Here is a 72089-nt window from a genome sequence, read left to right on the forward strand (position 1 = left end):
TTCCTTTAAATATGGTGTATTTAAGAAAACTTTCAGGTAACAGAGGCTTACTTCTAAAAGAAAAAAATTGTATTTTAATAATCTGGGTGAGTAGAAAATGCTTAGAATACATATATAACCTGATTAATAGAATAAACATGTTACTTTGTTAGCACATACTGTCGGGTAGGCATAATCTGGTCTGATAAAAGAATACTCAGGTCTTCAAGCCAGGCTCTCAACTGGTGTACACAGGTGGGTTTCAGGTGAAACATCAAGAAAATGTGGGCTCTGTTTTGTTTTTGTATGCCAAGTTGAGTTATGAAGGTATTTGTTTTGTTGTGTTTTATTTTTTACTTTGTGAGAGTGATTTTATGGCTATCCTAAGAATCTTAAAAGGGTCTGAAACATGTTAGAAGAGAATTACCATCTCTAAAGGAATGGAGCTCAGAGCAGAGAATATGAATGGAAGGATGAGACCACTACACTGGGCTCCGTGATGGATGGTTAGGTCATTGATAGGCTATTGCTGTCGTTACTTGCCATGGAGCAACTCTAATTCATAATGACACTATGTACAACAGAATACTATGTCATCTGGTCCTGTGGCATCCTCATAATCACCAATATGTTTGAGTACAAGTAGGAACTATTGTACCAATCCATTTCACTGAGGGCCTCCCTGGTCCTCGCTGGCCTTCTACTTCACCAAACATGATGTCTTTTTGTGATTCATAAAGTTTTCATTGATTAATTTTTAGAAGTAGATCACCAGGCACTTCTTCTAGTCCATCTTAGTTTGGAAGCTCCACTGAAGCCTGTTCACCATGGGTGACCCTGTTGGTATTTGAATTACCAGTGGTATCATGACAACACTCAAGCCACCACAGTATACAAACTGACAGAGGACATTGAGAGGACAGTAGGACAAATGGTGTTTTTGAGAGAGTAGAGAATAGAAAGACACAAGATTAGAAGAGAGAATATATATCAGAATATGTACAAAATTCACTGGATACAAATTTTACTCATGTAACATCGTACATAAAAAAGCAATACCATTGTGTTACAACTGTGTAACATCATTACTTACTTGTGATATGATAGATATTTTTTACACGTCAAACCATGTACTAAGCACTTTGTATACAACATCCCCTTGAAGTTTTCCTAAAACCATATGAGAAAATTATTATCATTCCCATTAATATATAAGGAAACTGAGGTTTGGGGAAATCAGATATGTTTTCCAAAATGTTTACCAGTTGCCCTTGAGTAGACTCCAACTCTTGGTGACCCCATGTATATCAGAGTAGAACGACGCCCATAGGGTTTTCAACAGCTGATTTTTCAGAAATAGATCACTAGGCCTTTCTTCTGAGTTACCTCAGGGTAGACTCAAACCTCCAACCTTTCAGTTGGCAGCATACTGACCACTTTAACAAGCCACATTTAGAGCAATTGAAATAACTGACATCAGAGTTCACACGGAGATCTGTATATTGCTCACCTCGTTAAATGTATAACAATGTGCATATCTTTACATTGGTTAGATCCTCGATTATTCACAATACTGCAATGTATGCAGGGCTGCTGAAATAATAAATAATAATAACAGCAATAATAATATTAATAACATAACTGATATTCGTTTCAGCATTTCTCAGATAAGATCTACAAAAAACCTGCATCAGAAACACTTGGGTTGAGGCGGAGCCAAGATGGCGGAATAGACAGACGCTTCAGGCGAGCCCTCTTTACAACAAAGACCGGAAAAAACAAGTGTGACCAGTATATCTGTGACAAGCCGGGAGCCCTGAGCAACAAAGGCAAGCTTACACAGCAAACTGAGGGGCAGGGGAAGGAAGAGACCTTTCAAAGCGGAGAGGAGTTACCAGCCCTGAATCGCGGGGAGCCCTCAGGCACCATTCCTGAGCGGCTGCGGTGGCGGGCTGGTCCTAGCGTTGAGCCGCAGTTTCCTCAGGGAGAAGCAGCCAGCCACAGAGCCCACTCATACCTCTGGAACCTGAGGAGAAGGGTGCTCTCAGCAAAAGCTAAGTACTTGCCTATATTTTACCGCTCCCCGCCCCCCACCCCAGCCCAACTTCAGCAGCTGAATCCCTGGGCCTGAGATAGGCCCTGCTGAGCACCTAGAGCCATCCTCCCGGCCTTGGGGAAGGAAAAAACTTGCAATTCGGGGGAAAAGATAATTTGCTAGCTCCGTTAACCAGGGGAGCTCAGGAAAGAAGCGGCTCCTGTCCAGGCATAAACTGTCCGTGGACATTGAGCACCTTTCCCTTCTGCATGGACATGTGTGGGCCTATTTCGGGAGAATAGGCCCTTGTGGGCAAACTCTAGCCATTTCAGCAGTGCAGTGGAGAGGTGGGTGTTTGACGTTTGACATTGCTTTGCCTATTAAACAAGGCCGTCACCTACCCACATTAGGGACCTAAGGACTAGTAGCTCCACTCTGGTCACCCAGCCACCTGCGACAGAGGTCCAAAGATAACTAGTACCTTCCAGTCCTTACAACCAAAAACTTTGGGTGCCTATGGTCCTTGTGCGAAAGCCACCCACCAGCATGCCCTAGGGAACAGAGACAAGTTTTCCTGAGAGACACTTGGGGGTTGGTTCTCAGCCCCCTGCCTTGTTCAGAGAGTGACCCCCTGCTGCAGTCAGATACCAGTATATACGCCAATCACTCCAGCCCCTCTAAGACTGTAGGACAGATCCTGTCCACACACTTGATATCAGCTACCTGGAAACCTGAGCTGAATTCATACAAGAAAACTGAATGGACTCCTAGACTGATATACCTGATAACAGCTCTAGCCATCTGGGGAGAGGACACCAGAGCACCAAAGGCGAAAATAATCAAGCTAGTTCACTCAAACAACCCATAGGGGTATATCAAAACAAAACAAAGCAAGAAGCTATGACACAGTAAGCAAACATAAACTAATCCATTGACTTATAGATGGCTCAGAGACAACAGTCAATATCAAGTCACATAAAGAAACAGGCCATGATCACCTCAACAGGCTCTCAAAACAAAGAATCCGGGGATCTTTTAGATGAAAGTGCATTCCTGCAATTCCCAGATGCAGAACACAAAAGTTTAATATACAGAACTCTTCAAGACATCAGGAAGGAAACGAGGCAATACACAGAACAAGCCAAGGAACACACAGATAAAGCAACTGAAGAAATTAGAAAGATTATTCAGGTACATAATGAAAAGTTTAATAAGCTGGAAAAATCCATAGACAGACAGCAATCAGAAATTCAGAAGATTAATAATAAAATTACAGAACTAGATAACTCGATAGAAAGAGGAGCAGAATTAAGCAAGTAGAAGCTAGAATTTCTGAACTCATAGATAAATCATGTGGCACTAATATATTTGAAGAAAAATGAGATAAAAGAATTAAAAAAAATGAAGAAATCTTAAGAATCATGTGGGACTCTATCAAGGGAAATAACCTACGAGTGATTGGAGTACCAGAACAGGGAAGGATAACAGAAATACAAAGAAAATTGTTGAGGATTTGTTGGCAGAAAACTTCCCTGAATATTGTGAAAGATGAGAAGATATCTTTCGAAGATTCTCATTGAACTCCACATAAGGCAGATCTTAAAAGAAAGTCACCAAGACTTGTTATAATCAAGCTTGCCAAAACCAAAGATAAAGAGACAATTATAAGAGCTTTTTTTTTTATAAGAGCAGCGAGGGATAAAAAAAAAATCACCTACCAAGGAGAGCCAATAAGAAAAAGCTTGGACTTCTTGGCAGAAACCATGCGGGCAAGAAGGCAATGGGATGCCATATTTAAAAAATTGAAGGAAAAAAATTGCCTCCCAATAATCATATATCCATCAAAACTGTCTCTTAAATATTAAGGTGAAATTAAGACATTTCCAGATAAACACAAGTTGAGAGAATTCGTAAAAACCAAACCAAAGCTACAAGAAATACTAAAGGGAGTTCTTTGGTTAGAAAATCAATAACATCAGGTCTCAACCCAATACTAGAACACTGGGCAGAGCAAGCAGAAGTCAACCCAGACAGGGAAATCCAAAAAAACAAAGCAAGATTAAAAAAAAAAAAAAAAAGCCCCACACAGGGTAACAGCAATGTTATTATAGAAAAGAAGACAACATTAAAATAATAAAGAGGGACTAAGAAATGTAATCATACACCTTCCACATGGAGAGGAAGATATGGTGATACAAAGATATAAAAGTTAGTTTTAAATTTAGAAAAAGAGGGGTAAATAATAAGTTAACCGCAAAGGAGAGAAACTATCCTACTCATCAAAATAAAATACAAGGGAAAAATACAGACTCAGCAGAAACAAAATCAACAACAACAAATGTGAGGAAACGACAATATATAAAGAAAATCTACTCAGTGCATAAAATCAAGTGGGAAAAAGAAACTGTCAACACACAAAAAAAGACATCAAAATAATGGCACTAAATTCATACCTATCCATAACTACACTGAATGTAAATGGACTAAATGCACCAATAAAGAGACAGAGTGGCATAACGGATTAAAAAACAAGATCTGTCTATATGCTGCCTACGAGAGACAGACCTTAGACTTAGAGACACAAACAAACTAAAACTCAAAGGATGGAAAAAAATAAAGCAAACAGCAATCAAAAAAGAGCAGGAGTGGCAATATTAATTTCTGACAAAACAGACTTGAAAGTTAAATCCATCAGAAAGGATAAGGAAGGACACTACATAATGACTAAAGGGACAATACACCAAGAAGTTATAACCATATTAAATGTTTATGCACCCACCGACAGGGCTGCAATATACATAAAACAAACTCTGTCAACATTGAAAAGTGAGATAGCTCCACAATAACAGTAGGAGACTTCAACACACCATTTTCAGTGAAGGACAGGACATCAGAAAGAAGCTCAATAAAGACAAGCAAGATCTAAATGCCACAATCAACCAACTTGACCTTGTAGACATATACAGAACACACCACCCAACAGCAACCAAGTATACTTTCTTTTCTAGTGCACATGGAACATTCTCTAGAGTAGACCACATATTAGGTCATAAAGCAAGCCTTAGCAGAATCCAAAACATTGAAATATTCCAAAACATCTTCTCTGACCACGAGGCCATAAAAGTGGAAATCAATAACAGGAAAAGCAGGGAAAAGAAATCCAACCCTTGGAAACTGAACAATACCCTGCTCAAAAAAGACTGGATTATAGAAGACATTCAGGATGGAGTAAAGAAATTCATAGAATCCAATGAGAATGAAAACACTTCCTATCAGAACCTTTGGGACACAGCAAAAGCGGTGCTCAGAGGCCAATTTATATCACTAAATGCACACATCCAAAAGAAGAGAGGGCCAAAATCAAAGAACTATCCCTACAACTTGAACGACTAGAAAGAGAGCAACAAAAGAAACCCACAGGTACCAGAAGAAAACAAATCATAAAAATTAGAGCTGAACTAAATGAAATAGAAAACGGAAAAATAATTGAAAGAATTAACAAGACCAAAAGCTGTTTTTTTGAAAAACTCAATAAAATTGATAAACGACTGGACAAACTGACAAAAGAAAGACAGGAGAGAAATTAAATAGCCCAAATAAGAAATGAGATGGGCGATATTACAACAGACCCAACTGAAATTAAAAGAACTATATCAGATTACTATGAAAAACAATACTCAAATTTGAAAACCTTGAAGAAATGTATGAATTCCTATAACACACTACCTACCTAAACTAACACAAACAGAGGTAGAACAAATAAATAGACCCAAAACAAAAGAAGAGATTGAAAAGGTAATCAAAAAACTCCCAACAACAAAAAAAACCCTGGCACATATGGCTTCACTGCAGAGTTCTACCAAACTTTCAGAGAAGAGTTAACACCACTACTACTAAAGGTATTTCAGAGCATAGAAAAGGACGGAATACTCCGAAACTCATTCTATGAAGCCACCATATCCCAGATACCAAAACCAGGTAAAGACACCACAATAAAAGAAAATTATAGACTTATATCCCTCATGAACGTAGATGCAAAAATTCTGAACAAAATTCTAGCCAATACAATTCAACAATATATCAAAAAAATAATTCACCATGACCAAGTGGAGTTCATACCAGGTATGCAGGGATGGTTCAACATTAGAAAAATAATTAATGTAATCAGCCACATAAATAAAACAAAAGACAAGAATCACATGATTTTATCAATTGAGGCAGAAAAGGCATTTGACAAAATTGAACACTCATTCATGATAAAAACTCTCAGCAAAATAGGAATAGAAGGAAAATTCTTGACCATAATAAAAGGGATTTATACAAAGCCAACAGCCAACAGCCAACATCACCCTAAATGGAGACAACCTGAAAGCACTCCCATTGAGATCGGGAACTAGGCAAGGATGCCCTTTATCACCACTCTTATTCAGTATTGTGCTGGAGGTCCTAGCCAGAGAAATTAGGCTAGATAAAGAAATAAAGGGCATCCAGATTGGCAAGAAAGAAGTAAAATCATCTCCATTTGCAGATAGAATCCTCCAGAAAACTACTGAAACTAACAGAAGAGTTCAGCAGAGCATGGGGATACTAAATAAACATACAAAAATCAGTTGGATTCCTCTACAACAACAAAAAGAACATCGAAGAGGAAATCACCAAATCAATGCCATTTACAGTAGCCCCCAAGAAGACAAAATGCTTAGGAATACATCTTACCAGAGATGTAAAAGACTTATACAAAGAAAACTACAGTACACTTCTGCAAGAAACCAAGAGACTTACATAAGTGGAAGAACATACCTTGCTCATGGATAGGAAGACAACATTATAAAAATGTCTACTCTACCAAAAGTGATCTATACATTTAATGCAATTCCGATCCAAATCCCAAGGACATTCTTTAATGAGATGGAGAAACGAATCACCAATTTCATATGGAAGGGAAAGAGGCCCTGGATAAATAAGGCATTACTGAAAAAGAAGAACAAAGTGGGAGGCCTTACTTTACCTGATTTTAGAACCTATTATGCCGCCACAGTAGACAAAACAGCCTGGTACTGGTACAACAACAGATACATGGACCAGTGGAACAGAATTGAGAATCCAGACATAAATCCACCCACATATGAGCAGTTGATATTTGACAAAGGCCCCAAAACAGTTAAATGGAGAAAAGACAGTCTTTTTAACAAATGGTGCTGGCATAACTGGATTCCCATCTGCAAAAAAATGAAACAAGACCCATACCTCACTCCATGTACAAAAACTACCTCAAAACGTTTCAAAGAACTGAATATAAAATCTAAAACGATAAAGATCATGGAGGAAAAAATAGGGACAATGTTAGGAGCCCTAATACATGGCATAAACAGTATACAAAACATTATAAAGAATGTAGAAGAAAAACTAGATAACTGGGAGCTCCTAAAAATCAAACACTTATGCTCATCCAAAGACTTCACCAAAAGAGTAGAAAGACTACCTACAGACTGGGAAAAAGTTTTTAGCTTTGACATTTCTGATCAGTGCCTGATCCCTAAAATGTACATGATACTGCAAAAACTCAACTGCAAAAAACATATAACCCAATTAAAAAATGGGCAAAATATATGAACAGACACTTCACTAAAGAAGACATTCAGGTAGATAACGGATGCATGAGGAAATGCTTGTGATCATTAGCCATTAGAGAAATGCAGATCAAAACTACAATGAGATTTCGTCTCACTCCAACAAGGCTGGCATTAATCCAAAAAACACAAAATAATAAATGTTGGAGAGGTTGTGGAGAGATTGGAACACTTCTACACTGCTGGTGGGAATGTCAAATGGTACAACCACTTTGGAAATCGATTTGGAGCTTCCTTAAAAAGTTAGAAATAGAACTACCATACGATCTAGGAATCCCACTCCTTGGACTATATCCTAGAGAACTAAGAGCCTTTACACGAACAGATATATGCACACCCATGTTTATTGTAGCACTGTTTAGAACGGCAAAAACATGGAAGCAACAAAGTTGCCCATCAACGGATGAATGGATAAATAAATTATGGTATATTCACACAATGGAATACTACGCATCAATAAAGAACAGTGAGGAATCTGTGAACCATTTCATAACATGGAGGAACCTGGAAGGCACTATGCCGAGTGGAATTAGTCAGTTTCAAAAGGACAAATATTGTATAAGACCACTATTATAAGAACTTGAGAAATAGTTTAAACTGGGAAGAAAACATTCTTTTGTGGTTATGAGAGGGGGGAGGGAGGGAGGCTGGGAGAGGGCTATTCACTAATTAGATAGTAGATAAGAACTACTTTCGGTGAAGGGAAAGACAGCACACAATACAGGGGAGGTCAGCACAATTGGACTAAACCAAAAGCAGTTTCCTGAATAAACCGAAAGCTTCAAAGGCCAGCGTAGCAGGGGCAGGGGCCTGGGGACCATGGTTTCAGGCGACATCTAAGTCAATTGGCATAAAAAAATCTATTAAGAAAACATTCTGCATCCCACTTTGAAGAGTGGCGTCTGGGGTCTTAAACACTAGCAAGAAGCTGTCTAAGATGCATCAATTGGTCTCAACCCACCTGGATCAAAGGAGAATGAAGAACACCAAGGACACAAGGTGATTATGAGCCCAAGAGACAGAAAGGGCCACATGAACCAGAGACTACATCATCCCAAGACCAGAAGAACTAGATGGTGCCTGGCTACAACCAATGACTGCCCTGACAGGGAACACAACAGAGAATTCCTGAGGGAGCAGGAGAGCAGTGGGATGCAGACCCCGAATTCTCACAAGACCAGACTTAATGGTCCAACTGAGACTGGAAGGACCCCAGTGGTCATGGCCCCCAGACCTTCTGTTGCCCCAGGACAGCAACCAATCCTGAAGCCAACTCTTCAGACATGGATTGGACTGGACAATAGGTTGGAGAGGAATGCTGGTGAGGAGTGAGCTTCTTGGATAAGGTGGACACTTAAGACTATGTTGGCATCTCTTGCCTGGAGGGGAGATGAGAGCATGGAGGGGGTTAGAAGCTGGCGAAAAGGACATGAAATGAGAGAGTGGAGGGAGAGAGCGGGCTGTCTCATTAGGGGGAGAGTAACTGGGAGTGTGTAGCAAGGTGTATATGGGTCTTTGTGTGAGAGACTGACTTGATTTGTAAACTTTCACTTACAGCACAACAAAAATTATTTAAAAAAAAAAAAAAGAAACACTTGGGTTACTTGACAGAAAGCAGGTTCCTGTGTTTAATCCATATCTTGTTAAACTGAAATCTCTGGGGTGGAGTCCAGGTTGTTCTTATGTGCTCTGAATTTGAGTACCACTGTTTACATGAGTGTTTACCATCTCTCAGGCACTGCGCTCAGCCCTCACGTGGGTTATCTCCTTTAATCTTGACAATAACCCTGTTGATGGTGGTTGCTGTTCAGTTGATTCCCTCAACAACCCTATTGTTGTTTTGTGTATTGATAAAAACCCCAGTGAGAGATAAATTATATCTGTGTTATAATATGAAAAAAAATTAAGGCTTACCTAGGTTGATTGGTGATTTCTCCAAGGTCCCACGGCCTTTATGTCATGGAGACAAAACTTAAATCCAAGTTATTTACTTAAAAGTCAAATGTATTTTCTGATACCCCAGCCATCTCCAGTTTGAGCAGTCAGCTCTGTTTTCTGAGATGTACTTCACCTCCATCATGACATATAATGACAATCTGTTTCTAAGCTGAAAAACTCCTTCACAAACCCACTCTTTTGGGAAAACAAATGATCTGACATTTGGTCAGGCTGACTGTTTTGCGGGCAGATTTCTTTTTCCTTTGTGTGTCTGTAAAGAACACAAATGCCAGGGATTACTGGTGCCAGGAAATACATGTGAGTACCACACAGTTCTGCTGGTGGTTTTAGGGTAAAAACACATTATGAGACCACCCAGAAAAGAGATTCTGTTGACTTGATTCTCTTCAGAATCAGGGTGGTCCACTTATTCATTCATTTATAATTCCTTCGGCTAACATTCATTATGTATTTGTTATATGCCACAGACTATTCGAGGCACTAGGGGTATAGTAATAAAACTGACAAAAATCCCTGTTTACACCCTTGTTGTTGTTGGTAGCTGCCGTCAAGAAGATACCAATTCATGATGCCCTGTGTGTTATGGAGTAGAATTGCTCCATAGGGCTTTCAAGGCTGTTACCTTTTGGAAGCATATTGCCAGGCCTGTCTTCTGAAGTATCTCTGGTTGGGTTTGATGCACCAACCTTTTGGCTAGTAGTAGAGTGCTTACAGTTTGTGCCACCTAGGCACCTAGGGGCTCCATTAATATTCTAGTGAGCTCCTATCTCCTCTTGCCCCCAGTGACACAGTGTATTCGTGAAAAGGTGCATGGATCACTATATTGCTACAGACAATTTGAAGACTCAGTGACTTCCTCCAGTTATCTTCTGTTCCTTCACATTATTCCTAGAAGAATGTTATGAAGAATTATAAAGCAATTTGTAAATCTGTGGAGAGTTCTTAACAAAGTAGTAAAATCCCTTAAGGAATATTTTTGAAATATGTGTTCTGATTTTTGATTGTCACAAAGATTGAGGCCCCTCCTGGCCATTTAGTATCTAGGAGACAAAGATGAAAGATGTCTTGCATCCATGGGGCAGCCCCTTACAAACAAAAATGTCCCACTTCTCATACACAGTCTTGATAGACATTTGTGCATGTGAAACTCTTTATAATAAGTTTTAATACAATGCAATGACTAAAAATTAAGATCATAATATTTTTGTTTGGAATTTTACCAAGAACTATTCACTTTTCCAGAAAAAAAAGTTATATATCCACAAAATATATTTTATAAGGTTTTAATATATACCCACTTGCCTAGGAATTAAAAATTGAGGAAAGGTTGTTATTTGTTTTGTTTGGGAGTTTATCAGGAATTGTTCTACTTGTAAGAAAAATCTTGTTACCAATGAAAATGTCACTTCTGATATTTGAATCGTGGATATATTCATATGGATTCTTTATTTATGTGTGTGTCTGTTTCATTAAGTATTTCAGCATTTACATACTCAGACTGCCATTGTTTTATATAATTCCTGTATTATAATTATTACAACATACTGTTCTCCATCTATTTAACTTTATATTAGGCTTAGTCTATTTCCATACATATATATGTTTATAAGTAGTTTAAACGATCTGTAAATTTCATTTCAGGAGTATAAAGAAGGCATTACAAAATGTTTGTTACTGTAGAATAAGGCTAAATGCTAATTTTTGATTCTGTAGAATAATACTAAAGGGTAATGAGGAATAATGCCAAATGCTAATGTTTGGGACTTTAGAATAATGCTAAATTCCAGACTTTTTGACACTGAAAGACTCACAATGATGTCACATTTGATTCACTTGGCATAACTAGATGGATTCTGTCATTTACCTCCACTCTGAAATTTTGCCCTGATTCTCAGTCTAGTCCTCACCCTTGGAATTTGTGATGATTGCACCAAAGGCCCCTGTTGGGTAGCTGAGGGGAAAACTTTGTATTTGCAGAAGAGGAGAAGGTCCTCATTTTGTAAACTGGGGACCTTCCTACCTCTCATGGGATCTGAACAACTTGTCCACTCATTTCCTTCTGGGAAATCAGGGAAGGGAGAGTTTCCCTGGGTGTTTTAAATTCAATTAGATCCTCTCCCACCTTTTTTTTTTTAAACCCGTCCCCCACTTTTCCTTTTTTCATAACATTTAACATTATCTACAAAGTTATTTGTCTATTCCTACAGAACAGAATCTCCATAAGAATAAGGAACAGCTCCTGCCTAGAACAGCACCTGAGGCTCAAAAAATTTTATTTTGAAAATAATGAACAGACTCCAGCAGCATTGTGGCTGTACTGGTACAAATGCTTTTACTGGAATGAATGTATTGAGACTCAGAGAACTACCTTTACTTTCTTAAGTCAAGATTCCTGCTCAGAACTCCTAGTTCTAATACCTTCACTTTTGACCACATCACATATACCTGGTACATAGGATGTCTTCAATTTATATGAGTTGAGGAAATTAAACCCCATTTGTAGGTGAGGTTCCTTTAGCCATGGAGAGGGGCAATCACACTATGACTGAGTTTATGCTGGTGGGCTTCACAACAGACCCTATGATGCAGTTGATCCTATTTGTGGTGTTCCTTGGTGTGTACTCTGTGACCCTGGTGGGAAATATCACACTCATAACGTTGATCTGTAATGATTACTGGCTTCACAAGCCCTTGGATTTTTTCTTTGGCAACCTGTCATTCCTGGATCTCTGGTATTTCTCTGTGTATACCCTGAAGATCCTAGTGACATCTCTGAGGACAAAAGCATCTCCATTGCTGGCTGCGTTGCTCAGTTCTTCTTCTCTGCTGGGCTGGCATATAGTGAGTGTTGGCTGCCACAGTTTATGACCACCACAGCTATGACCGCTATGTGGCCTTCTCCAACCCCTTGCTTTATGCTCAGGTCATGTCAAAAAGACTGTGCATCTATTTGGTTATATATTCCTATACTGGATGTTTCGTCAATGCAATAATACTCACCAGTAACACATTCACATTGGATTTTTGTGGTGACAATGTCATTGATGACTTTTTCTGTGATGTCCCACCATTGGTGAAGCTGACATGTGATGTGAAAGACAGCTACCAGGAGGTGCTGTAGTTCCTCCTGGCCTCCAGTGTCATTACCCCCACTGTGCTCATACTCGCCTCCTACCTCTTCATCATTTCCACCGTCTTCAGGATCCGCTCCACCCAGGGCCACCTCAAAGCCTTTTCTACCTGTTTTTCCCATTTGATCTATGTCACCTTATATCTTGGCACCTTTCTCTACATTTATTCTTGCCAAGCTCCAACTATTCCCTTGAGAAGGACAAAATGGTTTCTACCTTTTATTCATGTTGAATCCCATGATCTATAGTCTGAGAAATAAAGATATGAAAGAGGGTCTGAAAAAACTCCTTAAGTTAAAACAAGCAGAAGCCTAAATTGACATAAATTTCTTAATCCAGTGCTAAGTAATAATGGATTGCTTCAGGGCAAGTTAGGAAACTGGAATAAGAAATACTCTCTTTTATTAAAAGAATTCATTGAAAAAGATGTATTTCTTTGTATTGTTTCAGTAGTGATCAGACTCCAATCTGTACTACAGAATATACAGTAACAGAAAAATAAATTTACCATTGAGTCAAATTGGAAAAGACTCATGTTGACCACGTGTTTTGAAGAACTGTGCTCAATAGGGTTTTCAAGGGCTATTTATTTGAAGCAAGAATGCTGAGAGTTTGTCTCATATACTTTGGGGGTGTTATCAGGAGGGATTAATCCCTGAAGAATGACATAATGCTTGGCAAAGTGGAGGGTCAATGATAAAAAGGAAGACCCTCAACAAGATAATGACACAGTAGCATAAGATGGGCTCAAACATCGCAAAGATTGTGAGAATGGTGCAGGACCCAGCAGTACTTTTTTGTTTACATCGGATAACCGTGATTTGGAAGGGATTCCACGGCGCCTAAGAGCAACAACATGACCTTCAGAAGCAGAGGCAACTGCGAGTGGGTTTTAACCTCCAATTTTTATGGTTACTAGCCGAGCACATGGCCATTTGTGTCACCCAGGGACCACTATATAATATCAAAACCCAGACATAGCTCTAGTTTAATATTAATGTACTTTTTCAAAAAAAATGCACATCTTGGTTTAATGTGAAACAAGTAAGAGTCGGTTTAATATTAATACAGCTTTTTTTTAAAGGAATCTCGTTTGATGTAAAATAAACAGGTGTATGTATTACTTCTCAGATCCCAAAGTTTTAAGTTTTACATGGCTATGTCCCCTGAAATTGACTTTTCTTTTTTCCTTATGTGATGGTTACTATGGAAATGTGAAGAAAATGTTACATGGAGTGTTAAAATTTGCGGAATACATCCTAAATCCTTCCAGTCAAGTACTCCCAGGGTTTCCTTGGTGATAGGCGAATACAGGTTCTTAAGAATTTTGTGATGGATAGAGTGTGGACAGTGTCCCATTAGAAAATAAATACGTGTGAAAGGCAAGATCAGAAATGCCAAAAGTAATACAAAGAGGGAAGTGGCTATAAATATTTGTGCTAAAATTTTAATTTAGATGCATTTTGTAAAGGTGTTCATTCCAGCAGTAGTTACACACTTCCTGTGGCAAAAGTCTAACTTCTGAGCTTTAAAGTCCTCATTTTTAAAACGGAACTAATAATTGTTAACTTGCAGTATCCTAGAGAGTATTGAATAAAATATTTACTAAATATCAGTTCTGTGTCAGATATTGAGCTCTAAAGTTTTTTAAAAGTCTTCTGGTAGAAGAAAACAATCGATTTGTCTAGAATACACCGGTTTTTAATTTTTTTTTTAATTCGTTTCATTTTGTTCCACCTGAGTCTGTTATTTTCCCCTATTGGGGGCATATACGCTGGTGTGACATGAAGGACAAAACTGTGGTGTGCTCACTGTATGAGGGAGAAAACACTCCTTTTAAGGTGACTTACAAATTTATACAGCTATCTTTCTCAGTGAATTTAGATCATTCTATTTTTTAAAATAATTTTTATTGTGCTTTAAGTGAAAGTTTACAAACCAAGTCAGCCTCTCACACAAAAACCCATATACACCTTGCTACACACTCCCAATTACTCTCCCCCTGATGAGACAGTCTGCTCTCTCCTTCCACTGTCTGTTTTCATGTCCTTTTTGCCAGCTTCTAACCCCCTCCACCGTCTTATCTCCCCTCCAGGCAAGAGATGCCAACATAGTCTCAAGTGTCCATCTGATTCAAGAAGCTCACTCCTCACCAGCATCCCTCTCCAACCCATTGTCCAGTCCAATCCATGTTTGAAGAATTGGCTTCAGGAATGGTTGCTGTCCTGGGGCAACAGAAGATCTGGGGGCCATGAACAGCAGGGTCCTTCCAGTCTCACTCAGATTATTAAGCCTGGTTTTATGAGATATCCCACTGCTCTCTTGCTTCCTCAGGGGTTCTCTGTTGTGTTCCCTGTCAGGGCAGTCATTGGTTGTAGCCGGGCACCATCTAGTTCTTCTGGTCTCAGGATGAAGTAGTCACTGGTTCACATGGCCATTTCTGTCTCTTGGGCTCGTAATCACCTTGTGTCCTTGGTGTTCATCATTCTCGTTTGATCTAGGTGGGTTGAGACCAACTGATGTATCTTAGATGGCTGCTTGCTAGCTTTTAAGACCCCAGACACCACTCTTCAAAGTGGGATGCAGAATGTTTTCTTAATAGATTTTATTATGCCAATTGACTTAGATGTCCCCTGAAACCATGAGCCCCAGAACCCTGCCCCTGGTATGCTGGCCTTCGAAGCATTCAGTTTATTCAGGAAACTTCTTTGCTTTTGGTTTAGTCCAATTGTGTTGACCTTTCCTTTATTGTGTGCTGTCTTTCCCTTCACCTAAAGTAGTTCTTATCTACTATCTAATTAGTCAATAGCCCTCTCCCACCCTCCCTCCCTCCGGCCTCTTGTAATCACAAAAGAATGTCTTCTCAGTTTAAACTATTTCTCAAGTTCTTATAATAGTGGTCTTATACAATATTTGTCCTTTAGCAACTGACTAATTCCACTCAGCATAATGCCTTCCAGGTTCCTCCATGTTATGAAATGGTTCACAGATTCCTCACTGTTCTTTTTTGATGCGTAGTATTCCATTGTGTGAATATACCATAATTTATTTATCCATTCATCTGTTGATGGGCAACTTGGTTGCCTCCATGTTTTTGCTGTTGTAAACAGTGCTGCAATAAACATGGGTGTGCATATATCTGTTTGTGTAAAGGCTCTTATTTCTCTAGGATATATTCCAAGGAGTGGGATTGCTGGATGGTATGGTAGTTCTATTTCTAAGCGCCAAATCGATTTCCAAAGTGGTTGTACCATTTTACATTCCCACCAGCAGTGTAGAAGTGTTCTAATCTCTCCACAACCTCTCCAACATTTATTATTTTGTGTGTTTTGGATTAATGCCAGCCTTGTTGGAGTGAGAGGAAATCTCATTGTAGTTTTGCTCTGCATTTCTCTAATGGCTAATGATGCTGAACATTTCCTCATATATCCGTTAGCTACCTGAATGTCTATAGTGAAGTGTCTATTTATATCTTTTGCCCATTTTTTAATTGGGTTATTTATCTTTTTGAAGTTGAGTGTTTGCAGTATCATGCAGATTTTAGAGATCAGGTGCTGATCAGATATGTCATAGCTAAAAGCTTTTCCCAGTCTGTAGGTAGTCTTTTGACTCTTTTGGTGAAGTCTTTGGATGAGCATAAGTGTTTGATTTTTAGGAGCTCCCAGTTGTCTAGTTTTTCTTCTACATTCGTTATAATGTTTTGTATACTGTTTATGCCATGTATTAGGTCTCCTACCACTGTCCCTATTTTTTCTTCCATGATCTCTATCATTTTAAATTTGATATTTATGTCTTTGATCCATTTTGTTTTAGTTTTTGTGTATGGAGTGAGGTATGGGTCTTGTTTCATTTTTATGAAGATGGATATCCAGTTATGCCAGCACCATTTCTTAAAAAGACCGTCTTTTCCCCATTTAACTGTTTTGGGGCCTTTGTCAAATATCAACTGCTCATATGTGGATGGATTTATGTCTGGATTCTCAATTCTGTTCCATTGGTCCATGTGTCTGTTGTTGTACCAGTACCAGGCTATTTTGACTACTGTGACAGTATAATAGGTTTTAAAATCAGGTAAAGTAAGGCCTCCCACTTTGTTCTTCTTTTTCAGTAATGCCTTATTTATCCGGGGCCCCTTTCCCTTCCATATGAAATTGGTGATTCGTTTCTCTATCTCATTAAACGATGTCCTTGGGATTTGGATCGGAATTGCATTAAATGTGTAGATTACTTTTGGTAGAGTAGACATTTTTATAATGTTAAGTCTTCCTATCCATGAGCAAGGTATGTTCTTCCACTTATGTAAGTCTCTTGGTTTCTTGCAGAAATGTACTGTAGTTTTCTTTGTATAAGTCTTTTACATCTCCGGTAAGATTTATTCCTAAGTATTTTATCTTCTTGGGGGCTACTGTAAATGGCATTGATTTGGTGATTTCCGCTTAGATGTTCTTTTTATTGTTGTAGAGGAATCCAAGTGATTTTTGTATGTTTATCTTGTATTCCAATACTCTGCTGAACTCTTCTATTAGTTTCAGTAGTTTTCTGGAGGATTCTTAGGGTTTTCTGTGTATAAGATCACGTCATCTGCAAATGGAGGTACTTTTACTTCTTCCTTGCCCATCTGGATGCCCTTTATTTCTTTATCTAGCCTAATTGCTCTGGCTAGGACTTCCAGCACAATGTTGAATAAGAATGGTGATAAAAGGCATCCTTGTCTGGTTCCTGATCTCAATGGGAATGTTTTCAGGCTCTCTCCATTTAGGATGATGTTGGCTGTTGGCTTTGTATAAATGCCCTTTGTTATGTTGAGAAATTTTCCTTCTATTCATATTTTGCTGAGAGTTTTTTTCATGAATGAGTGTTGAACTTTGTCAAATGCCTTTTCTGCATCAATTGATAAAATCATGTGATTCTTGTCTTTTGTTTTATTTATGTGGTGGATTACATTAATTGTTTTTCTAATGTTGAACCATCCCTGCATACCTGGTATGAATCCTACTTGGTCATGGTGAATTATTTTTAGATATGTTGTTGAATTCTATTGGCTAGAATTTTGTTGAGGATTTTTGCATCTACATTCATGAGGGACATAGGTCTATAATTTTCTTTTCTTGTGGTGTCTTTACCTGGTTTTGGTATCAGGGATATGGTGGCTTCATAGAATGAGTTTGGGAGTATTCCATCCTTTTCTATGCTCTTAAATACCTTTAGTAGTAGTGGTGTTAACTCTTCTCTGAAAGTTTGGTAGACATTCTTTTTTATAATCTAAACACCTCCTAAACAACAACATAATGAAAATTAAGGCATTGTTTACTTAGTATTTTATTAAATCCAACTTTAATAGATTTAATGGAATTGAATTGAAATAGATCAATATTTTCAAACACTTCTAAAAGTCAATGATTTGGAAAATACAGTAAGAGCATTCATTAAGAAGATAAATGATGACTTTCATCCTCATTGTCGTATGGTTTGTAATGCTTTTCTCAAAGCCCCTTTGACATCTTTGTTCCTCACACTGTAGATGAGAGGGTTGAACAATGGGTTCACCACAGTGTAGAACAGGGCAGCCACTTTGTCTCTTTCCAGGGAGTAGGTGGAACTAGGCCTTGAATACATGAAGAGTAAGGATCCATAGAAGAGCATGACTGAGATCAGGTGGGAAGCACAGGTTGAGAAGGCTTTACGTCTTCCTGTGGCTGAGTGGATCCTCAGAATAGCCAGAAAGATGTTGAAATAAGAAATCAAGATGGCAAGAATGCTGGAGAGGACTGTGAAGCCCACCACACCCAGGAGCACTTTTTCGTAGACCTTTGTATTGGTACAGGACATTTTTACCAATGGTGGTACATCACAGAAGAAGTGGTCAATGATATTCTTACCACAAAAACTCAGGCGGAAAGTGTTGGCAGTATGGGCTATGGCATTCAAGAACCCTCCAATGTAGGAGCCAGCAACTAGTCCAGTACAGAGAGAACTGGACATGGTACCTGAATAGAGTAAGGGGTTACAAATTGCCATGTGGCGGTCATACGCCATGGCTGCTAGGAGATAGCACTCAGTGTAGGCTACAACACAGGAAAAGAACACCTGGGCCCCACAGCCAGCCAAGGAAATACGCTTATCTTCTGAGACACAATTAACTATGATTTTGGGGGTATACACAGAGGTGTACCAGAGATCTAGAAAAGACAGATTGCGTATGAAGAAGTACATAGGTGTGTGAAGACGGGAATCAATCCAGATTAAGATAACCAAGGTCATGTTCCCTGACAAGGTCATCAAATAGACCATCAGAAATATTCCAAATAGAATCAGCTGTAACCGGGTGTCTGCTGTGAAGCCCATCAAGATGAATTCAGTCAGGATCGTGTGATTTCCCACTTCCATGTCCACAGAGGTGAAAGTCTGTTTAAGGTTATGAGGGAAAAAAAAAAAAAAAAACTGTAATTTTTCTATTGTCAGAAGTAAATGAGTGTGTCAATTAAGGCATCACAGTAAAAACATTACTGAATTTGGCTGATAGCTCAGTAGCCAACTGGTTTCCCCCTTGCTCTAATGGCAGTGAGAGAAAGCTGAATCCAAGAGAGGACTGCAATTTATTTCAATGTTTAAAACATTTGCTTTGGGGCTAAGCCCAAGTCAGCATCGTAAGAACAATGCCAACCCAAGTACTCTAGCTCAAGCTTTACTGTTCTTTCTTGTTAAGAAGTGAGTCATGAGTGTACTAATTTTTCAAGAATGGCTGATGATATTCAGAAAATACATGACTTGATTAATGACACTGTGGAAAAAAGCAGCTTGGGGTCCTGAAAACTATTCAGTTTCTCAATCAGTACATAATGGATCTCTAAAACACTGGTGACATAGTGGTTAAGCGCTACAGCTGCTAACCAAAACATCACCAGTTCAAATTTACCTGGCGATACTTGGAAATTTCTGTGGGGCAGTTCCACTCTGTTTTATAGGGTTGCTATGAGTGGGAATCAACTCATAAGCAATGGGTGTGGTTTAGTTATGGTACCCATTAGCACGTAAAGTACAGATGCTTTAGCCTTACACCTGAGGTTCTCCAAAGGCTGCATTAAATAGGCCTTCCAAACATTCTTTCTGGCTACTTGTCTTTATCCACTCAAGATTTCAACAAAATGAGATTACTCCTATAACCTATTTCCCCATAATAATCTTGTACAGACAGAGTTTCACAGGTAGATTTATTGTGTTGTGCTGCCATCCATATGTACACTATAGTATTACTTCTGAATCTGCTTAAGCTTGAATACATGTTGTCTTGACTGGAATGTGATTAATATACTTTTAATATATAAAAAATTGGGTTGTCACCATCTCAAAGGTTATTCTGAACTTTCTCTGCTACGATATCACTTGTTTATACAAGAAAATATATCTGGGACTTAGCGGTATCACTAGGGTTGATGTCACCCAGTGTGATAACTCATGGTTTTCACACCACTATAGGCCTCCTCCCTACCAGACCATACATAATCCTTGATAATGTTTTTTTGTGCTAATGTTACTCATAAATCGTTAATTCCCTTATATCACTCCTTCTTTTCCTTTAATTACTACTTCATTCTCAAAAAAGTTACAGATATAGGTTCTCAAATACTAGTTACCACACTACTAAAATGCCAGAAAATTTAACAAAATCACTGACAATAAAAACACTGGCAACAAAGTAAAAAGTGTATGTTTGTGGTATGTGTAGAGGAAACCACATGGTTGGAAACATCCTTGTAATTGGATAATAATGGCAGTTCTGACTCAAGGGCATTAGAAAGTTCAAAAAGTAAACTAGCATAGAGTTTTAGTCTTGTAGATATATTGATACATGCAAACTGGGCTTATAAAAAATATTTTTGTTGTTTTAAAACAGGGATGTTTCTATTAAAAAAATTCTGCTGTAGACAATTTGGTGTCACCTACTCTGATAATGTCACTTGGAGTGGTTCACACCCCTTATACCACTGTAGTGACACCACTGCTAGGACTTATTAAATATAATTTTAATACAATATAATTTGGCTTAAAATGGAAAAAATCTGGATGGTATCAATCACTATAGTTCATGTTTTTTCTCCTAAGAGGTAAATAAGTAATAAAATAAACTTTCTGATCTACTGCTCAAAAAGTCTTCCCAGAAGAGATATTTAAATGAGATCGAAAACAAACAAAAATTGACAAGCTTGAGCCAGACATCTGTCTCTTGTAGGGGTAAGGAGAGAGAGAGAGAGTTGTCCCATAAGAAGAGAGTAGGTATCTGAGCCCTTGAAGTTCAAGGAACTGAGAAAGGTTAAACAAAAAAGGTGTGAAGCAAGGCACTAGCAGATGAGCTAGAGGTGTCACCAAATCACGAAGCTTATTGGAAGCCATGTTAAGAATTTTGGCCTTTAAGCCAGCAAAATGGAAGCCACTGTCGTTAAGAGGTAGTGTAGGTACACCTTGTTTTGTTGTACTTCTCTTTATTGCACTTCGAAGACACTGCACTTTTCACAAATTGAAGATTTTTTTTGCAATCCTGCATGAAGCAAGTCTATCGGCACTATTTTTCCAACAGCATGTGCTCACTTCATGTCTCTGTGTCACATTTTGGTAATTCGCACAATATTTCAAACTTTTTCATTATTATTATATCTGTCATGGTGAACTGTGATCAGTGATCTTTGATGTTATTGTTGTAATTGTTTTGGGGTGCCACAAGCAGCACCCATATAAGATGGTGAACTTAATGGATAAATGTCGTGTGTGTTCTGACTGCTCCACTGATGGGCCATTCCCTGTGTCTCTCCCTCTCTTCGGGCTTCCCTATTTCCTAAGACACAGTAATATTGAAATTAGGCCAATTAATAATCTTTCAATGGCTATCCTACAATGGCCTCTAAGTGTTCAAGTGAAAGGAAGAGTTGCATGTCTCTCACTTTAAATCAAAAGCTAGAAATGATCAAGCTTTGTGAGGAAGGTATGTCGAAAGCCTAGATAAGCTGAAAGCTAGGCCTTTGGCACCAGTTAGCCAAATTGTGAATGCAAAGGAAATGTTCTTGAAGGAAATTAAAAGTGCTACACCAGTGAAAACATGAGTGATAAGAAAGTGAAACAGTCTATTGCTGACATGGAGGAAGTTTTAGTGGTCTGGATAGAAGACCAAATCAGTCATGATATTCCTTAAATAAAACCTAATCCCGAGCAAACCTCTAACTCTCTTTGATTCTATGAAGGCTGAGAGAGGTGAGGAAGCTACAGAAGAAAAGTCCGAAGGTAGCAGAGTTTGGTTCATGAGGTTTAAGGAAAGAAGCCATCTCCATAACATAAAAGTGCAAGGTGAAGCACGTGCTCTTGTAGATACTGCAGCAAGTTAGCCATAAAATCTAGCTAAAATAATTGATGAAGGTGGAACAACAAACAACAGATTTTCAATGTAGACTAAACAGCTTTATATTGGAAAAGATGCCATCTAGAACTTTTGTAGTTAGAGAAGAGATGTCAATGTCTGGCTTCAAAACTTCAGAGGACAAGTTGACTCTCTTGTTGGGGGATAATGCAGTGGTGACTTTAAATTGAAGCCAATGCTCATTTACCGTTCTGAAAATCCCAGGGCCCTTAAAAATTACACTAAATCTACTCTGCCTGTGCTCTATAAATGGAATAACAAAGCCTGGATGACAACACATCTATTTACAATATGGTTTACTGAACATTTTAAGACCACTGTTGAGACTTACTGCTCAGGAAAAAAGATTTCTTTCAAAATATTACTGCTTATTGACAATGTACCTGGTCACCCAAGAGCTCTGCTGGAGACGTACAAGGAGATTAATGTTGTTTTCATGCCTGCTAATACAACATACATTCTGTAGCCCATGCATCAAGGGATAGTTTTGACTTACAAGTCTTATTATTTAAAAAATAAATTATTTAAGGCTACAGCTACCATAGATAAGTGATTCCTCTGATGGAGCTAGGCAAAGTAAATTGAAAACCTTCTGGAAAGGATTCACCATTCTAGATGTCATTAAGAACATTTGTGATTCGTGGGAGGAGGCAAAATATCAACATTAACAGGAGTTTGGGAAGAAGTTATTCCAACTCTCATGGATGGCTTTGAGAGGTTCAAGACTTGAGTGGAGGAAGTAACTGCGGATGTGGTGGAAATAGCAAGAGAACTGGAGTTATAAGTGGAACCTGAAGATGTGACTGAATGAATTACTGAAATCTCATAAAAAAACTTTAATGGATGAGGGAGTGGTTCTCATGGATGAGCAGAGAAAGTGAGTTTTTGAGATGAACTGTACTCCTGGTGAAGACGATATGGACATTGTTGAAATGACAATAAATAGTTTAGAATATTACATAAACTTAGTTGATAAAGCAGTAGCAGATTCTGAGAGGATTGACTCTCATTTTGAAAGAAGTTCTACTGTGGTAAAATGCTGTGAAACAGCATTGCATATCACAGAGAAATCTTTGAAGAAAGGAAGAGTCAATAGATGAGGAAACTTCATTGTCTTGTTTTAAGAAATTGCCAGGGCCACCCCAAGCTTCAGCACCACCATGGTAATCAGCCGTGGACATTGAGACAAGCCCATCCACCAGCGAAAAGTTTATGACTCACTAAAGGTTCAGATGATGGTTAGCATTTTTTAGCAATAAAGTATTTTTTAATTAAAGTATGTACATTATTTTTTTTAGACATAATGCTATTGTATACCTAATAGACTACAGAGTACTGTAAACATAACTTTTATATGCACTGGGAAACAAAAAAATTAATGTGTTTCTCTTGCGGTGGTCTGGAACCAAACCCACAATATCTCAGACGTATGCCAGTAATGCAATTGGATTTACAGCTTCGAAGTTCACTCTGGCTGCAGGTCAGAAAATGTATTGAAGGGAAACAAAGGTTTCCTCTTAACTAAGAACTTCTGAACTCTTTATTCTTCTATTACTTGCAGAGATAAGTCTTGTAAAGATAAAGGCAGGAAACCCATACTCATTGCCGTTGAGTCAATTTCAACTCATAGAGACCCTATAGGACAGAGTAAAACTGCCCCATAGGGTTTCCAAGGAGCACCTGGTGAATTTGAACTGCAGACCTTTTGCTTAGCAGTCATAGCTCTTAACAACTACTCCACCAGAGTTTCCAAGGCAGAAAAGGGAGACATTAAAACATTCCAGATAGAATTACTAGGAAAAAAAAAAAAATTTTTTTTTTTTTATATACACTGTGACTTTATCATGGTAGACAGGACTCAACAACTAGCAGTCTCAGACTCCTTACAAACAGAAGTTTATATTTACATAGTAATTTATCCTGATGTGCTGAGGACGTCTTAAAGACAAGATTCTCTCAAAATAAGTGTTGGTAATAAAAGTTTCCTGCATCTATTTTTTTCACAAGAAACTACAAAATCTTGGAAAGGGTAAGTAAATAAATTTGATAATAACTTTAGAACATTCCATTAAAAGCCTCCGTATTATATCATCATTCTCACTTCTGTGTTCAATATAACTATTACAAATTCATCCCATTTATTACTACCCAAAATCTAATGTTTAAAACAGAAAAAGGTAAACTAAATCACAAACCAATAATCTACATGGTATATTGCCATGCCTCCCACCTCCCCCCGCCCAACCAAAAAAAAAAAAGTGTGGCCACAATTCTTCCCAGGTCTTGATTTCAAGAATGGAGCCTGTTTTTCCACTCCTTGAATCTGGGTGGCCTGTGGCTTACTTTGGCCAATAGGATGCAGCATAAACAGAGACCTATGAATTCTAAGCCTGAGTCTCAAGAGGCTTTGATGCTTCTCTTAATCACCTTGGAATTCTGCCACCACCATGTAAACCAGCCTGGGTTAGCTTGGTGGATAATGAGACATCTGGAAGTGTTGTCTCTGTCACCCTAGGGTGACACAGAAGGGTTGTTCTCTGACAGCAACCCCCAGACATGTGAGTGGGGCAATTCTAGATTATCCAGCCCCACATGAGCTAACAGCTGACCACAGACACTTAAACAAGACTAGCTGAGAGCAGACAGGTCTGATATAGGCAGGATTGCATAATGAAAATGGTATCCGAGTTCAAATTTTAATCCTACCACTTTGTAGCTCTGTAAACTTGGAAAAATCTCTTATCAACCCCTCCACTTAAGTTTCTTCACATCTAAAAAAGGTTAGAACAATATCTATGTAATAAGATAAATTGAGGATTAGGGAAAATGTAAGTAAAATGCCTGGTGTCTGACATCAAATATACTTAACATATTTTTTATGGTAGATATTTTTATTCTGAGTGAGAGGAATAATACCTGACACTAGTAAAAGCTCAGCCTGAGGAAGAAAAATAAGGAAAATTTTCTACAAAAAGTCAGTATAAGCCAGAATAGTGATATAATTCATACCAAAAACCAAATCCATTGCCATCGATAGTCAATTCAAACCTATAGGGACCCTAAGGACAGAGTAGAACTGCCTCAAAGGGTTTCTAAGGAGTGGCTGGTGGATTCAAACTGCTGACGTTTTGGTCAGCATCTGAGCTCTTAACCGCTGTACCATAGTCTTTCTAAAACTTAAGGTTTAATATTTTGTCACCTCTTTTTTATGTTGGGAGCCCTGGTAGCATATTGGTTAGGAGCTTGGCTGCTAACCAGAAGTTTGGCAGATTGAATCTACCAGCCACTCCTTGGAAACCCCACAGGGCAGTTCTGGTCTGTCCTTTAGGGTCACTATGAGTAGAAATCAACTTGAAGGCAACAGACTTTTGGTTTTATTCTTACGTAATTTGACAAAAAAGTGGCAGGCTTAGAAGTAGAAATTTCATTGGATTGAGGAGTCCTGTGATTGGGACCCAGTCCTGACACTAATCACCTTCATTATTTGAAGAATGTCGCCTCTCCTCTTCGAAACACCCTTCACCCATACAAAAAATTTGGTTGATCCTTTTTCCAGCACTGACCTTTTATGATCTCAATTTGTTATCCTTTCTTGTAGAATCCATCATAAAGGTAAGAACAGAAAACCTCAGCTGCAGCAATACAGTATGGTAGAACAGATTAAGAGCCCTTTTGTACACATCTGTATTTGGGTACATAGGTCAGTATCACTTTTGGTTGAAGTAAGATAATGGACGAAAGACAACGTCATTCCTCTTTTCACTTCAAGGTTTGCGGTCTCATTTTTGTTTTACTAAAAATCCAAACTGTATGCTTGTGAATGTTCTCTAACTCTTCTCTTCCTGAATTTCTTTATCTGCAAATAATAAATGGCTCTTAATTTTTTGAAATAATGAATCTCTTTGAGATCCTGAAAAAAAAAGTGTTTCCACTCTTCCACATCACCAATTAAAAAAAAAAAAAAAGGACATATGTATAATCACCCAAAATTTTAGAAGGTTCAGAAATCCCCATAAATCTTTCCATGGATTTCCTTACTATAACTCTCCATTAAAATTTTTACAACTAGAAGATGTCTAGATTTCTCACCAGTGATAAGATTCTGTAATTTTAAAAGATCCTTTGAGTAATGGATATATCAGACTTCGCATGTTTTAAACTGAATTCCTGCTCTATATCTTGTGACCCTAATACTCCCCAGTATGTCTTCTCCTTCCCAAAATGGCCAATGGAGATATTGACATAACTAATGCCATGATGAACCTTTAAGTTTTTCTCCTCCCTCTGCCTGCCTCCTCCTTCACATATCTTTGTTAATGACTTTGTTTTAACCTAATGCTGATGAATTTGTTCTTTTTTTGATCTGATGCAAATAACTTTGTTTTGTTCTATTGGACTACCTGCGACTTTGGAACACCATTCACCCATAGGAAAAATTTGGAAATCAGAGCCCAGATGTCTGACATGTATATCTTTAGCCTCATAAGGAGATGTCCAACATGTATCTCTTCAGTCTGATAGACTTTTGTCACTATCTTGTAATGAATAAGTCCTCTGGCCATGCCATCTGGGGGCTACAAAGACACTTCTAACCCTTGTAGAAGTTCTATATAAGCTCTGAAGTAAAATAGCTTTTTGGGACTCCACAGAGACAGTCTGTGTTGCTGTCAGGTACCCAGTGATGTGTACATCTCCTGAATAAACTTTCTCATTCTTTCTGACTTGGAGTACGTATCATTGGCTCAACTGCTTCAGCGCACGGACCCTAACTGGGCAGCAATCTCCAAAAATTGATCTACCAGTTCATTTATTCTCCCTGTCTGTTAATAAAATCTCACTATTCCAGTTCCTCAAGGCAAAAATTTATAGTTATCCTACTCTCTTTCTTTCTTACCTCTGTCCTCGTGAAGCCACTGGACACTCTAATTTGGTATTTAAACAAATTAAATTTATTGGAGGAGTGAACCACAGGAGAGCGTGCATTCAGTCTGGGCTGTAACGGTGTGCTCTGCCTCACAGGCAAAGCGAAGAGATACTTAGCAAGCAGAGTGACTACTGACAACAACTTCACATCGGAGTAATGGCAAGAAAAGAGGTGAGATTTACAAGGGTGGCAATTAATTGTTAAACTTTCTTTACATCAGTTTCTAGTCTAACACAAATCTCTCATACTTGATACATTTTAACTAACGCAATAATTAAATGAAAAGTATAAGCAATTTCAACATGAGAGTTTGGTGAAATGGAATTTAGTGATATAATTACAGCTGGGCCAACTTAATTTAAATCTTTGGATACAGAACTGAACATTCGTTACTCAAAACCAAAAACCTAACCCCCTGCTATGGAGTTGATTCTGACTCATAGTGACCCTATAAGACAGAGTAGAACTGCCCCACAGCATTCCCAAGAAGTGGCTGGTGGATTCAAACTGCTGAGCTTTTGGTTAGCAGCCCAGCTCTTAACCACTGTGCCATCAGTGACCCAACCATTAGTTAACTGAAGACAACTTGCCAATGAGTGGATTCCAACTCATGGTGACCCTATAGGACAGAATAGAACTGCCTTATAGGGTTACCAAGGAGTGCCTGGTGGATTTGAACTGCTAATCATTAGTTAGGAAAGTGTAAATAATCTCTGACTCATAAGGACCCTATAGGACAGGGCAGAACTACCCTCATAGGGTTTCCCGGAAATGGCTGGTGGATTCGAACTACCACCCTTTTGATTAGAAGCCTGAGTGCTTAGCCATTGTGCCACTAGGGGAACTTCTTTAAGGTTAAAACAACAGGTTTACCTATAGGCTCTAATTTATTTTAATAATCGAATGAAGCTTTTTCTAAAGCCAGCTAAGGGAACACTCTTAGCATAACTAACACTACGACTGAGCTTTGTTTTTCAAAAGGCAACTTTAACAGAAGCCTAGTGGTTATCAGGAGTGTAAAGTAAAGCCCTCAGTTCAATTTCTGAACAGAGTGCTTAATTTTAGTTCTGGAATCTCCCCTACTAGGTCTACAGGCACCTCAGTATTTAAAAGTTTCTTATACACCTCCCCTTCAAACTTCCAGGATATTCTGGTGCAGTGGTTAAAAGCTCAGGTGCTCACCATAAAGATCAGCAGTTGGAAACCACCAGCCACTCCTTGGAAACCCTATAGAGCAGTTCTAATCTGCCATGTAGGGTCACTGTGAGTTGGAATTGATTCCATAGTAACTGTTTATTTTATTTTATTTTACTTTTTTGTGGTTGTTTTAAACTTTCAAAACTTATCCTGAATCTGACCATTTGTCACCCCCTCCACTGCTACCATCCCAGTCTAAACCACGACCATCTTTTGCCAAGAGCATTGCGCTGGCCTCCTGACTGGCCTACACTCTTGTCCCCTACAGCTTATTCTGAATACAGCAGCCATTATGGGCCTTTAGAAAAAGAAAAAAAAAAAAGTCAAGTGATGTCACTCCTATACTTGAAGCCCTTTAAGGTTCCCAGTTTAACTGAAGTTAAAGTCAAATCTACACAATAGTCCAAAGGTCCTCCATGAGCCGGCCTTTCATTATCTATGCACCCTTGTCTCCTAACTCACACCCTCTGGCTTACTGTGCTCTGAGTCTGTTGGCTCTCTCACTCTTTCTCAAACATGCATGCCAGGCGTGGCCCAGCATTAGAGATTTAGGCTGTCTGTCTTCTCTGCCTGGAACACTCTTCCCCCTTAGATTTGCATGGCTCACTCCCTCATTTCCTTTAAGTCCTTTCAAATGTTATTTGCATAGTAAGGTCCATCCTAATCACTGTATTTAAATTCCATTCCCACCCTACCCCTACACTCTACTTCCTTCCTTCTGTACTCAGACTCTCCTCCAGACTTACTGTCTTCCCTCCAACTCCTGCTCATTAAAAATGAATTGTCTGTTTCTCACTCACCAGAATACAACATCCTCAAGGGCAGAAAGATGGGTCAGTTTTGTTTACTGCTATATCCCCAGATAAAGAGCAGTTCCTAGTAACTAAGCACACACACACACACACACACACACAGTTGCCATAGAGTCAATCCTGACTAATGGTGACACAAGTGTGGAGAACAGAACTGTGCTCTACAGGGTTTTCGATGGCTGATTATTTACAAGTAGCTTCTTAGGCTTTTCTTCTAGACCTCTCTGAATAGATTCAAACTGCCAACATTTTGGTTAGCAGCCAAGCACGCTAACTTTTGCACCAGCCAGTGACTCCCTAGTGTAACTATTGGACTGAACCTCCAATTCTAGATGGGATCAGATATATCTTGGTTGGAATGCAATTGAGCAGGGAACTTATGTGTGTGTGTGCACATAGGAGTTTGGCACACAGTGATCCTTTGAAGGCCTGCCCAGACTCTGCAGCCCCATTCCAATTGCAGCTGAGGTCACAGAGAGGCCAAACCACTTAGCTGGCCCTGACTCCAGGTGCTTACCCTTTGTTGGCAAGGTCGATTCCTGGAAATGACACACAGTCCCCTCTCTGGTGCTTTGACCTGCCTTAGTTAGAGGGGACATATGCATTTCCTCAGCTGTCCTTTGGGACTTCTTCCACATAGCAGCCCAGAAATACGTACCTCAGCCCCCAAAGACTCAATTAGATCTCACTTGGAGTTTAGGGATGGTAAATTAATTAGAACAGGATGAAATGAGGAGTATTCTACTAAAACTAAAAGTTAACTTTTTTCTTTTTGATCTAAACCAGCATATAAACACTAAATGTGTCTGATAATAAAAATTCTCCAAATTTTACTAGTTAGATTTTCTAGAATGTATCCTGTGGTCCATAATTTCGTTCCTTGTTCTCTCTGTCCAGGCTACTCTTCCTTGTCCTGTCCTTCAGCAAACTACTATCCATTCTTGGAAACCAGCGATAGGGCCTTTTTGTGTTGTAAAATCTCATGTCTTATACGTAAAAATATACTAGAATTAAGAAAAGTGTTTATCACAAGGAAACAGTCTCTGTTACTTAATTATAAATTCATCATACATAAAACTGAAAAAGCAAACAAATACAAATATTTGCATACCTTAATAGTTATTAGGAGCCCTGGTGATGCACTGTTCAAGGTGCCTGACTGCTAACCTGAAAGTCAGCAGTTCCAACCCACCAGTCTCTTCTCAGGATAAAGATGGGCAGTCTGCTACCTTAAATATTTACACACTTGGGAATCCAATGTGGCAGTTCTACTCTGTCCTATAGGGACAATTTGAATTAGAATTGACTTGAAGACAATGGATTTGGTTTGATTTTGGGTTAATGGTTATAAATCACTACCTCCAATAAAGATTTTCACTCTACGTATTCCTTTAAATTTAACATTTTTGGAATCTTTCTATTTTTGTCTCCTTTTCTGTGTATCCATCTCTATTTCCACCTCTCTCATACAGCTTCTATAACTTAGCTCTTGATTCTTTAATTGATGGAGGAAAAAAAAATCTTTTCCTGAAAGCTCACAGTGCCTCTAACCAAAAGTGTTTGTTCCCTCCTGTGGTTGTTGCCAATGAGACCTGTCATTTTTATGTCATGGTAAATCAAGAATCAGAATCAAACTTCTTTCTAAGGCCTTTTAACAGTAGGTATTTTCCTTACTACTCCCTAACTCACTCTCTCCCAATAAGTAGGATAAGGACCTTTGGAGTTGGGACTTCTGGATTTACATTCCTCCTTTCTCACCCATGGACTACAGGATTTGAAGCAAGACATTCAATCCATTTAATCTGAACAATGGTTACATAACCAGCTGTATTATTCCTGTTTATAGATTAAAAACTAAACAGAGAGAACTTATGAACTTTCAAGTGGAAATAAAAAATCAGCTTTTAACCATCTCTCCCAGCAGTTTAATAGACTCTGGTTTAAGCTAGAAGACAGAAGTTTTTCCAAATACCCCAGCCCCATATATTTAAAAAATATATTGAAATACGTTAGTACATGATTTAAAAAGACAAATGCAAAATGGTGTTTCTACATAACTTGATTATTTTTTATCTGTTTGCTCCTTTTTTAAATTTTGATTTCTAAGAGTACAGGCTGATAACAATGAAATGGAGACAATGTTAACAAATAGCCATTGCTTACAAATTATTTTCACTTAAGAAAACTTTGCTCTGTCTAACATTTTCTTCAGGGTATATTTGACATCTTTATTCCTTAAGCTATAGATCAAGGGGTTCAACACCGGAAACACCACAGTACAGAGCACTGACACCAATTTATCCCGTTCAAGGGTATAGCTAGTGGTTGGCCTGGAGTAAATGAAGAGAATGGAGCCATAGTACAAGGTGACTGCTGTCAGGTGAGAGCCACAAGTGGAGAAGGTCTTGAGGCGGCCTTGGGTGGAGCGAATCTTCAAGATGGCAGTGATGATGAAGAGGTAGGAGGCAACAATAAGTACAGTGGGAGCAATGACATTGGTGGCAAGTAAGAAATATAGCACAGCCTGATAACTGTCCTTTACATCACATGCCAACTTCACAAGTAGGGGAAGATCCCAGAAGAAATCATCAATGATATTGTTGCCACAGAAGTTCCGGGTAAATGTTTCACTAGTGATGACTGTTGAGTTAATAAAGCCACCAAGGTATGAAGCTGCAACAAGACTGGTACATAACCTTGGGGACATAGCTTGGGAATAAATCAGGGGATTGGAGACGGCCACATAGCGGTCATAAGCCATGGCAGCCAACAAGTAACACTCACTGTATCCCAGCCCAGCAGAGAAGAGGAACTGAGCCAGGCAGCCAGCAAAGGAGATGCTTTTGTCCTCAGAGATGCAGGTCACTAGGATCTTCAGGATGTAGACAGTGGAATACCAGAGATCCAGGAATGAGAGGTTCCCAATGAAGAAATACATGGGTGTGTGGATCCGTGAATCAGCACAGATCAGAGAAATCAGGGTGATGTTCCCTAAGAGACTGATGACATAAATGATGAGGAACATGAAAAAGAGCCCTCTCTGTAACCTCAAATCGACTGTAAACCCTAAAAGTATGAACTCCTTCACTTTGGTAAAATTTTTCTCTTCCATTGATTTTGGGATTCAATTGTTCCTTTCTGTGAAAGAATTAATAAATAGGTCATGAATTAAAATATTAGAATTTTCCTTGTCTCATACTTTGCCACTTTGATCATAAGAAATCCAACTGATGCCCCTAAACTTGTTCTTTGTTAGATGTGTTCCTGGTGACCTTGGTGTTATTCCTTTTGGTACAGCTGGGAAACCAGTTCCATGCTATGGTCTTAAAAGAGCTCAGTTATTATGTATCTAACATTGTGTGTATCACCTTATATTTTCAATTCAGCTTTTCTTCCTTTTGAGGAGACAGTGATTTGAATAACTTTCTCTTTTGGCCACACTTAGGTGATTGAGGACCATGTGAAGGACATAAAAATGAAAGTTTGAAAGAATGCTCTGATAACTTTTCATTTCTTTGAGTTTTGTCTTTCTTTCATAGAGTTACATACAGAAGCTTAATCTTATTATTCTAACTGGGTTTTGAAATGTCTTTGAAAGCTCACTAAACTGTAATATTCTTGAAGGCAATAAAAAACTAAGAAAAGCAAACCCAGTGCTGTCGAGTCAATTCGGACTCATAGCGATCCTATAGGACAGAGTAGAACTGCCCCATAGAGTTTCCAAGGAGTGTCTGGAGGATTTGAACTGCCGACCCTTTGGTTAGTAGCTGTAGCACTTAACCACTATGCTACCAGGGTTTAAAACTGTATTTTATTCCTCTTTTTATCTCCAAAACCAAGCCCAAATTTTGTCATAGTGTATAAATTGTTGAACAAAAGACTAGGTGTACTTAGATAACTGGAATTTGAGCCATGGCTACTTTTTATGATCCCCAAATATATACTCTGGAGAGAAGTGACAATACTAAGTTATGTATGATTATGTTCATAATGCAGGTTGCATTTTCTAAAGAATGAAGAGTTCTTGAAACCTGGCTGGATAAACGGTTTTGGGAAGTTATGGAATGTAGTCTCTGAAAGCCCTTAGAGGTAGAAGTGGGAGATTGGGCTATTGCCCACCATGGGGGAAGAACTGTCTCAGCTTTTGTGTTACAGCCTCGAAGACCTCGACTACAACCTCGCACAATAAACCCATTGCTGTTGAGTCAATTCCAACTCACAGCCACTCCACAGGACAGAATAGAACTGCCCCATAGAATTTCTAAGGAGAGCCTGGTAGATTGAAATTGCTGACCATTTGGTTAGCAGGCAAGCTCTTAACCACTGCACCGCCAGGGCTCAAAGAAGAGCTAAATCACAATAGCAAGGACTCTGGACTGGCAGGAGATGTTAAATTTTTTGCTAATAGGTCTACTACTTGAAAATATTTTATGCTAGGGGAAATAAAAAATCTTGCTTTGGCCATTATGCCATGCCATGGACTTAAAGTAGAGCTGGAAAAATAAAGAATATTCTCTTGGAACTTAATCTATTTCATGAGAGAAAATTTCTTTCCACTACAGTGATTGTTTTTTTCATTAGTTGCCATCGAGTCAAGTCACTAGAGTGGTAAAAAGTTATAATTTTCAAATTTTAGAACACGTTTTAATGCCATAATTATTGTTAAAGTCAACGAGGTGGATTGATACAGTGGTTGCAACAATGGGTTCAAGCATAACAATTGTGAGGATGGTGCAGAACAGGGCAGTGTTTCATCCTGTTGTACATAAGGTTGCTATGAGTCAGAATGGACTGGAAGGCATCCAACAACAATAACAACAACATTGTTAAAGTAGAAGTTGTTCATAACAACAAAAAGAGGATTGGAATATGTTACATTTAAGTGCCGTTTGTATTTCAAGATTGTTGGTGCTAAGGTCATTTTTAACAAAGCATAGGTCATTTTTAACAAAGCATGTATCTAGAAGCAGCTTAGAGCCTAGAATCAGGAGGTATTTGTTTTGATCTTAGATGGTCACTGACAATTTAAAAAAAAAAAAATCATGCCCTTTGGAACTCTACTTTCTTCCCAGTCTTTCTTATTTTAGTAGACCTTCATGAATTCAAATGAGATCACATGCGAAAAAGCACATTTAACACTAGATGTTAAAAACTGGGAATTACATTTTCTAAAATTTCACAAGTTCTTCATCTCAAATCCTCCCTCAGATATAGTTGCTTTAAATTCCAAAGATTTCCAACTGTATCCATGATATAACTCCCAGAGTTTCTAGTTTTCTCTTGCAGAAACTATTCCTTCCTTACTGTGGAGATTTTACACAAGCTGAGCAATTGCTGTGTTTGTTTACAGAGGCCAAATTAGGAGTTAAAATTGCAAGAGATAATTTTCCTCTAGCCTCTCATTTTCCTCTACAGTTATTAAAGTATAAAACAAATATAAGTGTGAATATACACATATATGGAAATTTTTTTCAAAGCTTTTACATATTAAAAAGGGTTTAAGGTTGCTTCCCCATACATCTGTCAATTTGTTGTACTATGTTGTCTTGTGTGTTGCTGTGATGCTGGAAACTACGTCACAGGTATCTCAAATACCAACAGGATTACCCATGGTGGCCAGGTTTCTGGGGAACTTCCAGACTAAGACAGACTAGGAAAAAAGGACCTGGCCATCTACTTATGAAAATATTGGCCAGTGAAAACCTTATGAATAACTGTGGAATATTGTCTGATATAGCCCCATAAGATATAGCCCCCTCAGGTTGGGGAAAAAAAAAAAAAAAAAAACCAAACCCGTTGCCATCGAAGGAAGGCACTCAAAATATCACTGGGGAAGAGCTGCCTCCTCAACTTAAAGTCAACTTTAGTCATGCGGGTGGAGTAAAGGTTTCAGGACCTTCATCTGCTGATGTGGCGTAACTCAAAATGAGAAGTTACAGCTACAATCATCCATTAATAATTGCAAAGTGGAATGTTAGGTCAGAAAAAAGGAGGAAGACCCTCAATGAGACAGACTGACACAGTGGCCACAGCAATGGTCTCAAGCATAGCAGCGCTTGTGAGGATGGTGCAGGACCAAGCAGTGTTTCCTTCTGTTGTACATTGGGCCTCTATGAGTTGGAACCAACTCAATGGCACCTAACAGCAACAACAACAAAGTGGCTTACTATGATACCTAAAGGATGTAGGTAAATACATTTATTAAGAAGTTATGAAAAGCAAAAAAAGAACAGTATATGAAATGGAAGCAGAGATAAAACCTACACAAAATCACACAGAAAGTCCTATTCACTGTTCTTGGTGGACCACAAATTTGACTCATAATTCCTGCAGCCCATATACATACTTTGCATTGTCTATAACGCCAAACCAAAGAAAACAAAACAATACAAACCCTCAATCAAAAAGCTAGTCAACATATTATCATTCTTGATACAAACTTTAGAAATCATTTCTCTAGAGCTTCTGTTGCAGGATAAGGCTTCTCAGCTTAGGACCAAGTCCTGTTAAGTTCTTGCCTTCTACTGACCAGGAATGACCAGGAGAGGCTCATAAGTTCCACACAAACAAAGATTTATTAGTGACAGAGAAAAAAACAAAGGCTCGTGAGGGAGGGACAGAGAGGGGCTTCTGCCTATGCTAACCTCCAGTCTCTCCCTGAATGGAGGTTTTCCTGGAGTTTATAAGGGGTTTTAGGTACGAAGAACCTCATGTTTTATTCATTGCTTTCTGGGGGAAAAGGTGAGGCTTTCTGCGAAATAAGGGGTTAAGAAATTAGGTATGTGGGCATCTGGAATCCAAGGTGGAGTCAGTTTGGGCAATGTCAAGTCACCACTGTGCAGTCTTAGTGGCCACTTGACAAGACTGTAAGGTTGCACACATTCTCACTGCACATGCCCGGGGAATCAGCTGATTTTGTTCATCTTTGGAAAGCAGCTTGGAGGGAAGATATGTGGAACTTCATGCATCAGAGTCCAGGATGTGAGTTACCTTGTAACACCACCCCCTATGGTGGGATCCCGAAAAACAACTTACAATAGAGGTATGCAGGATGCCACCCCATAGTGGGGTCTTGAAAAACAACTTGGGAGAGATGTAATACTTTGTTCATCACAGGCTGCATGCGTGGGTTGTCTTCTAACATCCCCCATGGGATAGAGTCCCAGATCAACGGGCCTGTTATTCCAGCCTTGAGGCTCTCCAGCCTTCTGTCCCTTATAAACAGAATGATTGAAATATAGAGTATGATATATTTAATACCATTTTTATGTATATAGTTACAAGGACCGTGTTTTTGAGCTACATTTATTTGCCATTACTTTGTGGAATTAAAGCTAGCTGCATTCAAGGGATGCTGAGAAGCTTTCTCCTCACAAAACATCTCCCTATCAGACATCTTCTTTCACCAGGAAGCCTCTTTCAGAAGTAGCTGCCTCTGGAGTGATCACACAGAAAGCAGCTGACCTCCTACTGATTTCTCAGTTCTTCTCAAGGATTAACCCAAGTGTGCAGTTTGGTTTGGTACCTTAATCAGATACTTCTTAAACCATATATTAATGATGAATGTACACTATTATCCCAAAGGGATGTGTAATCACACTCCCTCTCTTAAGGAACTTTTATGCCAGAAACTGCCTAATATAGAAAATGAGGCATTTTGAAGTTAGGAAAATACTGACCCATTTCAAGTTTTCTACACATTGGCCTACTCTGAGGGCTAATGCTGCCCTTGAATGGTAAGAGCAGAGACCCAACTGCAGAGGCTTTGTGAGAATGAAGGCATCTCCCAAGTAGACATCACCTACACCTCTAATTCCTTGCTTCTCTAGAAGAGAAAATAAGTCCTGAAGAGAGGACATTTGGGGACGCTTATCCTTCTTCACCAATTGTTACTGGAAAGATAATCTTATTTTGTTTCATGAAGTATAATTGTTATATGGCTTCATTACACTAATAATTTTTTTTTTATCTTTCATCCATATTGTGACATATTGTCCTTCTTCCCCAGATTAATTAAATGCAATGCTTATTGTCAGGAATATAAAACAGTCATTTCATTAGAATTTCACCTGAAATTCAAAATTTCCCACATTACCTTAGAATACAAAGTGCCTTCTACTCCTTCCACAAGCACCTTCTTCCTAGTATTAAGGAGAACATATATGCTCGAGCATCCCTTTGGGATATACCCCTGAAAACAAAGAGAATCCTCAAGTGCTGTTCCAGTGCCAAGTGACCAACTACAATGCTCAATTGGCTTTCTGGAAGGATATGGGGAAAGATTATCCTGAATGTAATTGTTTCAATTAATCCGAAAACTCTGCTGATTGAAGAGTTTCATTTATGCATTTGAGATAAAAACAAGACAAAAACCAAAACAGAATAATCAGCAGACAGTAGATGCTCAAGAATTATTTACAATTCAAAATAATTTTAATATAACTATAATGATGATGAAAATACCATAGAATTTGGGTCCTGAAACATGTTGAATACTACTTAAAAAAACTGACTCACTTTACAAACAAAGGAATTGAGAGACATAAAAGTTAATGGTTCACTGACAGCGATATCATTAGTGTAAATTTTATCTCTACATCAGACCATATTTATTTGTCAGAACAAATTAGGCAGGTGGAATGAGCAGGGCCAGACAGCACAGGGACTGTGTAGCCAATATAAAAGATTTTAGAATATAGCTTAAATTCAATGGAGCACCATTGAATCATTTCAATCAGGTGCACAAATTGGTCAAACAAAATTTAGCAAGAAAAAGATTTCTGTTTATAACGTGCGTGAAGGCAGAGAGCAGTTTAGTCAGAGGACTATCACAGCAGCCGAAGAGAGTGCTGATGGCACTTGGGCTGGATTAAGAACCCACTAATGGGTTAATAGCAGTGGGTTTTATGAAAAATAGATGAATCTGAGATATTGGGAAAGTAATACACACGGGAGTTTGTGATAATAACTTTGAATCTCCAAATACCCCTGAAATTTTCTTGCCTGATAAATCAGCCCCTCCTCCTCTATCTTAGGGAAATGGTTTTACCCAACAAAATAAAATAAAAAGGAACAAACCTTTCAATGACTTTGTCTAAGGGAGTTGACTTGCAAGGGATGCAAGTGTCTTCTAAGTCCCAACCACAACACTCTTCTTTGCTTCTAGGCACAAAGGAGAGTTAGATTCAATCATAGACCAGATGAACAAAGCAGACACAATCTTTGTTCTTGGGCTACTTATTATAGTTTAAGGAAAGCAATTGCTTAGTATGATTCTGCGAGTTGACACGACTCACTCAAGACCATAAAAAGAGTTAATGGCAGAGCTGGTATGATCAACTCTCCTTGGGTTGTGCCTTGTTTTGCCTTATGTTCTTTAGCACTTAGTCCTCCATCCTCCTTTTCACCTGAATGGCTTTATCTCTCTTTATTAGAGCAGAGATTACTAATGTTGGGTCCCTTGATCATTAGGGAGTATATAGATAGTCTTCAAGGGGTCAAATATGACCTCTAAAGATGTGACATGGCAGTTTTGTCAGTATGCATATGTATTCAAGAGGGCCCATAGCTTCTATTGGATTCTCAGTAGGGTTCATAGGTCAGAGCCTTTGAGCTACAGGCTTTTATTTGCATTCCTCAAACTAAAAGCCTTCCAGAATGATGCAGACACTTCCTGAAATGCATATTACCAGAAGAATTGGAGTAATAAAAGGGAAATCAGATGAAATTTCCTTTATATTTCCAGAGAACTTTGATCTTGTAGACTTGGAAATAGTTGTCAGCCAAACATTAAAACCATTTCTCATTTTATTATTCTGAAAATAAATAAAAGAGGAAGAAAACTAGACTTAAATAGTGTGAAACATTGTCAAGGAAAGGGAGTAAATAAGACTATACTGCTATTTCACTGTAAACATTGTCAGGGAAAAAAAAAAAGAGAGAAGGCCTTCCTAAATTTCCTAAATGGAAGATTATTGGTTTTACGTGAACTTCCATAAGACTGACTGTAATTCACATGTGTGAAATAACAGCATAAATGAACACAAAAATTCTGGAATAATAATTTATTCTTTCATTTATAATTCAAAAGAATGTTCCTTTCCTCAGGGAGTTTACCCTCTACTGAGTGGCATACTAGATGTTCACCAAACCCATCTACTCTTTCTGAACACTCAGGAAGACTACATTTCCCAGCATGCTTTGTATTTAAGCTAAGACCATGTGACTACATGTGGCCAATGGGATAGGGACAAAAATGAATAACATCATTTCAGTTTCTGGCCATAAAATTTCCTAAAGAATCATCCATCCTATTCTGCTGAACCATAGTAGTTATGTATTGGGTCTGGGTACATCAAAAATTGGAAGGAAACTGATCTTGAAGTCAGTGTTTAGAGGAAAGATGAAACTTCTCAAGAACTTGAATTATAACATAGTCTTTTCCAATAAAGGAGTTCTGGTCATTCATTTAAAATCAAACAAATATATATGTATGTGTGTGGGTGTATGTGGGGTGTGTGTGTGTGTGTATCCTCCACCCAACTAGGAATGCCATTGGTTAAAAAACAAAACAAACAAAAATGTAGTTCCTATCCTCAAAGTAAGGAGCCTTGGCGGCACAGTGGTTAAGTGCTCACCTGCTAACAGAAAGGTAGGTGGTTTGAACTAACCAGCTGCTGCATGGCAGAATGGAGTGGCACTCTGCTTCTGTAATGATTACAGCCTTAAAAACCCTCTGGGGCAGTTCTACTCTGTCCTATAGGGTTGCTTTGAGTCAGAATTGACTGGACAGCAATGGGTACTCTCAAGATGGTTCAGTGGGCCAATTGCTGCCTTCCATGCTGGACACCTGGATTCACTTCCCACCAGTGTGTCTCAGACACAACCACCATCCATCTGTCAGTTGAGGCTTGCATGTTGCTTTGATACTGAATAGGTTTCAGTGGAGCTTCTAAACTATGACAAAAAGAAAAGCCAATCAATGGACTCCTGAAAATCAGCCAATGAAAACCCTATGGATCACAGCTGCTCAAGCAGAGTTTTGTCCTTGTATGCACAGAGTTGCCATGATTAGGGGGCCAACTACATGGCAGCTGACAGCAACAACCCTCAGGAAGAGATCCTAGTGGTAAAATATTGTAATTGCAAGGAAGCTTTTATAATTTTTTTTCTTGACAAATGTAAATATAAAAACTCTGTTAAAAGGAAATTATCTCCTCTGAAGAGAGCTAAATTTGAAGGGAGTTGGACGTGGAGTGGAAAGTTAAAGTGGCTTTCATCATTTTTTCCTATGTACTTTAAGCCATCTTGTGATGGATTAAAACAATGCCACGGGATTAGTGTGTCTATCCATGTGCTCCATAAACAAACACTTTATCCATGTGCTCCATAAACAAACACCTCCCATGAGCCAGGCTCTGCTGTTTTAAATATTTTTTATAAAGTTCACTTCCTCAATGCATCCATGGCCAAATATCCCTACTTTGTAACACTTTTGCTGCTATAAAATTTATATGTATTTGTGATTGAAAATGTGTCTGTTTTCTCCCTAAACTCTAAAACCTATTGCTTTTGAGTTGATTCCAACTCATAGTGACCCTATAGAACAAAGTAGAGCTTCCACATGGGGTTTCCAAGGCTTTAATTTTTATGGAAACAGACTGCAACAGACTGCCACATCTTTCTCCCATGGAGAGGCTGGGGGGTTCGGATCAGCAACCTCTCAGTTAGAAGCCGAGCATTTAACAACTGTGCCACCAGAGCTCCTTTCCTAAACTCTAAGCCCCGAGAAAGCCAGCTCTGTGTCTGCTTTTGTTCACAGTGTCCTCTACCCCTGCCCAAGCATAGCCCCCTGTATACACCTAGCACAGTGCTTAGATCTGATTCTGACTCATAGCAACCCCATTTGACAGAGTAGAATTGCCCCATAGGCCTTTCTTAGCTGTAATCTTTGTAGAAGCAGATGGCCAGGTGTTTCTTCTTTGGAGTCCCTGCATGGGTTCAACCCATTAAACTTTTAGTTAGCTGCTGAGTACTTAACGATTGTACCACTAGAGCTCCTTTTTTTCATGTTTAAAAAAAAAATTGGCATCGAGTCAATTCTGACTCATAGTGACCCTATGATACAGCATAGAACTGCCCCACAGGTTTTCCCAGAAGTGGCTGGTGGATTCAAACTGTGGACCTTTTGGTTAGCAGCCATAGCTCTCAAGCCCTACATCACCAGGATTTCGTTTTAGCACTTGATAAATATTTATTCAGTTAACTGATTCAGAATCATCTCGAAGTTATTTTTTTTAAATACTGAAAAAAAAAAAAAGGCACAGGACAATGTGTACAATATCACCCCATTTGCCTGTTGTTCTTTTTAGGTGTCTTCAACTGGATTCCAACTCATAAAAACCCTATGTACAACAGAGGAAACACCATTCAGCTCTCCGTCATCCTCACAAGTTTGCTATGCTTGAGCCCATTGTTGCAGCCACTGTGTCAATCCATTTTCTTGAGGAGCTTTCTCTTTTTCACTGACCTTCTACTTTTCCAAACATGATGTCCTTCTCCAGGGACTGATCCCTTCTGATAACATGTCCCAAATACCTGAGACTAGTCTCAAAATCTTTGCTTCTAAGGACCATTCTGGTTGTGCCTCTTCCAAGATAGATTTGTTCATTCTTTTGGCAGTCCACGGTATATTCAATATTCTTTGCCAACAACACAATTCAAAGGTGTCAATTCATCTTCTGGTTTCCTTATTCACTGTCCAACTTTCTTATGCAAATGAAGTGACTGAAAAGAGCATGGCATGGGTCAGGTGCACCTTAGTAGTCAAGGCGACATCTTTGCTTTTCAACACTTTAAAGAGGTCTTTTGAAGCAGGTTTGCCCAATGTAATGTGTCTTTTGATATCTTGACTGCTGCTTCCATGGGTGTTGATTGTGGATCCAAGTAAAATGAAATCTTTGACAGCTTTGATCTTTTCCCTGATTATCATGATGTTACTTATTGGTCCAGTTTGAGGACTTTTATGTTCTTTATGTTGAGGAGTTGAGGTGTAATTCATACTGAAGGCTGTGGTCTTTGATCTTCATTACTAAGTGCTTCAAGTCCTTTTCACTTTCAGCAAGCAAGCCTGCGTCATCTACATAACACAGATTGTTAATGAGTCTTCCTCCAATGTTGATGCCCTGTTCTTCTTCACAGAGTCCAGCTTCTTGGATTATTTGCTCAGCATACAGATAGAATAGGTATGGTGAAAGGATACAACCGGGATGCACACCTTTTCTAACTTTAAACCACACAGTATTTGTTTGTTCTGCGCAGATGACTGCCTCTTGATTGGTGTGCAGGTTCCTCATGAACACAATTAAGTGTTCTGGAGTTTCCATTCTTGGCAATGTTGTCTGCAATTTGTTGTAATCCACATTATCAAATACCTTGCATAGTCAATAAAACACAGGTAAATGTCTTTCTGGTATTCTCTGCTTTCAGCCAGGATGAATCTGGAATCAGCAACAATATTCCTAGTTCCACATCCTCTTCTGAATCCTGCTGGAATTTCTGGCAGTTCCCTGTCAATATACTGCTGCAGCTGCTTTCGAAATATCTTCAGCAAAATTTTATTTGCATGTGATATCAATAATACTGTTCAATAATTTCCACATTCTGTTGGATCACCTTTCTTTGGAATAGGAATAAATATGGATCTCTTCCAGTTGGTTGGCTAGGTAGCTGTCTTCCAAATTTCTTGGCGTAGATGAGTGAGCGCTTCCAGTGTTGCAACCATTTGTTGTAACACCTGTATTGGTATTCTGTCAATCTCTGGAGCCTTGTTTTTCACCAGTGACTTCAGTGCAGCTTGGACTTCTTCCTTCAGTACCATCGGTTCCAAATCATAGGCTACCTTCTGACATATTTGAACATCAACAAGTTCTTTTTGGTACAGTGACTCTGTGTATTCCTTGCATCTTCTTTTGATGCTTTATGTGTCGTTCAATATTTTCTCTGTAGAATTCTTCAAAATTGCGACTCGAGGCTTCTATTTTTTCTTCAGTTCTTCAGCTTGAGAAATTTGAGCATGTTCTCTTTTGGTTTTCTAACTCCAAGTCTTTGCCCATTTCATTATAATACTTTAATTCGTCTTCTAGAGCCCCCCCACCCTTACTTCATCATTTCTTCCATTCCCTTTAGCTACTCTATATTCAAGAGCAAGTTTCAATGTCTCTTCTGACAAACATTTTGGTCTTTCCTTTCTTCCCTCTTTTTAAAGATATTTTTGTTTCTTCTTGTTTGATTTCCATGATGTAATCCCACAACTTGTCTGGCCTTAAGTCATTAGTGTTCAATGAGTCAAAACTATTCCTGAGATGGCTTCAAAATTCAGGTGAGATATACTCAAGCTCGTACTTTGGCTACTTTGGACTTGCTCTAATTTTCTTCAGCTTCAACTTGAACTTGCACCTGAGCAACTGATGGTCTGTTCTGCAGTCGGCCCTCTACCTTGTTCTGACTGATGATATTGAGCTTCTCCATCATATCTTTCCACAGATTTCGTCAATTTGAGTTCTGTGTACTGTGTATTCTTTCTGACAAGCTCCACATGTATAATCACCACTTATGCTGTTGATATAAGGTATATACAATGAAGAAGTCATTCATTTTGCAAAATTCTATCATGCCATCTCCTGCATCATTTCTATCACTGAGGCCATATTTTCCAACTACTGATCCTTCTTCTTTGTTTCCAACTTTTGCATTCCAATCACCAGTAATTATGAATGCATCTTGGTTATAAGTTTGACCAATGTCAGACTGAAGAAATTAGTAAAAATCTTTAATTTCTTAATCCTTGGCATTAGTAGTTGGTGTGTAAATTTGAATAATAGTGCTGTTAACTTCTCTTCCTCGTAAGCATATAGATATTATCCTGTCACTGATAGTGTTGTATTTCAGGATAGATCTTGAAATATTCTTTTTAATGATGAATACAATGTCATTCCTCTTCAAGTTGTCATTCCCAGCATAGTAGACAATATGACTGTCCTATTCATAATGGCCAATACCAGTCCATTTCAGCTCACTAATGCCTAGGATATCAATGTTTATGCCTTCTATTTCATTTTTGATGATTTCCAATTTTTCTAGATTCATACATTATACATTCCATGTTCCAGTTATTAATGTATGTTTGTAGCTGTTTCCTTCCCATTTTGAGTTGTGCCACATCAGCAAATGAAGACCCCAAAAGCTTGACTTCATGCATGTCATTAATATCAACTATATTTTGAGGAGGCAGCTCTTCCCCAGTTGTATTTTCAGTGACTTTCAACCCGAAGAAATCATCTTCTGGCACAATACGAGACAATGTCCCACTTCCATTCATAAGGTTTTCACTGATCACTTTTTTCAGAAGTGGACTGCTAGGTCTTTTTTCTAGTCTGTCTTAGTTTGGATCCTCTGCTGAAACCAGTCCAACATATGTGACCTGCTGATATTTGAAATACTAGTGGCATAACTTCCAGCATCACAGCAACAGGCAAGCTACCACAGACTGACAGAGCATGAGGCTAAAAAAAATACTTATGTATAAACCTAACAAAATCTGTACAGGACTTATATACTAAAAATTACAAAATGCTAATGAAAGAAAGCATAACCCAGTGCTATCTAGTCGATTCATAGAGGATATAAATAAATAAATGTATCTGTGGATTGGAGTCCTCGTGCCACAGTGGTCAAGAGCTACAGCTGCTAACCAAAAGGTTGGCAGTTTGAATCCACTGGCCACTCCTTGGAAACCCTTTCAGGCAGTTCTACTCTGCCCTATAGGGTTATTATGAGTCAGAATTGACTCAATGGCAACGGGTTTGACTTTTTTTTGGTTTATGGATTGGTAGGCTCAATGTAATAAAATGTTAGTTCTCCTCATATTGATATATAGGTTTAACAGAATTTGTTTCAAAATATCTGCAATATTTTTAGTTATAGATATTATCACAAATTTAATATAGAAAGAACAGAGCTGTAATTTTTTTAGCTAATACAATCCTGAAAGGAAGAATAAAGTAGAATACATTATTTCACCTGGTTTTGAGACTTATTATGTAGCTAAAGTAATAAGGACTCTGTTATTCATGGAGGGATAGGCATAAAGATGGAACAGATTAGAGAACTCAGAAATACGTCTATAAATATACAACTGACTGATTATTTCCAAAGGAGCAAAAGCAATTCCAGAGAGGAAGGATAATGTTTTTCACAAATGGTGCTGGTGCAATTGGATATCCATAGGCAAAAAAGGAACCTCAAACTAAACCTCAGAGCTTTTGCAAAATTAACAGAAAATGGATTATAGATTTACATGTAAAATGTAAAACTATAAACATTTCAGATAATGTATCTTTTAGGTGACAACATTGGGACCTAGGGCTTGGTCAAGAGTTCTGAGACATGATACCAAGAGCACGATCCATAAAAGAAAAAAAAAATGAGTACATTGAACATCATCAAAACTAAAACCTTTTACTCTGTGAAAGACCCCATTAAAAGGATGGGAAGTTGTGCTACAGACTGGGAGAAAATGTTTGCAACTCACATATTTGACAAAGGACTCATATCTAGGGTATAGAAAGAACTTTTACAACTCAGCATTAAAATCAATCAATCCTGTTAGAAAATGGGCAAAAGACATGGACAGGCATTCCACAAAAGAGGCATATATGGTGGCAAAGAAGCACATGAAAAGCATTCAGCATCGTCAGCAAAATGCAGATTAAGGACACAGTGAGATATTACTACACACCTATCAGAATGGGTATACATATTTAAAAATAAAAACAGCAACAATACCAAGTGTTGGTGAGTGTTGTAGGCTGGGCTCTCCAGAGAAGCAAAACCAGTAAAGCACATAAATATATATATTTAGAGAGAGATTTATATCAAGGAAATGGTTCAAGTGGTTGTAGATGCTAGAAAGTCCTAAGTCTGTGGATCAGGCGTCCCCTGATGCACGTAGTAATGGAGGCTGACAAATCCAAGATTGGCAGGTCAGAGAGCAGGGCTCTGGTTCACAGTCTGTGAAGATCAACAAATCCCAAAGATCAGCAGGCAAGACCACAAGTAAGCTGCTAGCACAAGTCCCAAGAACTGGAGATCAGATGAACAGGAGCCAACTGCAGGATCCAGAATGAGGAAAAGCCACAAGTCTTGCCAGAATATTCACTTCTGTTCAATGCAGGCCGCTTGACCAAGGAAACTCCCTTTCAACTGATTGTCTACTCACAACAGATCCCATCATGGAGGTGATCACATAATATCAAATTTCATTGTGAAAGCGATCACACCATCATATGACTATCAAATCACTGAGGACTGTGGCCCAGCCAAGTTGATGAACAACCTTAACCATTACAATGAGGATGTACAGAAATTTAATCTTTCGTACATTGCTGGTTGTTACTGTTGTTGTTGTTAGGTGTTGTCGAGTTGATGCTGACTCGTAGCAACCCTATGTACAACAGAACGAAACACTACCCAGTCCTACACTATCCTCACAATTGTTGTTATACTTGAGTCTATTGTTATAGGCACTGTGTCAATCCATCTCGTTGAGGGTCTTCCTCATTTTTGCTGACCTTCTGCTTTACCAAACATGATGTCCCTCTGCAGGGTCTGGCCCCTCCTGATAATATGTCCGAAGTATGTGAGACAAATTCTCACCATCCTTGCTTCTAAGGAGCATTCGGTTGTATTTCTTCCAAGACAGATCTGTTCATTCTTTTCGCAGTCCATGGTATATTCAATATTCTTCACCAATGCTACAATTTGAAGGCATCAATTCTTCTTCTTTCTTCCTTATTCATTGTCTGGCTTTCACATGCATACGAGGTTACTGAAAACACCATGACTTGGGCCAGGAGCACCTTAGTGTTCAAGGTAACATCTTTGATTTTCAACAATTTAAAGAGGCCTTTTGATTTCTCGACTGCTCCTTCCATAGGTGATGATTGTGATCCAAGTAAAATGAAATCTATGAGGACTTCGATCTTTTCTCGCTTTATCATGATGTTGCTTATTAGTCACTTTGTGAGAATTTTTGTTTTATGTCGAGGTGTAGTCCATACTGAGGGCTATGGTCTTTGATCTTCATCAGTAAATGCTTCACATCCTCTTCACTTTCAGCAGGCAAGTTTGCGTCATCTGTATAACGCAGGTTGATGAGTTTTCCTCCAATCCTGATGCCCCATTCTTCTTCATATATTCCACCTTCTCTGATTATATTTTCAGCATACAGACTGAATAGGTATTGCTCATGGGAATGTAAAGTGGTACAGTCACTCTGGAAAAGAGTTCAACTGTTTCTTTAACAAACTAAACACACACTTACCATTTTTGTTGTCGTTAGGTGCCATCAAGTCGGTTCCCACTCATAGCTACCCCATGTACAACAGAAAGAAATGCTGCTCAATCCTGTTGTCCTCACAATCATTGCTATGTTTGAGCCCATCACTGTAGTCACTGTGTCAAGCCATCTCGTTGAGTATCTTCCTCTTTTTCAGTGTCCCTATACTTATCATACTCATAGTGACCCTACAGGATAGAGCAAATCTGCCCCATATGGTTTCAAAGGACTGCCTGGTGGATTTGAACTGCCGACCTTTTGGTTGGCATCTATAGTTATTAATCACTACACCACCAGTGTTTCCATATACTTACCATACAACCCAGCAATTGCACTCATGAGCAATTATGTTCACAAAAAACTAAGGTCTGCACAAAAAGCTATGTATAATTTTTGATAGCAACTTTTTTATTTTTAATACCAAAAAACATAGCCAACCAAAATGTCCCACAATAGGTGAATGATTAAACAAACTGTGGTACAGTTACACCATGGAATACTAGTCTGCAATAAAAAGGAAAAACTATTGACTATGGGACAGCAGAATGGGTCACAGATGGCTACATGCCAGTCCACTGCCAAAGTAGCCAGAAGGTAACAGTCAGTAGTAACAAATGTAATATAAGACAATACTTTTATTACATATCCCAGGAATGATATTGATTAATTTTCAGCTATGAAATTTTCTAGCATCTTGGGAGTAATGGCAGAGTTATAACAGATATCAACAAAAGCCAAATGTAGGAAAAAGTAGATGGGTGTTTGAAGTCTTGGATCTGTCTTGATGAGTGGGATTAATCCAATATTACCCAACCTGGAGGTCACATAGATCACTAGAAATACAATAAAGAGGACATACCAAAACTTGGGTTGGCTGCCAAATCTGAGAAGAAAGAATTCAGTCACTTCTGTGTCATTTCCTTGTGTCATGGCTACCAAAAATCTTGGAAGGACCGAGAAAAGAAGGCAAATCTTTGTGATGTCTTGAAATAAAAAGACTCTTGCGTTTTAGGTTACCTTTTTGACTTGGATTTTCATGACAAACACTCAAAACAATGTTTATTGATTCTCAAAATTTTTTTTTCTATATTCTTGGCAAAACACCACCAGGTAAGCAGTGATCCTTGAACAATGAACTCATTTTCAAAATGAAGAAGATTTTCGTAAAAGATGATTTCTAATCTATGTGGTTCTAAGAAATAGAGATGCTTTTCCATTGTATCAAACAAGTGTCCATATTTGCATAAAGCAATATTTGAATATGATTATATACCTTTCAACAAGCGCTAGTGTTTCTCAGGCATTTATAATTTTAATCATAGTCAAAAAAAAAGTGGTGCTATAAATCATAGTCTAAGCTCTTGAAGAATAAGAATGGAATATAAAATTTTTAAGTTTAGGGCATAAAAGAAATTTCATAATCAATCAATCCAAATGAAGGTCAAAATTTCTGTATTAGAGAATAATACAAGGAAGGAAGATGAATAGAAATCACATTAGGTGGCATAAATAAATCCACATCTTTTTGTATTGAAAATAAATGTAAGAGGACTAAACTCACTGTTAAAATTCAGAGATGGTCAAAGCGGATTGTAAAAAATAAAAATGAAGCCATTTGGTATAATAGAAAAAATTGGAAACAAAATAAATGAGAAGTGATTAAGTCAATTCTGGAGTATAAAAGAATAGAATATTCTGTGACAATGAAAATTAATTCACTAGAGTTTCTTTTCTTAACCCAATTCTTAAAATCACTTTGAGGAAAGAGCTAATTGATTAATCATAGTACAATATAATATTGGGGTTCAATTATACTGATGATATTTTACATCCACAGCTATTTGACAGTTAGAAATGTTCATTGTTTATCCTATATGCCTTTTTTTAAATTAATGTTTATTGCACTTTAAGTGAAAGTTTACAAATCAGGTCAGTCTCTCATACAAAAATTTACATACACCTTGCCATATACTCCTAACTGCTCTTCCTCCAAAGTGACAGCACAGTTCTTCCCTCCACTCTCTCTCCTCGGGTCCATTAGGGTAGCTTCTTGCTCCTTTTGCCCTCTCATCCCCTCTCCAGCCAGGAGATGCCAACATAGCCTCATGTGTCCACTTGATCCAGGAAGCTCATTCTTCACCAGTATCATTTTCCATCCCCTATTCCAGTCTAATCCCTGTCTGAAGAGTTAGCCACTCTCCAAAGTGTGATGCAGAATGTTTTCTTAATAGATTTTATTATGCCAGTTGACTTAGGTGTCCCCTGAAACCATGGTCATCAGCCCCCCCCCCCCCCGGCTATGCTGACCTTTAAAGTGTTCAGTTTATTCAGGAAACTTCTTTGCTTTTGGTTTAGTCCATTTGTGTTGACCTCTCCTGCATTGTGTACTGTCTTTCCCTTCACCTAAAATAAAATTTATCTACTATCTAATTAGTGAATACCCTCTCCCTTCCTCCCTCCCTCCCCCCTCTCTAACCATCAAAGAATATTTTCTTCTCTGTTTAAACTGTTTCTCCAGTTTTTAAAATAGTGGTCTTATACAATATTTGTCCTTTTGCAATTCACTAATTTCACTCAGAATAATGTCTTCCAGATTTGTCCATGTTATGAAATGTTTCATGGATTCAACATTGTTCTTTATCGATGGATAGTATTCCATTGTGTGAGTATACCATATTTATTTATCCATTCATCCATGGATGGGCACCTTGGTTGCTTCTAACGTTTTAATATTGTAAACAGTGCTGCAATGAACATGGGTGTGAATATAGCTGTTTGTGTAAAGGCTCTTATTTCTCTAAGATATATTCCAAGGAGTGGGATTGCTGGATCGTATGGTAGTTCTATTTCTAGGTTTTTAAGGAAGCACCAAATGAATTTCCAAAGTGTCTGTTTATTGGTGCATTTAGTCCATTTACATTCAGCGTAATTATGGATAGGTGTGAGTTTAGTGTTTTCATTTTGATGCCTTTTTTTGTGTGTTGTTGACAATTTCATTTTTCCACTTACTTTTTTGTGCCGAGAAGTTTTTGTGTAAATTGTGTGTTTCACTTTTTCATTGTAGTTGAATTTGTTTTTGCTGAATCCTTACATTTACCTTGGTTTTTATTTTGAAGTATGGGATTGTTAGTCATCTTTGTGGTTACCTTAATATTTACTCCTATTTTTCTGAGTATAAACCTAACTTGTATCTCCCTATATCGCCTTGATTTCCTCTCCATATGTAAGAGCTATGTCTCCTGTATTTAGTCCCTCTTTATTGATTATTGTCATCTTTTACATAATAACATCAATGCTTCCCTGTTTTGAGCATTTTTTTAATTAGACTTATTTTATTTTATTTTTGTGATTTCCCTGAGTTGATATCAGTATGTTCTGTTCTGTGTCCTTGTCTTGTGTTGATATCTGATATTATTGATTTTCTGACCAAAGAATTTCCTTTCATAATTCTTGTTGCTTTGGTTTGGTTTTTGGAAATTCTCTAAGCTTGTGTTTATCTGTAAATGACTTAATTTCACCTTCATATTTGAGAGAGTTTTGCTGGATATATGATTCTTGGCTGGCAGTTTTCCTCCTTTAATGCTCTATATATGTCATCCCATTGCCTTCTTAGCTGCAGGGTTTCTGCCAAGTAGTCCAAACTTATTCTTATTGATTCTCCTTTGTAGGTGACTTTTTATTTATCCCTGGCTGCTTTTAAAATTTTCTCTTTATGTTTGGTTTTGGCAAGTTTGATGATAATATGTCTTGGTGATTTTCTTTTGGGATGTATCTTGTAAGGGGTTCAATGAACATCTTGGATAAATATCCATTCATCTTTCATGATATCAGGGAAGTTTTCTGCCAACAGTTCTTCAACAATTCTCTCCGTGTTTTCTGTTATCCCTCCCTGTTCTGGAATTCCAATCACATGCAAGTTATTCTTCTTGACATAGCCCCACATGATTCTAAGAGTTTCTTCATTTTTTAAAATTCTTTTGTCTGATTTTTCTTCACATATATTCGTTCCAATTGCCTTATCCTCCATCTCCCCAATTCTGCATTCCAATTCTTCAATTCTGCTCCTCTGACTTATTGAGTTGTCTAGTTCTGTAATTTTATTGCTAATCGTTTGAATTTCTGAATGCTGTCTCTCTATGGATTCTTGCAGCTTACTAAATTTTTCATTATGTTCCTGAATAATCTTTTTAGTTTCTTCATCTGCTTCATCTGTGTGTTCCTTGGCTTTTTCTGTACTTTGTCTTATTATCATTTCTGATGATGTCCCTGATGTCTTCAAGTGTTCTGTATATTAGTCTTTTGTATTGTACATCCAGCAATTCCGGGAGTATATCTTTATCCAGGAGAGATCTTGATTTTCTGTTCTGGGGTTTGTAGAAGCAATCATGGTCTACTTCTTTATGTGATTTGATATTGACTGCTGTCTCCAAGCCATCTATAAGTTATTGTGATAATTTATTTTATATTAGCTCACTGAGTCTTACCTTCTTGTTTTGTTTTGTTTCAATATACCCATATGGGCTACTAGAGTATGCTAACTTGATTATTGAAGCCTTTGAAGCACTTACGTCCTCTTACCAGATAGTTAGAACTGTTACCAGGTATATGAGCCTATGAGTCCACTCACTATTCTTGAATAGAATCAGCTCAGGTGTCCTGATGGTCAGTCGCCTAGTGTGTGTGTGATGTAGGCTCTCACCTACTATCTTAGAGGAGTAGTGGTGATGGTTGCATGCCCTGGTTTCTGGTGGCAGCAGGGGTCACACTCCAAGGAGGGCATGGTGCTGACAGCCTTCCCCCAAGTGCCAGTGAGGAAGGAGTGTCTCTGTTTTCTAGAGTGCTCTGGTGCATGGACTCTGCAGCTGTGCCTTAGGCACCCAGTGCTTGTACCAGGAAAGACTGGTAGGCATCTCTATCCTCAGACCCCTTTCATGGGTGGCTAGGTGGTGTGGATGGAGCCTCAGCCCTCAGTTTTCTGCTGTGGGTAGGTGAGGGCTCTGTTTAATAGAGCGGCATCAGACCTCCAAAACCTGCTTCTCCACCACTCAGCTGAAACAATTACAGTCACACCTCTAACAGAATTGCCTTTGCATTATAATAGCCACCTGGTTCCATGTAGGGGTGAAAGCCAAAGACTGTGGATCTCTTATGCCTTGACTGCAGCTGCTTCTATTCTGAACTTCCAATTTAAGGAAGTCAGGAAAGGATTTTTCCCCTTATTGTTAATTGCTGCTTTCCCCACGCCAGCAGAATGGGTTAGAAAAAAGCAGGGCATTTCTAGCTCTTGCTCAGGGAATTCAAATATTAATGAAACTGGCTGGGGCAGGGAGGGGAGGGATCAGATAGATAGGAGAGAATAGTGTGGTAAAATAGACAAAATCACTTATCGTGTGGGGAGAGCTGTTTTACCTGAGATTCCAGAGGGGTGTGTAGCCTGTGCGCACTGGCTGGGTCCCCGGCCGTGATTGGCCCAGGGGTTAGGGCTGCGTCCAGTGCTTGCTTTTTCTCAGGAAGCCACCATCAGCCCCACCACACTCACGCCAAAGCACAGAACCAAGGGATCAGGGCTGGGGCGCTCTGCTGGCTCTGCAACTGGTTGCTGCTCCTGCACAGTCTCTCACTCCCCTGTTACTCAGGTCTATTCCTTAGTTCTGTGTTGGATGGTCACAGTTCATAGATTGTCACATATCTAATAGATTCACTTGTTTTTTCAGGTATTTGTTGCAAGAAGATTCAAGTTATTCTTTTTCTTTTCTCTTAAAATTTATGTGGAATATTGGATTTGAAAAACGTATCTTCTTCTCTTGCTCAATTCTCCTCGTACATTACTTTACATTGTATTTTCTGGCCAGTTCATTAAAACAGCCGGTGTTACTTTGACGTCAGACTTGGACTTTTTTCAAGCTAGCATGAACTCTTGAGAATTCAAATAGGGATTTCCCTCATCTATTTTCAATTTAAGTACCAAAGTTTTTCTGTCAATGGTTACTCTTCCTGATTTAAAGGACTCTTAGCCTCCTTTGAACTTCCCATGGAGCTTCTGTAGTTTAAAGCTACTTGTCTGAACTAAATGATTAGTATGCCTTTTTATACATTTTAGGTTCTCTATCTCTACTGGAGAGAGAAATATAAAATGTTTGCAAGAGTTCCCTTTTCCTAGGCAAGAAAGAGATGAATTCAGAATAAACGAGGTAACTGGTAACAGAAATAAATATTTCCAAATGCTAGAAAAGGTCACTAAAATGGGAAAATTAGGAAAGAAAGCATAGCTTCAGTACAATACTTCTTATAACAATGAGTTTATTTTATATTCAGTTTTGTGCAGTACATTGAAGAATGTAGAGAGAGTCTTGTAGACAATTTAGGGAACTGGTTTATAGAAATGGAATTATGAACTTTGGTTTTAATGCTGACTATGTGCAAATAAATGTTTTACTAGTCTTCAAGAATGTATATGAAGTACACTTCTAGCATTTAAATAATTTGCAAATTTATTTTCTCATGGTCTAGTAGAAAAAAAAAAAAATTTTTTTTAGTAGGTTACAAGTCCAAATTCAGGGCGTTGTCTCCAGGTGAAGTCTCTCTCTGTTGGCCCTGGAGGAAGATCCTTTTCCTCAATCTTTCCCTGTTTGCAGAGTTTCTCAGGTGTAGGGACCCCTGTCCAAAGAACTCACTCTGTTTCTGGTGCTGCCTTTTTGGTGGTATGAAGTTCCGAACTCTCTGCTTGCTTTGCTTTCCTTTTATCTCTTGAGAGATAAAAGGTGGTGCAGGCCATACCCCAGGGAAATTCCCTTTACCTTGGATCAGGAAGGTGACCTGAGTAAGGTTGGTGTTGCAACCCCACCCTAATCATCTTAATATGAAACCACAATCACAAAATGGAAGACAACCATACATGGCCTAACCAAGTTGATACACAGATTTTTTGCAGGAACATAATTCAATCCATGACACACATGTACTCCAAACCAATCCCCTCCTAGCAACCATCATCCTGATAAACCTGCCTTATATCGATCTTTCAATCAAATGATGTAACTTAGGTTCTTTGTTCTATCTCCATAAATGTGTCCATTGTTCCTCCATTTTATACCAATTTGGTTTCACTCTGGTGGGCCTGTGACTCCCCACTCAGAATGTACTCTTGAATGCTTAATAAATGCTCTATATTTTAAATGATTTAACATCTGGAGACTTTTCTTTGTGAAACCCTTTCAGGGATATTCTTAATTAAAGGAAACTTTGGGTCTAGACCTGAATTCTCTCTTTCCAAAAGTGTTAGCTGGTAACTAAGGCAAATTATTTCACTCAAAGGACTTTTATTGAGCATGGACAACACCCGAAGCCTTGTTTTAGGTGCTGAATGCCAGAAGTACTCTCCACTCACCCCTGCAGCAGATTCTGCTACTCTGTATCCACTTCTAACTTTCTGAAAGTGAAATGCTACAAAGAGGCAAAGATCAAATACCTGGTGCGTTTCTCTGATATCTAGGCTTGGGTTTTTCTCCCAGACAGTACAGACCTTGTATCTGCTTAGGAAACAAACAAACAAACAAACAAAAAACAAGAGCTACTTCTTTTAAATCGTATTTCTGTTAGAATTTCCCTTTCTATACCTCCTGCAGGTTGATGGCTCCCAAGGTGATATTTTTGTACTTACTAAAAATGAAGATTTAGTTCTTGAGGGCTGTGGGATTAGGACTTGATCTCATGAGGATCTCAGACTCCAGGGGCTGAGTTGAATATAGAGTTGAGAATCCCATGTGAGGCCATATTATTATTATTTTTTTAATTCCATGTTTCTGGATCTTAGGGACTCTGCATCTTGTTTACCTCTATGATCTTAGGGATCATCTGCCCCAGCCTGGCACTGGTCTTGGATTCTGGAAACCTGGTTTTGAATCCTGGATCTTCCACTTTCTCTAGACCTGAATCTCCTTGTCTGTAACATTGGGCTAATGACAATGGACATGGTTGCCTCAGTGGTGGTGAAACACCAAGTGAGGGAATACATGTGTACATACCTGTAGAACGGGGAAGGAATTTGACAGGAAATAATATCATTGTCAGAAGGCTTCCCCAAATCTGGGTGCCCTTCTTTCACTGCTGCTGCTGCCATCATTGGCACATACCTCAAGGACTCTCTGGGTCTGACGTGGTCAGGAATTACAAAGTGAGCTCTGTACCTAATAAGAGAGAAGACTTGCTTTTCTAACTTGGATAACTCCAGATAGAGATAGCTGCCATGAGTTGACTGTAGCTCATGAGGACCTCTTGTACATCAAAATGAGATGTTGCCTGGTCCTGCATATTCTTCAAGATCCCTGGCATGTTCTAGTCCATCGTTGTAGCTACTGTGCCATTCCATCTAACCTATGGCCTCTCTCACCTTCCTGGCGTCCATTCACCAGTGATTGATATCTCCTGATGATTTGTCCAAATCAAGAAGGATAATATTCTGTTATGACCCATAAGATTTTCATTGGCTGTTTTTTAGCAGTAGGTTGCAAGGCCTTTCTTCCTTGTCTGTATTAGTCTAGAAGCTCTGCTGAAACAAGTCCACCATGGGTGACACTGCTGGTATTTAAAATACCAGTGACATAGCTAGTGCATCACAGGAACATGCAAGCCAATTCATGCTTCGCTTTATTAACCCTTTGGTGGCCATTGGCGGAAAGAAGTCCACAGGCATTACCCTGGAGTTCCAGACCATCAGTTCAGAAGGCTCTCTATGAATCCTGCTTGAACTCAACTGCCAAGCGACTCCACAGGATTGAGATTCTTTCTCTCCCAGACAGTAAGTATCCTGGTATGGAGTCTGAATGAATACCAAAAGTCGTTATGAATTCATCTTTTATTGCCTTCTCTTTTTATATTTGGTGATGCCCCAGTGTTTATCATGAAGTATTAAATGGCTATTTTCTGTGATTTTCTTCCTAGGAGGATGGGCAAGCTGTTTTGGGGGGTAGGGGTTTAAAGTATGCACTCCCAGATTACTTCTGCTAGGGTCCAAATCCTGAGTCCAGTATTTACTAACTGAGTGAACATGGGCAAGTTACTGAGCCTCTTTGACACTTCAGACTCCAGATTTCCTGGGTTTGAGGATTGAATCAGTCATTTGTGTGTTTAATCAATGTTCATTGTTGTAGTTGTTGCTGTTTTTAAGTGCCCTCCAGTTGGTTCTGACTCATAGTGATCCTTTGTACAACAGAAGGAAACACTGCCGAGACCTGTGCAATTCTCACAATTGTTGTTACGATTTAGCCCATTGTTGCAGCCACTGTGTCCATCCATCTATTTGAGGGTCTTCCTCTTTTCCTCTGACCCTCTATTTTACCAAGCATGATGTCCTTGTCCAGGGACTTACCTCTCCGGATAACATGTCCAAAGTACATGAGGCACAGTCTCCCCAACCTTGCCTATAAGGAGCATTCTGTTTGTACTTCTTCCAAGACAGATTCATTTGCTCTTTGGCAGTTCTTGATATATTCAATATTCTTTGCCAAGACCACAATTCAAAGATGTCGATTCTTCTTCCATCTTCCTTATTCATCGACTAGCTTTCACATGCATATGAGGTGATTGAACACTCCATGGCTTGGGTCAGTTGCACCTCAGTCTTCAAGGTGACATCTTTGCTCTTCAACACTTCAGAGGTCTTTTGCAGCAGATCTGCCAGGTGAAATGCATTGTTTGATTTCTTGACTGTGCTTTCATGGATGTTGATTGTGGATCCAATAAAACAAGTTATTTTATTTTATTTCATTTAGTTTATTATTTCCTTTCTTCTGGTGGCTGTGTGCTTCTTTTGCTGTTCTCTTTGTATTTGTTCAAGTTGTGTAGCTAACGTTTTGATTTTTTCCCTTTCTTCTTTTTTGATGTGTGCATCTAGTGCTATAAATTGACCTCTGTGGACTGCCTTTTCTGTGTCCCAAAAGTTTTGGTATGATGTGTTTTCATTCTCGTTTGATTCTAGGAATTTTTTTAATTCCATCTCTGATTTGTTCTATTACCCAGTGGTTTTTAAGCAGAGTGTTATTCAGTTTCCATGTAATTGATTCTTTTTCCTTACTCTTCCTGTTGTTAATTTCTACTTTGATAGCATTGTGGCCAGAGAAGATACTTTGTATTATCTCAGTGTTTTGGATTTTGTTGAGGCCTCAGATGTGGTCTATTCTAGACAATGTTCCATGTGTGTTGGAAAAGAATGTGTACTTCGCAGCTGTTGGCTGGAGTGTTCTGTATATGTCTTTGAGGTTAAGTTGGCTGATTTATGCTCTTTAGCTCTTTTGTATCTTTGTTAAGTTTTTTTCTAGATGTTCTATCCTTTACCAAGAATGGTGTGTTGAGGTCTCCTACTAACACTGAGGAATTGTCAGTTTCTCTTATCAGTACTGTTAGAGCTTGTTTTATGTGCTTGGAGCCCTGTCATTGTGTGTGTGGATGTTTTTTATGGTTAAATCTTCATAATGGACCAACCCTTTAATCACGATATAGTGCACTTCTTTGTCTTTTATGGTGGATTTCATTTTAAAGTTTACTATATCTGAGATTAGTATCTCCACTCCTGCTCTTATTTGGAAGTTATTTGCTTGATGTATTTTTTACATCCTTTGATTTTTTAATAAACTTATGTCTTTGTTTCTAAGGCGTGTCGCTCGTAGATATCATATTGAGGGATCCTGTTTTTTTATCCATTCTGTCACTCTGTGTCTCTTCATGGGTGCTTTAGGCCATTTACATTCATTGTAATTATTGATAAGTGTGAGTTTATTGCTGTCATTTTATTTTGTAGTGCCTTTTTTTGGGAGTCAACGTTTTCTTTGTTCCTCTTACTATCCTGTGCTGATTTCCTGTTGTTTGTGGATTTTTCATAAAATGAAATTCTTGACAACTTCAATCTTTTCTTCATTTATCATTATGTTGCCTACTGGTCCAGAGTGAGGATTTTTGTTTTCTTAATGTTGACTTGTAATCCATACTGAAGGCTGTGGTCTTTAATATTCATCAGTAAGTGCTTCAAGTCCTCTTTACCTTCAGCAAGCAAGTTTGTATCATCTGCATAATGCAGGTTGTTAATGAGTCTTTCTCCAATTCTGATGCCCCATTCTTCTTCATATATCTGACTTCTCGAATTATTTGCTTAACATACAGAATAGGTATGCTGAAAGGATACAATCCTGGTGCACACCTTTCCTGACATTGAACCACATAGTATTCCCTTGTTCTGTTCAAACATCTGCCTCTTGATCTATGTACAGGTTCCTCATGAGCACAATTAAGTGTTCTGGATTTCCCATTCTTTGCAATGTTATCCATAATTTGTTATGATCCACACAGTCGAATGACTTTTCATAGTCAATAAAACACAGGGAAGCCTCTTTCTGGTATTCTCTGCTTTCAGCCAGGATCCATGAGACATCAGCAATTATATCTCTGGCTCCACATCCTTTTCTGAATCCAGCTGGAATTTCTGGTAGTTCCCTGTTGATACACTGCTGCAGCAGCTTTTGAACGATCTTCAGCAAAATTTTACTTGTGTGTAATATTAATGATATTATTCAATAGTTCCCGAATTCTATAGAATCAGCTTTCTTTGGAATGGGTACAAATATTGATCTCTTCTAGTTGTTTGACCAGGTAGCTGTCTTCCAAATTTCTTGACATATATAAGTGAGCACTTCCAGTGTTGCATCAGTTTTTTGAAACATGTTAATTGGTATTCTGTCAATTCCTGGAGACTTGTTTTTTGTCAATGCCGTCAGTGTAGCCTAGATCTTGTCATAGATTGAATTGTGTCCCCCCAAAATAGGTCAATTTGGCTAGGCCATGATTGCTACTATTGTATGGTTGTCCACCATTTTGTCATTTGATGTGATTTTCCTATGTGCTGTAAATCCTAGTCTTTTCCCGTGGTTAATGAGGCAAGATTATATTATGTTAAAGAAGATTAGGGTGGGGTGTAACTCTGTTGCTTAGGTCACATCCCTGATCCATTGTAAAGATGGTTCCTCTGAGTTGTGGCCTGTACCACTGAGATGGTTAAAATTGTGTGTCACATTGGCTAGGCCATGATTTTCAGTGTTTTGGCAGTTGTGTAATGGGTTCACTTCCCTATTGAAATTTGATATGTGATCACCCCCATGATGGAATCTGTTGAGTGGTACTGGTGGGAGTGGGGCCTGTTGCAGCTCACCTCTCCGTCATCTGCCAGCTGCCTACTTCCTTCCTGTTCGCCTTGCCAAGGCTTTTGGTTTGTTCTGGGCCCTTCAGCTGCCTCTTATTTGTCTGACCTCTGGTTCTTGGGACTTGAGATAGCAGCTTACCTGTTGATCTTGGGATTTGTTGATCTTTACAGCCTGTGAGGAAGATCCCTAGTCTCCGATATGCCCGATCTTAGATTTGCCAACCCTGCAGCTATATGAATCAGGAGAATTGTCTAGCCTGATCCACAGACTTGGGACATTCCAGCTTCTCCAATTGTTTGAGCTATTTCCTTGATATAAACCTCTCTGTATATGTATACATGTATATGCTTTACTGGTTTTGCTTCTCAGGGGAACCCAGCCCAAAACAATGACCTTTTATCTTACAAGAGATAAAAGGAAAGGGAAGGAAGCAGAGAGTGGGGACCTCATACCACCAAGAAAGCAGTACCAGGAGCAGGGCATGTTCTTTGAACCCGAGGTTCCTGTTGGAGAAGCTTCTAGTCCAGGGGAAGATTGATGAGAAGGACCTTCCTCCAGTGCTGAGAGAGAGAAAGAAAGCCTTTCCCTGGAGTTGAACCCCTGAATTTGGACTCCTAGCCTAGTTTACTATGAGGACTTAAATTTCTCTTTGTTAAAGTCATCCATTTGTGGTATTTCTATTATAGCAACACTAGATGACTAAGGCAGACCTCTTCTTTCAATACCATCACTTCTTGATCATATACTAAATCCTGAAATGTTTGAATGTCTCCAGGTTCTTTTTCTTGCAGTGACTCTGTGTATTTCTCCCACTTTATTTTGAAGCTTCCTGCATCATTTAGTATTTTTTTCTGTAGAATCCTTCAATATTGCAACTTGAGGCTTGATTTTTTTCTTCAGTTCTTTCACCTCGAGAAATGCTGAGCATGTTCTTCTCTTTTGGTTTTCTATCTCCATGTCTTTGCACGTTTTATTATACTATTTTGTCTTCTTGAGCAGTGCTCTGAAGTCTTCTGTTCAGCTAGCTCTTTTACTTCATCAAAATTTCTTCCATTTGCTTTAGCCACTTGAAGTTCAAGAGTAAGTTTCAGAGTCTCTTCTGACATCCATTTTGGTCTTTTCTTTCTTTCTTGTCCTTTTAATGACCTTTTTCTTTCTTCACGTAAGACGTCCTTGATGTCATTCCACAACTCGTCTGGTCTTCAGTCATTAGTGTTCAATGCATCAAATCTGTTCTTTAGATGGCCTCTAAATTCAGGTGTGATATACTCATAGTCATGCTTTGGCTCCCATGGAATTGTTATAATTTTCTTTAACTTCAGGTTGAACTTGTTTTTTGAGCAATTGATGGTGTGTTCCACAGTAGGCCCTGGCCTTGTTCTGATTGATGACATTGAGCTTCTCCATCGTCTCTTTCCACAGAAGTAGTTGATGTGATTCCTGTGTATTTCGCCTGGTGACGTCCATGTGTTTAGTCACGGTTTATGTTGGTGAAAAAATATTTTTGCAATGAAGAAGTCATTGGTCTTGCAAAATTCTGTCATGGAATCTCAGGCATTGGTTCTATCACCAAGGACATATTTTCCAGTTACCCATCCTTCTTTGTTTCCAACATTGCATTCCAATCAGCAGTAATTATCAGTGCATCTTGATTGCATAGTTGATCAATTTCAGACTGCAGAATTTAGCCATTAGATAAATATGAATGAAAAGTATGATGGAATACCATCTCACCCCAACATTACTGGCACTAGTGAAAAAAATAAAAAAAAATAACAAATGTTAGAGAGGTTGTGGGGAGATTGGAACTCTTATGTACTGCTGGTTGAAATGCAAAATGGTATAACCCGTATGGAAATGATATGGTGCTTCCTTAGAAAGCTAGAAATAGAAATACCATATAATTCCCGCAATCCCACTCCTAGGAATATATCCTAGAGAAATAAGAGCCATTGCAAGAATAGACATATGCTCACCCATGTTCTTTGCAGGATTATTCACAATAACAAAAAGACAGAAGCACCCTAAGTGCCCACCAATAGATGAATGGATAAGCAAACTATGGTACATACACATGATGGAATATTATGCAATGGCAAAGAACAATGATAAATCTATGAAACATCTCACAAGATGGATGAATCTGGAGGGGATTATGCTTAGCAAAATAAGTCAATCAAAAAAAGACAAATATTGTATAAGACTATAATAAAAACTCAAGAAAAGGTTTACACACAGAAAGAAACAATCTTTGATGGTTTTCCGGATAGTAGAAAAGTGGTAACTTTGGTGAAGGGAAAGACAGAACACATCATAGGGGAAGTCATCACTAAGTGATGATTAGTCCAAAGGACTAATGAATCACAATTATAGCTTCTACTAGCCCGAGACTAGAACAATCAGATGGTATCTGGCTACCACCACCGGCTGTTCTGATAGGCATCACAATAGAATGTCCCAAACAGAGAAGGAGAAAAATGTGGAACAAAATTCAAAATTGCAAAAAAAGACCAGACTTACTGCTCTGACAGGGACTGTTGGAACCCTAAGACTATGGCCCCTATACACCTTTTAATTCAGAACTGAAGTCTTTCCTGAAGTCCTTCCCTCAGCCAAAGATTAAACAGGTATAAAAACAATCAACACACACAGGTGGGGAATGTGTTTCTTAGCTCAATCATGTAAAAGAGACCAAATGGGCAACATCTGCCCAAAAGCATAGACAAGAAAGCAGGAAGAGAGAGGAAAATGGGATGAATGGAAATGGGGAAGTAGGGTTGGAGGAGAGTGTTGACACATCAGGGAGATTGCAACCAATGTTACAAAACAATTTTTGTATAAATTGCAGAATCAGAAACTAATCTGCTCTGTAAACTTTCAACTAAAGCACTATAATAATAAAAAAAACTGCTCCATCTTATTAAATAATGCCCAATTTGTCAACATGCAATTTTGCTTAATTGCCTTGTTAGTCATTTCTCAATGTATTAAATCCTGAGAGGTTGTAGGAATCTACAACCCTGGGGATCCAGAAACTGGTATAAAAGATTCTGGGAACAGCAGGTTTCAGTTCTGATGGGATGGTGGTGCTGCTGAGAATTGTAGGTAAGTTGCCTAATTCAGTTGTTAGAAGTGGATGGAAGATTTTATTTGTGTCTCACAAGCAGTCCGATTTGCATACTAAGACATGATGATGGATGAGGAAAGGCCCTCTTTAAAAATTGCAATCATCCGATTGCCATCTCTGAAACTGCTGAAAGCACAAGAAGAGATATATTATTTCTTGTTGTAAGTAACATAAAAAGGGGAACTAGCATTACAGCAAAGGACAAGGGAGACAAAGGCTAAATTAGCAATCAAGAAACCATTAGGATCCACTTGGCCAATAGCCCTTATGAAATCTCAGCAGTAACTGGAGCAGCAAAGTGAAGAAGCAGAGGGTAGGGGCCTGAGGGTCAAAAGAGAAGTTTAAATTTCTTTCACCTTGATATTCCTTTAAAAATGGTTTGTTTAAGAACACTTCTAGGCAAAAAAAAAATTGTATTTTAATAATTTTGGGTGGGTAGAAGATGCTATTTTAGCTCATAATACAAATATAACCTGATTAGTAAAACAAACATGTTACTTGGTTAGCACACACTGTCGGGTAGGCATAATCTGGTTCTGATAAAAGTTAGTTTACTCAGCTCTTCAAGCCAGGCTCTCAACTATGTCCATAGGTGGATTTCAGCGGAAACATCAAGAAAATGTGGGCTCCATTTTGTTTTTGTGTCAGGTTGAGTTATGAGGGTTTTTGTTTTGTTGTGTCTTATTTTTTACCTTGTGAGAGTAATTTTATGGCTTTTCCTAAGAATCTGAAAAGTGTCTGAAACCCACTAGAAGAGAATTACCATCTCTGAAGCAACAGAGCTCAGAGCAGAGAACATAAACAGAAAGACGAGGGAAGCAAAGTACAGAGCATCACACTGGGCTCCATGACGGATGGTTAGGTCATTGATTGGCCATTGCTGTCGTTACTTGCCATGGAATCAACTATGACTTCTTCTGACATCATGTATAATAGAATAAAACGTTGCCCAGTCTTGTATCATCCTCATAATCACCAACATGTTCGAGTGCATCTGTGTAACTATTGTACAAATCCATTTCACTTAGGGTCCCCGTGGCCCTCACTGGCCTTCTACTTCACCACACATGATGTCCTGTTGTGATTCATAACGTTTTCATTGGTTAGTTTTCAGAAGTAGATCACCAGGCCTTTCTTCTAGCCTGTTTTAGTTTGGAAGCTCCACTGAAACCTATTCACAATGGGTGACCCTGCTGATATTTGAATTACCAGTGGCATAGTTTCTAGCATCACGGCAACACTCAAGCCACCACATTATGACAAACTGACAGAGGGAATTGAGAGGACAGTAGGGCAAAGGGTATTTGTGAGAGAGTATAGAATGATGCAAGATTAGAAGAGAGAACATGTATCAGGATATACAGAAGATTTATTGGATACAAATTTTACTCATGCAATATTTTACATAAAAAAGCAATACCACAGCTTTACAGCAGTGTAACATCATTACTTACATAAGAAGTGATAGATTTTTTTCCATGTCAAACCATGTACTAAGCTCTCTATATACAACATCCTCTTTAAGTTTTCCTAAAATCATATGTGAAAATTATCATCATTCCCATTAGTAGTTACCTCAAGGTAGACTCAAACCTCCAACCTTTCAGTTGGCAGGATATTAACCACTGTAACAACTGACATCTAGAGCGATTGAAATAATTGACATCAGAGTTCACACGGAGATCTGATCTGTTTATTGCTCATCTTGTTAAATGTATAACACTGTGCAAATCTTTGCATTGGTTAGATCCTCGATTATTCTCAACACTGCAATGTATGCAGGGCTGCTGAAATAATAAATAATAACAACAATAATAATATTAATAACATAACTGATATTCATTTCAGCATTTCTCAGATGCGATCTACGAAAAAACCTGCATCAGAAACACTTGGACTGGTTGAGAGAAAGCAGGTTCCTGGGTTTCACCCATATCTTGTCAACTTGAAATCTTGCAGGTGGAGTCCAGGTTGTTCTTATGTGCACTGAATTTAAGAACCACTGTTTGCTTAAGTGTTTACCACCTGACAGGCACTGTGCTCAGCCTTCACATGGGTTATCTCCTCTTAACCTTGACAACAACCCTTTTGGGGTCGCTTCCCTCAACAACCCTGTTGTTGTTTTGTGTGTTGATAACAACCCCAGGGAGAGATAAATTATATCTACATTATAATATGAAAAAAAATAAGGCTAACCGATGTGGCTTAGTGATTTTTCCAAGGTCCTACAGCATTTATGTCATGGGGACAGAACTTGAATCCAAGTTATTTGCTTAAAAGTCAAATGTATTTTCTGATACCCCAGCCATCTCCAGTTTTAGCAGTCAGCTCTGATTTCTGAGACATGCTTCCATCTGGCATCTCCATCATGACATATAAGGGCAACTGTTGAAAACCTAAGAAACTCCTTTACAAACCCGCTCAGCTGAGAAAAGAAATGATCTGCTCTTTGGTCAGGCTGACTATTTTGTGGGCAGATTTCTTTTCTTTTTCCTGTATGTATCGGCAAAGAACACAAATGCCAGGGATTACTGGTGCCAGGAAATACGTGCAGGTACTGCACGAAAATCTGTTGGTGGTTTTACGAGGTCACCTAGAAAAGATCTGTTCACTTGGTTCTCTTCAGAGTCAGGGTGGTCCACTCACTCATTCATTTATTAATTCCTTCAGCTAATACAGATTATGTATCTGTTATATGCCAGACAATATTCTAGGCACTAAAAAAAAAAAAGAAAAGTCACTAGGGGTGTAGTAATAAACCAGGCAAAATCCTTCCTCTCATGTAGTTTACACCCTTATTGTTATTGGTAGTTGCCTTCAAGAAGATACCAATTCATGATGCCCTGTGTGTTACAGAGTAGAACTGCTCCATAGGGCTTTCAAGGCTGTTACCTTTTGGAACCATATTGCCAGGCCTGTCTTCTGAACTGTCTCTGGGTGTGTTTGAACCACCAACCTTTTGGCTAGTAGTGGAATGCTTACTGTTTGTGCCACCTAGGCACCTAGGGGCTCCATTAACTTTCTAGTGAGCTCCTATCACCTCTTGACCCCAGTGACAAAGTGGACTCATGAAAAGGTGAATGGAGCACTATATCACTGCAGACAATTTGACCACTCAATGATTTTCTCCAGTTATCTTCTATTCCTTCACATAATTTCTAGAAGAATGCTATGAAGAATTACAAAGCAATTTGCATAGCTGTGGAGAAGTTCTTAACAAAGTAGTAAAATCCCTTAAGAAACATTTTTGAAATATGTGTTCAGATTTTTGATTGTCACAAAGATTGAGGCCCCTCCTGGCCATTTAGTATCTAGGAGACAAAGATGAAAGGTGTCCTGCATGCATGGGGCAGCCCCTTACAAACAAAATGTACCACTTCTTATACACAGTCTTGATAGATATTTGTGCATGTGAACCTCTTTATGATAAAGAATCTGAAACTGATTCCACTTTAAAAATAAACATAATATATATTTTGCAAAGCTTTCATACATACGAATTTTTCTAGAAATGCAGTGACTGAAAATTAAGAGACAATCGTAATGTATTTGTTCAGGATTTTACCAAGAATTATTCGCTATTCCAGAAAAATTTAAATATCTACAAAGTACGTTTTCCAAGGCTTTAATATATACGAGCTTGCCTAGGAATTAAAAATTGAGGGAAGATTGTTATTTATTTTGTTGGGGACTTTATCAAGAAGTGTTCTTATAAGAAAAATCTTGTTACCAATGTAAATGTCATTTCTGATATTTGAATCATGGGTGTATTCATAAGGATTTTATATATGTGTGTAAGTATCTGTTTCGTTAAGTATTTCAGTATTTACATATTCAAATTGACATTGTTTTATATAATTCCTGTAATTATTACAGTGTAATAGTTATATAATAAACTTTCCTTTTATTTAACTTTACATTAGGCGTAGTATATTTTCATACATATATATGTTTATAAGTAGTTTGATCTATAAATTTCATTTCAGGACTATAAAGGAGGCATAATTTTTGATACTGTAGAATAATGCTAAATGCTAATGTAGAATAATGCCAAGTGCAAAATGGTAATGTTTGATACTTTAGAATAATGCTAAATTCTAGGCTTTTCGACACTGAAATACTCACAATGATGTCACGTTTGATTTACTTGACGTAACCAGATGGATTTGATCATTTATCTCCACTCTGAAATTTCACTCTGATTCTCAACCTAGTCTTCACTCTTGGGATTTATGATAATTGTACCAAAGACTCCTCTAGGGTAGCTGAGAGGAAAACTTTCTCTATATTTGCATAACTACATTTTGCAAACTGCAGGGACCTTCCTGCCTCTCATGGGATCTGAACAACTTGCCCATTTCTTCTGGTAAATAAAGGAAGGGAGGGTTTCCCTTGGTGTTTAAATTCAATTAGATCCTTTCCCACCTTTTTTTTTTTTAAATCCATCACCCACTTTTACTTTTTTCATAACATTTAACATTATCTGCAAATCTTTCTATACTTATTTTTTATTCTTATGTGTTTACTCATTTAGAAGAAAAGCCTAGAACAGCACCTGAAGCTCAAAAAATTTTATTTTGAAAATAATAAACAGACTCCAGCAGCATTATGGCTGTACCGGTACAAACACATTTTACTGAAATGAATGCATTGAGGCTCAGAGAACTACCATCAGTTTCTCAAGTCAAGATTCCTGCTCAGAACTCTGAATTCTAATGCCTTTAGTCTTGAAAACATCACATATACCTGGCACATAGAATGTCTTCATTTTATTTGAGTTGAGTGAACAAAACTCCATTTTTAGGTAAGGTTCCTTTAGCCATGGAGAGGAGCAATCACAATGTGACAGAGTTCATCCTGGTGGGCTTTACAACAGACCCTGTGATGCAGTTGATCCTATTTGTGGTGTTCCTTGGTGTGTACTCTGTGACTCTGATGGGAAATACCATGCTCATAACATTGATCTGTAATGACTCCCGGCTTCACACACCTATGTATTCTTTCATTGGCAACCTGTCGTTCCTGGATCTCTGGTATTCCTCTGTCTATACCCCAAAGATCCTAGTCACCTGCATCTCTGAGGACAAAAGCATCTCCTTTGCTGGCTGCATTGCTCAGTTCTTCTTCTCTGCTGGGCTGGCATATAGTGAGTGCTACTTGTTGGCCGCCATGGCTTATGACCGCTATGTGGCCATCTCCAACCCCTTGCTTTATGCCCAGGTCATGTCAAAAAGACTGTGCATTTTTTTGGTTATATGCACCTATACTGGAGGTTTCATCAACTCAACAATACTCACCAGTAACACATTCACATTGGATTTTTGTGGTGACAACGTCATTGATGACTTTTTCTGTGATGTCCCACCGTTGGTGAAGTTGGCATGTGATGTGAAAGACAGCTACCAGGAGATGCTGTACTTCCTTCTGGCCTCCAATGTCATCACCCCCTCTGTGCTCATACTTGCCTCCTACCTCTTCATCATTGCCGCCATCTTGAGGATCCGCTCCACCCAGGGCCGCCTCAAAGCCTTCTCTACCTGCTCTTCCCACTTGATTTCTGTCACCTTATATTATGGCTCCATTCTCTACATCTACTCTCGCCCAAGCTCCAGTTATTTCCTTGAGAGGGACAAGATGGTTTCTACGTTTTATACTGTGGTCTTCCCCATGTTGAATCCCATGATCTATAGTCTGAGGAATAAAGATGTGAAAGAGGCTCTGAAAAAACTCCTTAAGTTAAAACAACTAGAAGCCTAAATTGACATAAATTTCTTAACCCAGTGCTAAGTAATAATGGATTGCTTCAGGGCAAGTTGGGGAACTGGAATAAGAAATACTCTTTTTTATTAAAAGAATTCATTGAAAAAGATGTATTTCTTTGTTTTAGATTCTTTGTTTTGTTTTCGTAGTGATCAGACTTCAATCTGTACTATAGAATATACAGCAACAGAGGAAGAAAGTTGCTATTGAGTCGAATCGAAACAGACGTATGTTGACCACGTGTTTTGAAGAACTGTGCTCAATAGTGTTTTCAATGGCTATTAGAAACGAGGGTGGCAAAGGTTTGTCTCACATACTTTGGGCATGTTATCAGGAGGGATTAGTCCCCGGAGAATGACATAATGCTTGGTAAAGGGGAGGGTCAGCGAAAGAGAGGGAGACCCTCAATAAGAGAACTGACACAGTGGCTATAAGATGGGCTCAAGCATAGCAAAGATTGTAAGGATGGTGCAGGACCCAGCAGCACTTTGTTTTGCTTACATAGGGGAACTGTGATTTTGAAGGGATTCCACAGTACCTAAGAACAACAACATGACTTTTCAGAAGCAGAGGCACCTCCCAGTGGGTTTTAACCTCCAGTCTCTATGGTTACTAGCTGAGCACATGACCTTTTGTTTCTCCCAGGGACCACTATATATAATATAGCTCTGGTTTAATATTAACGTAGTTTAAAAAAAAATACACATCTTGGTTTAATGTGAAACAAGGAAGAGTCAGTTTAATATTAATATAGGTTTTTTTTTAAAGGAATCTTGGTTTAATGTAAAACAAACAGATGTATGTATTACTTCTGAGATCCCAAAGGTTTAATTTTTACATGGCTGTGTCCCCTGAAATTGACTGGACTTTTCTTTATTCCTTATGTGATGGTTACTATGGAAATGTGAAGAAAATGTTATAAGGAGTGTTAAAACTTGTAGAATACATCCCAAACACTTCCAGTCAAGTACTCCCAGTGTTTCCGTGGTGATAGACAAATACAGATTAAGAATTTTGTGATGAGTAGAGTGTGCACAGTGACCCATTAGAAAATAAATACATTTGAGGAAAGATCAGAAATGCCAGAACCAATACAAGCAGTGAAGTGGCTAAAGTTCTTTGTCCTAAAATTTTAATTTAGATGCATTTTCTAAAGGTGTTCATTTCAGCAGTAGTTATAATTTTTCAGTAGCAAAGGTCTAACTTCTGAGCTTCAAAGTCCTCATTTGTAAAATGGAACTAATAATTGTTAACTTGCAGTGTCCTAGAGAGTATTGAAAATAATATTTACTAAACATTTGCTCTGTGTCCGATATTGAGCTGTAAACTTTCTTTAAAGTTCAAGTTTTCTGGTAGAAGAAAAGAAACGATGAGTCTAGAATAGACTGGTTTTTAATTTTTTTTTTTTTATTTGTCTGTTTCATTTTGTTCCACCTGAGTCTGTTATTTTCCCCTAGTGGGAGCATATAGTGTGATGTGGATTGAGAGACAATACTGTGGTATACTCACTGTATGAGCGAGAAATCAATCTTTTTAAGGTGACATACAAATTTGTAGAGCTATCTTTCTCCATGAATTTAAAATCATTCTTTTTTATAATCTAAATACCTCCTAAACAACAACATAATGAAAATTATGGAATTGTTTACTTAGTATTTCATTAAATCTAACTTGTGGAATTTAATTGAAATAGATCAATATTTTCAAACATGTATATAAGTCAATGATTTGGAAAATACGGTAAGAGCATTCATTAAGAAGATAAATGATGACCTTCATCCTTGTGGTCGTATTGTCTGTATTGCTTTCCTGAAAGCCTCTTTGACATCTTTGTTCCTCACACTGTAGATGAGAGGGTTGAGCAATGGGTTCATCACAGTGTAGAACAGAGCAGCCACTTTGTCTCTTTCCAGGGAATAGGTGGAACTAGGCCTTGAATACATGAAGAGTAAGGATCCATAGAAGAGCATGACTGAGATCAGGTGGGAAGCACAGGTTGAGAAGGCTTTGAGCCTTCCTGTGGCCGAGTGGATCCTCAGGATAGCCTGAAGGATGTTGAAATAAGAAATCAAGATGGCAAGAATGCTGGAGAGGACTGTGAAGCCTACCACACCCAGGAGCACTTTTTCATAGACCTTTGTATCGGTACAGGACATTTTTACCAATGGTGGTACATCACAGAAGAAGTGGTCAATGATATTCTTACCACAGAAACTCAGGCGGAAAGTGTTGGCAGTATGGGCTATGGCATTCAAGAACCCTCCAATGTAGGAACCAGCAACTAGCCCAGTACGGAGAGAACTGGACATGGTACCTGAATAGAGTAAGCGGTTACAAATTGCCACATGGCGGTCATAAGCCATGGCTGCTAGGAGATAGCACTCAGTGTAGGCTACAACACAGGAAAAGAACATCTGGGCCCCACAGCCAGCCAAGGAAATATGTTTATCTTCTGAGACACAATTAACTAGGATTTTGGGGGTAAACAGTGAGGTGTACCAGAAATCTAGGAAAGACAGATTGCCTATGAAAAAGTACATAGGTGTGTGAAGACGGGAATCAATCCGGATTAAGATAATCAAAGTCATGTTCCCGGACAAGGTTATCAAATACAGCAACAGAAATATTCCAAATAGAATCAGCTGCAACTGGGTGTCTGCTGAGAAGCCCACCAAAATGAATTCAGTCAGGGTGGTTCGATTTCCCACTTTCATGTCCACAGAGGTGAAAGTCTGATAAAGATTATGAGAGTGAGAGAAAAAAAAAAAAAAAAGCTCTAGTTTTTCTATTGTAAGAAGCAAAATGAGGATATCAATTAAGGCATCATAGTAAAAACATTACTGAATTTGGGTTGATATCCCAGTAGCTAATTGGCTTCCCTCTGGCTCTAATGGCAGTGAGAGAAAGTTGAATCCAAGAGAGGACTGCAATTTTTTTCAGTGTTTAAAACTTTTGCTTTTGGGGTAAACCCAAGTCAGCATTGTAACCGGGATGCCAACTAAGTACTCTAGCTCAAGGTCTATTGTTCTTACTTGTTAAGAAGTGAGGCATGGTTGTACTCATTTTTCAAGTATGGCTGATGATGTTCATAAAGGACATGACTTGATTAATGACACTGAAAAAAACAGCTTGGGGTCCTCAAAACTATTCCATTTCTCTATTAATACATAATGAATCTCTAAAATCCTAGTGGCATTGTGGTTAAGTGCTACAGCTGCTAACAAAAAGGTTACCAGTTCAAATCCACCACGAGCTCCTTGGAAACTCTATGAGGCAGTTCTATTCTGTTTTATAGGGTTGCTATGAGTTGGAATCAACTCAACGGCAATGGGTTTGGTTTAGTTTTGGTACTCATTAGCACATAAAGTACAGTTGCTTTAGCCCTACACCTGAGATTCTCAAAAGGCTGGATTAAATCTGCCTTCCCAACCTTTTCTCTGGCTACTTGTCTTTATCTACTCAAGACTTCAACGAAACTTGATTACTCCCATAACTTATTTCCCCATAATAATCTCATACAGACTAGGAATTTCACAGCCAGTGT

General features: G+C 38.5%; 4 protein-coding genes across 4 annotated transcripts; 1 reads left to right on the top strand and 3 right to left on the bottom strand.

The window, feature by feature from the left end:
* Positions 1 to 17570: 17570 nt before the first annotated feature.
* LOC135231789 (olfactory receptor 9G4-like) lies at positions 17571 to 19274 on the bottom strand. Its single transcript, XM_064288971.1, has one exon. It carries the CDS (start codon positions 19119 to 19121, stop codon positions 18189 to 18191), a length of 933 nt encoding a protein of 310 aa, XP_064145041.1. The 5' UTR covers positions 19122 to 19274; the 3' UTR covers positions 17571 to 18188.
* An 11888-nt stretch (positions 19275 to 31162) lies between these two features.
* Positions 31163 to 32272, bottom strand: LOC135231790 (olfactory receptor 9G19-like). The gene has a single exon (XM_064288973.1). It carries the CDS (start codon positions 32183 to 32185, stop codon positions 31250 to 31252), a length of 936 nt encoding a protein of 311 aa, XP_064145043.1. The 5' UTR covers positions 32186 to 32272; the 3' UTR covers positions 31163 to 31249.
* Positions 32273 to 67207: 34935 nt separating this feature from the next.
* Positions 67208 to 69123, top strand: LOC111748373 (olfactory receptor 9G19-like). The gene has a single exon (XM_064288974.1). The coding sequence runs from the start codon at positions 67607 to 67609 to the stop codon at positions 68540 to 68542; it is 936 nt and encodes a 311-aa protein (XP_064145044.1). The 5' UTR covers positions 67208 to 67606; the 3' UTR covers positions 68543 to 69123.
* Positions 69124 to 70320: 1197 nt separating this feature from the next.
* On the bottom strand, positions 70321 to 71268 carry LOC135232022 (olfactory receptor 9G4-like). The gene has a single exon (XM_064289300.1). The coding sequence runs from the start codon at positions 71257 to 71259 to the stop codon at positions 70321 to 70323; it is 939 nt and encodes a 312-aa protein (XP_064145370.1). The 5' UTR covers positions 71260 to 71268.
* Positions 71269 to 72089: the final 821 nt, after the last annotated feature.

The sequence above is a fragment of the Loxodonta africana genome, chromosome 7 (assembly GCF_030014295.1).
Source record: "Loxodonta africana isolate mLoxAfr1 chromosome 7, mLoxAfr1.hap2, whole genome shotgun sequence".
In the NCBI taxonomy this organism is placed as follows: Eukaryota; Metazoa; Chordata; class Mammalia; order Proboscidea; family Elephantidae; genus Loxodonta; species Loxodonta africana.

Excerpts from the sequence above, each read along its gene's own strand:
- LOC135231789 (XM_064288971.1), bottom strand. The coding sequence starts at position 19,121 with ATGGAAGTGGGAAATCACACGATCCTGACTGAATTCATCTTGATGGGC.
- LOC135231790 (XM_064288973.1), bottom strand. The coding sequence starts at position 32,185 with ATGGAAGAGAAAAATTTTACCAAAGTGAAGGAGTTCATACTTTTAGGG.
- LOC111748373 (XM_064288974.1), top strand. The coding sequence starts at position 67,607 with ATGGAGAGGAGCAATCACAATGTGACAGAGTTCATCCTGGTGGGCTTT.
- LOC135232022 (XM_064289300.1), bottom strand. The coding sequence starts at position 71,259 with ATGAAAGTGGGAAATCGAACCACCCTGACTGAATTCATTTTGGTGGGC.